The sequence below is a fragment of the Bubalus kerabau genome, chromosome 23, assembly GCF_029407905.1.
Source record: "Bubalus kerabau isolate K-KA32 ecotype Philippines breed swamp buffalo chromosome 23, PCC_UOA_SB_1v2, whole genome shotgun sequence".
Lineage (NCBI taxonomy): Eukaryota > Metazoa > Chordata > Mammalia > Artiodactyla > Bovidae > Bubalus > Bubalus kerabau.
In genome coordinates this window covers 1,728,801-1,797,491 of record NC_073646.1, presented here as the reverse complement: position 1 = coordinate 1,797,491, position 68,691 = coordinate 1,728,801, and the positions used below count along the sequence as shown (strand labels likewise).

Sequence of the window (68,691 nt, the reverse complement as noted above, 5' to 3'; positions counted from 1 at the left end):
GGAGAACCTAACCCCGATTCAGAGATGGCCAACCTCTTGCTGTGTCCTCCTCATGGAAGGGCAAGGGGCCCTGGGGGTCTCTTTTAGAGGGCACTAGTCCCATTTGTGAGGTTCATGGCTTAGTCACCTCCTAGTGTCACTTACCTCCTGACAGCGTGACCTTGGGGATAGGATTTAACATAAACATTTGGTCCACAGCATACTCTGAGGCAAAGAGACGACTCATTGGAAAAGACCCTGATGCTGGGAAAGGTTGAAGGCAAAAGGAGAAGGACAGGGCAGCAAAGGATGAGATGGTTAGATAGCATCTCTTTGAGCGAAGTCCGGGAGATGGTGAAGGACAGGAAAGCCTGGCGTGCTGCAGTCCATGGGGTCACAGAATTGGACATGACTCGGTGACTAAACAACAACACAGGCTTAGAAGCCCTTCCTAACCAGCCACTCTGCCACACTGTGCTGTCCTCTCCCCGCCCTGGCCCTCTGATCTCGTGTCTTCCCCCCTGGTCGCCCATCTCCTTCCAGACCGTCTGCAACTCAGCTCCACACATTGTTGAGACCCTGCGGTCCAGTCCAGCCCTGACCCTCGGGGGGCGGTCAGTGTGTGACGCCCTGTGAATCATGTATGAGCGGCCCTCAGCAACCCCTCTAAATGGAAAATAGCGACCCGGCCGCTTGGTTACGTGATCCGCTGACATCTGGCACGTGATTCTTCTCACTGAATTAACCAGCTGTTTCAGAGTCACGCATAACCGGGCTGGTTAAATTCATTTTTGCGGGTTGATTTGAGTTGATGGATTGGAACAGAGGGTTCAGCAACAGGTCTCACACATGGAAACTCAGCACGTTGAGAGTCGGCGAGGGAAGCAGGGGTTCTCCAGCGACCGGTGCGGGTGTGGGGACAACCGTCTACCCGCAAACACCGGTACGCTCAGATCCCTACCTCACGCCACACACACCGTGAATGCCAAGGGGTGGCGCTTAACACGGCCAAGAAGTGAGCACTAAGCCTGCAGCCCAGCTGTGGCGCCTGACGCCAAGGGGGCGGACCCCGGCCCCTCACGGATGCATCCGATACCTCGGGAGTGGCCCTGCCGCCCGTGCTGGAGAATGTTGCAAACCGTGGCAACATCGCCTGAGGAGCCGCTGGGAGCAGGGCGGGAGTCCGAGCTCGAGAGACGCGGGGGCACGAGGTCCTGGGAGGTTGGCCCTTGGTGGGGCGTGAAGGGACGGGGGTCCTTGGCCGTCACTGTTTCCAGGGGGCACAGGGCTCAGGAGGGCAGATGGAGGAAAACTTGGCGGTCACAGGCATGGGGTCCCTCCGAGCACACAGGACCCCCAGGCAGCCTGTCACCCTGAGTCCAGCTCACAGGCCCCGGGGACCGTCCAGTCACACGGATGCCGAGTGCCCGGCAGGGAGAAAATCGGAAGCTCCGTGTGGCAGGGCTGTGGCCACACGGCAAAGAGGCCAGGAAGCCTTAGGGTGACGCTCGTGTGAGGCGACAAGACCCTGTCTGAGGTACAGGTCGGCACCCCAGGGCGCTCACACGGAGCGTCAGGGCTCCCACCCGGCAAGAGGGAGTTCACCTGCCTTCAGCTCCCGGGTGACAGAGGGAAGTGGGGAGGGCATGATGGAGATTCTGGGGGGAAGGTGGGCAGGCGTCCTGGGAGGAGAGGTGAGGGGCGTCTCCGGAGGAAGGCGGGGCAGGCGTCCCCTGGTCTGAGGAGGCTGCTCAAGCTCAGGCAAGAGGCTCTGGGGTCACTGGCTGGTAGCTGGGGAGCCCCGGCCCCAGGCTCCTCGGCCTGAGCAGACCCCAGCCCCTCACAGCATGGGGCGTCGTGCAAACACCCTTTGGGCCCCCAAGCAGCGGCTGACGTGCTCTCAGACGCTCCTCTCTCCAGGCCCCAGCCCTGCTGGAAGCCCACTTCCCTAATAATTACACATTGGGCCCGGTGGGCCAGCCTGGCGGCAGCCTCTGCCTACCTGTTGTCTCAGAGGGAAGTTTCCGGGCTCTGGGCCCCAGGGGACCCTGGACACGTCCGCGGCTGGTGGAGTGGGAATGGCTGCGCCCTGAGGTCCCACGCTGGGCTCCCACGGCCAGGCCAGGATCTGCCCCCGAGAGCCGCTTCCCTTCGGCCCAGAGACAGAGCCTCCTCATTCTCGGCTACAGCTGGGCTTGGACTGGAGCCCCCGCCCAGCGCAGCCACCAGCTGTGTGACTCTGGCCAGGTGGCTTCACCTCTCTGAGCAAGTAAGGCGGCAATTCTACTAAGTGCGTCTCCCAGGGCCAGGCTGGGGCTCGAGGCCAAGGAGCGGCAGGCCGCTGGGGGCATGACCTTCAACCTCACCGGAAAACGGTTACCAAGTGAGCAGGGACAAAAGATGGATGTGGGAATAAGGCCTCTCTCCTGCACCTGGAAGGGCCATGCAGTGCAGGGTTTGGGAGGGCAAACCCAGAGACGCCCTCCCCTGTTGCCACGGCGCCCATATTCCCAGGGTCCGATCTGAAACACGTCACAAGTGGATGGGGTGCAGGATGTGGTCTGCCACCCAACAGCAACCACAGTGCACAAAAATTAACACCCCAGATGCCCGTACAGGGGGATGCTTCTGCAGGATGGGCCAGCTGATGACGAGAACTCACTGGACAAAATAAGGCCACACTGAGGCAAAGGCCAGAATGAGGGCAAAAAAGGGTGGTGTGGTGTATTCCCCACTGCTGCTGCGGGCTGGGCGTGCCCCCGATTCCTATGTTGAACCCCTAACCCCCAGTTCCTTGGGATGCACTTGTATTTAGAGAGAAGGTCTTTGAAGAGGTGGTGAAGGTACAATGGGGTCATGAGGGCGGACCCTAATCCAGTGGGAAGCAGAGATCAGGGCACACATGTGCGGATGGCACCACGTGGGGGGACACGGGGTGGGGGGCGGGGGAACAGTTGTCTGCACCCCCAGGAGAGAAGCTGCAGGAGGAGTCGGCCCTGCCCCACCCTGGTCTCGGCCGTCGGGATCTCTGTGTTCTCTGGGCCAGTGAGAGTTCCACTGTATAAACCGTCCCGTCTGTGGGGCTTTGCTGGGGGTGGGGGGCCATAACACACTAGGGGGGCTGTGCAAACAATCGCCCCCAAACTTGCCTGCCTGAAACAACTAGACACACTCCCTGTCCACACAGCTTCGAGTCTGGGAACCCAGGAGCGGCTCAGCTGGAGGGTCTGGCTCCGGGTCCTCGTGAAAACGGGATCACGCTGTCGGCTAGGCAGCATCCTCTGGAGGCTGGATGGGCCCTGGAGGGTCCGCTTCTACTGGTCCCAGCTCTCACTTGTGGGGCTGGCAGGTCAATGCTGGTGGGCAGGTCAGCACTCCTCTGGCGTTCTCCCAGCGCGGCGGCCAGCGTCCCTCAGGCGAGTGACCCAAGAGAGGCTTTTAGGACCTGGAGACAGACGGCACACTCTGTCACTGCCCTTTCCTGCCACCCATGCGGGCTAGCCCTACTCAGCCCGGGGCCCACACCGAGTGGGAGCACCAGGGAATGAGAGCCACTGGGACCACCTTGGAGGCTGGCTGCCCACTGGGGTTACAGAGACTTGATCCCAGGATGCTCTGCAAGAATTCAAAATTCAAAGACACTTGCTCCTGAGAAGAAAAGCTATGACATACCTAGACAGCATATTAAAAAGCAGAGAAGAGACATCACTTTGGCTACAAAGGTCCATCTAGTCAAAGCTATGGCTTTTCAAGTAGTCACATATGGATGTGAGAGTTGGACCATAGGCTGAGCACCAAAGAATTAATACTTTTGAACTGTGGTGCTGGAGAAGACTCTTGAGAGTCCCTTGGACTGCAAGGAGATCAAACCAGTCCATCCTAAAGGAAATCAACCCTGAGTATTCATTGGAAGAACTGATGCTGAAGCTGAAGCTCCAATACTTTGGCCACCTGATGCCAAGAGCCGACTCGCTGGAAAAGATTCGGCTGATGGGAAAGATTGAAGGCAGGAGGAGAAAGGGGCAACAGAGGATGAGATGGTTGGATGGCATCACTGACTCAATGGACATGAGTTTCAGCAAGCTCCAGGAGATGGTGAAGGACAAGGAAGCCTGGCGTGCTGCAGTCCATGGGGTCGAAAAGAGTTGGACACGATTGAGTGACTAAACAACAACAAAATGAACATTCCAGCTGCATTTATAGGAAAGTCATCTGGAGAGACATGAATCCCAGAGTTCCCCGGGGTCACACGTGTGTGTTTGGCAGCCACAGTAGAAATCTTGGAGCTCTCTTTGCTGTAGTTGCACGGTTTGTGATGAGCCTGTCTTATTTGTATAATACAGTTTCAAGCTTTATGCAAAAGATGAAGAACATGAGCAAGACCAGAGATGCCCGAGGCCCGACCTTGAAGCTGAAGGCCGTGCAGGGGGTCAGACCAGCCTTCCCAGAGTCCGCCGGCCTCCTGAGGAGGCAGGAGGCCTTTAGTCCTCCAGTGCGAAAGTTCTCGTCATCCACGGTCACCTCTGAAGCCGGGCACCCGGCTCCGTCTTCCTTTCCTATTGAAGGCACTGGGGCATGTTCCTTCTGGGGGTTCTGCTGGCACCAGGGCCAAGTCTATACACAGAAAAGCTGACTGACGGTCACTACTAGCAGGAGAAGAAAGTCACGTACGGGAGCCAGGCTCTCGGCTAAGACCTAAGACTGACACCTCCTCCCTGCAGCACTAAAGCCCCGGGGGCGGAGGAGGTGGGGATGGAAGTCTGCCTTAGTCAGGACCCTGTTGTGCTCACGTGCGCTGTGCCCATGATGACAGGCCCAGAAAGAGGGCCGAGCACACGGTGGGCACTGGGCACAGGCAGACGCCGCTGCATGTGAGCACCTAGGCTCCCTGGAGCCCCGACCCGACCCTGAACCCAGCACAGCGGCCGAGTCATGAGATGTGTCATGGTGGCCGCTGCCCTGGCGGCTCCCGGAACCTCCACGGCTGATGGCCGCGCAGGGAGGACAGGGGACCCCATGGAGGTACAGGAGGATGTTGGGGATCACCTGGCTGGTGGGATGGGATGGGGACGCCCTGGGTTGAGCCCCCACCTTGCAGCAGAAACCACCTGGGGGGGGGTGGAGGCTGGGCCTGCCCAGGACCCTCCGGGCCCCACCGACCAGGTGCCGCCAGCCTCTGGCCCTCTGGCCTTGGTCCCCCCTGTCAGTCACGGGCTGTAACCAGCAATTACCAGGGAAAACCACAAATGGCTGCACGAAATTGTCCCAAATCCCCAAAGCAGGGAACACACAAACCTCCCAGGGATGAGGGCATCTGGAGGCGCATCCGGCTCTCGGCAGCCCCTCGGACCCCTCCCGAGCCACCTCCGGGCGGCCCCACTTCCGCCCCCTCCTCATTTTGGCACCTCCAGGACTCTGGCTCTCCCGCAGACGTCGCGGCTTCCTTCGGAAGTTGCTGGCTGGAGCCTGAGGTTGGCGGCGAGGGGAGCAAGTCCTGCTAATTACAAGAGAGCAGCGATGACTGGCCGTCGGAAATGGAGCGATTACATGCTTGGGGCAGAGCGCTGCACAGGGCAACCTGAGTTATAGCTGTGGGGCAACTTCCCCGGGACTTGGCTCCAGGGTCCCCTCCTGGCAGCTGCTGGACACACAGCCCCCTTCCCGGCTGGGACTGTCTCCCTCACATTTGAGGTCCCCCAGGGTGAGAGGGACACCCTGATGAGCCCCAGGGCATGGAGGGGTGGTCTCTCACACCCCTCCCTGAAGTTGGGGGCCCATGGGCAGGTGGGGAGCAAGGCAAAGCTTCCCAGCCCCCTCCCTCTCTGAGATCCCACATAAAGCAGCACATGGGTAGCAGTGGGGATCCCAGTTCGGCCCTCTGGGCCAATGGGCAGGAGTGCCAGAGGGGAACCCCAGACAAGGCCTCAACTCCTGGAGCTTCTTTGTAGGGGGGAGGGGACAGGGCAGGAACAGCAGGCACTGAGGGGCTCCAGCGCATCTGTGGGGTTGGAAGCCGGGGTGTTTATGTGCCAATTCTCGGGGCCTGTCCAGTGTCCAGAGGGCTCCTGGGCTGGCCAGCTGTGGCAGAAGCAGAGGGAAGCACCCCTGTGGGGCTGGCAGTGCCCCCTGTGGGTCCCTGGTGCAGGGCAGAGAGCAGGGCTAGGGGACCATTCCTGAGCACTCAGGCATACAGTAGGTGCTTAATGAATGCAGGTGGTCTCCTGGAAGTGAAAGCAAAGTGAATGAGGGAAGCTGCTCCCTCTCCCGCTCCCTGCCCGGCCCTAAGGGGTTAACAGCAGGCTGGCAGGCAAGGTCCCCCGTGCCAGCCCCTCCCCACCCCCATGCCCATTCATCCAGTCCACACAGGGCTCCGTTGTCCACCAAGGCCCACGCCAGGAGGCGGGGACTTCAGGCCACCGTCTGAGCACACATGGGCTCGGCAGGACCACAGAAGAGGCCGCTGGCCTGCTCACTGAGCTTCTGGGGCTGCCGGCCGGTTTGAGGGGCCCCCAGGATGGGGCTCTGGATGGGCTCACCCACCTCTGCCTCTCACTGGCCTCCATCCGCAGTGGCAGCCAAGAACGTTGGCCCTGCCACTCCCCACTTGCGTGGCCCAGAGCCTTGGTGCCACACTGCCCCTGCACCTCCCAGGGAGTCTGGGAGCGTGAAGTGGCCGTGTGGGTGGCAAACGTCCTCCCTTGCTCACAATCCCTCCCAAAACTAGGGTCTCATCTGAAGCCAAGGTGCTGGACTCCTTGCAGCTGCCTGTAGCCAACTCTCCCCTCAAGGCTCCAGACCGGCCCCCTGGGCAGCCCGAGGATCACTTCCAAGACTAGCAGCCTTGGCTCATCCATGCTGGTTTCAGGAACTTGCAGAGAGGGTGTCTGGTCGGAGTCAGAGGTCACTACACCCCAGGGAGCATCCACTTGGGGCCAGAGGCCCCAGTGATGTGTCCAGGCCGTGAAGCCAGCCCCACCCCAGGCCCAGCACCTTTTTGCTGGGTTCCCAGGGCCCTGGCCAGCAGCTCCCCCTCCTCAGCCAACCCGTCCCCCCAGGCTGGCAGCATGTCCTCAGGCCCCCGCAGAGCCTGGACGGATGGATGCTGGGAGCTTGCAGGAGTCTCTTCCACCTGGCACCCCTGCACTTTCACAGCCACCTCCTTGCGCCCTTGAACTTCTGCCCAAACCTCTCTCGTCCAGCCTTTCTGTCCTCTCCCTGGTCTGAATCAGCTTGGACCAGCACACACATCTTCCCGCCCTGAGGCCACCCCCCACCCCGTCCAAAGGAGGGTGAGTAATTATGTTGCTGTGAACTGGAAACACTTCTCAACTGCAGCGACAGAACAAGCAGGTCCAGACTCCCACCCAGAGCCCACAGCTGCAGGCTGGGCCGCCTGCCTGGCGGCGGGGAGGGCCGAGGCCCTAGGGGGGAGGGTGGACCATGTGGTCTGTCTGGGGCTCCCCTCCCCGCCCACTCATTCAGTCACCCAAGGTCAGACACTGAAGGATGGGCCGAGAGAGGGACAGACAGACTAACACTGATAGACGATCGGATGGACTGATGGACAGACGGCTGGGTAGATGGACTGGTGGCTGGGTGAATGGGGGACAGATAGATGTTTGGATGAATGGACGGACGGACAAATGAACCAAATTAACAGGGCCTGGGAGGCAGTGGTCTGGCCAGGCTTTGGGGGGTGGTGCAGAGCCTTCAGCTCCTTTCTCAGGGGTTCACGGTGACAGAAGCACCAGCTGGGGGCTGAGCCCAGCCTTCGCCTGAGTCCTGAGTCATCCTAACCTGCCTCTGAACTCGGCGAGGGGTCCTACAGGTGAGCGCATCCCACGTGGCCCCACAGCTTCCTGGGCTCTCTCTTTCAGAGGTCAGGCAGCAACCTCTGTCCTCCCGGGTGACGGGCACCCAGGACAGGAAGGCTGTGGGTGGATTCTAGTCCTCGTCATGTCCGGACCCCTCTGTGTGCCTGGCCAGGGGTTGCTGAATGGTGCCCCCAAATTTGTGTTCGCCAGAACCTGTGATGGGGCCATGTTTGGGAAAGGGGTCTCTGCAGATGCAATGAAGCTAAGGCTCCCTGGATGAGGTCATCCTGGATTGCCCTGGCCAGCCCCAAATCGAGCGCCAAGTCTTCAGAAGAGATGGAAGAGACACGCAGGGGAAGAGGCGGCCGCTTGCCGAGGAGCACCAAGGATCGCCAGCCTCCACCTGAGCACCTCCTCCCTCCACCCGGGGTGGGCTGCTCATCCCCTGCCCCCTAAGCCTGGCCCCAGCCACGGAGGCTGGGCACCCAGTTCACCAGCTGCGCCCGGCACCTGTCCTGGGTGTCTCCCCAAACCCTGAGCCCCAGGCAGCAGCTCCGCCAGCCCCACACTACCCCCAGCCCTGGGGAGGGGGCCTGGAGGGAGACTGTGGGCCCAGCCCACCAGCTCCACCCACACCGCTCCCCCTCCCCTCCCTCCTGCCTGGGGGGCCCAGGCGGCTGCTGCCCATCCCTGCACGCGTCACCACGCTCCACACCCCCATTGAGGGGAACTCAGCTCCCCCTGATGAAAACGCCTTGGGAGGGGTTCTCTTTCTCAGCAGGACCCTGAGTGAAGGGCCATCCTGCCAGGAAGCCTCATACTCCCCCCACGGCCCAGGGCCACAGGTTGCAACCGCCCCCCTCCACCTGAGGCCTCCTGAGGCCAAGGACACAGGCAAGCACTCACACCTGAGTCCTGCTGCGTCCTCAGGCATCTAGGTCATGGGAGTGCCCCCCACCCGGCCCCCAACCCCTCCTCCCAGACAGGCCCTGGTACAGGTCGACACGGGCCAGGCTGAGTGGCAAGGGGTCTTCTCAAGGGCTGCGAGCACGAGGGTCCAGGCTCACCCCAGAGCCTGGGGCTCGGGGCACAGTGCCTGTGGCAGGGCTCCCAGCGGAGGACCCCAGCCCAGCCCCCAGGGTGCCCTCGGAGCTCTATAGGCCTCCCCAGCGTCCCCACCCTCTGAGGTCATTTTCCGCTCGGCCCACACCCGCTGGAAAAAGAGACCAGGACACCTCACTGCCAAGCCAGGGGGGCCGCCGGGGAGCAGCGGGAACCCGACCAGGCAGCAATTTAAACCAGGAGGCGCAGCCCGCCAGGGGAGGGGCTGTTGGGGCCAGCGGGTGCCCCGCAAGGAGAGCGGCCTCCCCTGGCCCCGCCACGGGGCGCCACCGCCCCCCCGGCCCCACCCTCGCCCCGTGGCACAGACTCACAGGCTCAATGTGCCCGCGGAGCACGGTCTCACTCACACCCAGTGGCCCAGATCTGGGCTGGTCTGGGAGCCCCGCCAGCAGGGGGTGGGCGGGTCAGCCACTCAGTCCTGGGGCCACTGGAGCAAAGGACTGTAAGGCTGGACGGCCTGAAACAACAACACTAATCTCTCGAAGTCTGCAGCCCGATGTCCAAAATCGAGGTGTCGCAGGGCCAGGCTCACCCAAGACTCCAGGGACGGCCCTTCCTGCTTCGTCCAGCCTCTGGGCGGCCGGCGTCCCCAGGCTTGTGGCCACGTCCTTCCAGCCTCTGCCTCGTGGTCACATGGCCACCCTCCTCCCAGGTGTCTTTTGGCTCTCCCTTTTTTTGCAAGGACATCAGCCACCCTCCCCCGACCACACCAGTCCGACCTCAAAATAACCTGCTTCGACTGCAAAGACCCAGTTTCCCGAGCAAAGTCACTCTCTGAGGTTCTGGGTGGATTTTGAGGGGCCTGTGCAGCGTCCCAGGATGTGAGCAGAGCCCCTGAGTCAGGAAGCTGCCTCTAACAAACATGGGGCAGCTTACAGAGCCCAGGCCACACGGTACAGGGCAGGCAGCACCTGGTCCTGAAGCCCAAACGCAGCTGAGTGTCAGGAGCCGCTGGAGGCCGGGGCAGACCCGCTGGAGGCCGGGGGCCATTTCTGGATGCTCAGCTCAGACACGTTCTCACTGATGCCACCATCACCGCCGCCTGTCTCAGAACGTCCTCTGTCCTCATCTTCCCCAACTGAGACGCCATCACTGGCTACATCCAAAATACCATCACTGCTGCGTGTAATTAATACTAAAATCATTGATGAGATGGCTTACATTTTCCTCATTTATTTTTCTAAAGATTTTTTGACGTGGACCACCTTCAAAGTTTTTATTTGAACATTGCTTCTGGTTTATGTTTTGTTTCCTTGGCCAGGAGGCATGTGGGATCGTAGTTCTCTGACCAGGGATCGAACCTGCACCCTCTGCAATGGAAGGCAGGGTCTTGACCACTGGGCCCCCAGGGAGGTCCCACAGATGTTCAAACCAGTTTTACTGAGATATATCTCACATACCATACAGTTCACCCACTGAAAGTCTGCACTTCGATGGCTTTTAATATATTCAGAGTGATGTAACCATCTCAATTTTATTTTTTACTTTTTAAATACTTTGTTTGGCTGTGCTGGATCTTAGTTGCAACCCACAGGACCTTACTCACCAGGGATCGTACCCAGCCGCCTGCCCTGCACTGTGCTCCGCAGAGTCTCAGCCACTGGACCACGAGGAAAGTCCCTCCACAGTCAGCTTTGGAACATTTTCATCCCCACAAAGAGCAGCCTCCCCCAGCACCCGCTCCCCTCCCAGGACCGGCACCACTGAGCCACGCTCTCCCCCCATGGACATACCTGTTGTCGATGCTTCCTGTACGTGAACCGCACAGTCTTCCGCATCCAGCTTCTCTCACTGAACATCGCATCTTTGAGGTTCACCATGGGGTAGCCTGTGTAAGCGCTTCCTTCCCTCTTCTGGCTGTGTAATGTCCCATCACGTGGGCTGCCACATTACATTCTTGCTCTCGGTCTTGCAAACCTGGCCAGCGTGTCACACAGACTGTTCGTCTTGATGTGGACAGGCCACATTGCGGGGCAGCAGCCAAGTGGCCCCTTCAAGCCCTGACTGTCCAATGGCTGACCATGCTGTGCCTTAGACTGCACCAAGACGAGGCGAAGTCAACAGCTCTGGTGTTTCAGAAAGGAGACTGTCCTCGAAGATGTTTTCCGACTGGCTTCTTGCCTTTGGTCTTCTAACGCAACAGCTTGCGTCTCTGGGGGCAGGTGGGCGGGAAGCCTGCTGTGTCCTTTCAGGTGAGGGGTCCTGATCACATTGTCATGCTGCTCGAGAGGGGCTGGGGCACAGGACAGCGCGCCTGGACCAGAGGCCACCTCCCCACTCCTGAGAGACGCAGACACTGCCCGCACTTCTCCCCCGAGGGCACCCCTGGGCCTCAGCATGTCCATGGGGACATCAGCCTCAATACCCCAGGGACGGTGGCTTCTCAGGGGTGCCTGGCGTCCCAGTCGGTGAGCCGATCCCAGGTGAGCCCTGGCTCACGGGGTCCCTTTACCTGCCGGACGCCAGCATGTCCACCCACTGCCTGCCTGCAGGCAAGGCCACTGGAGCGTCTGCATTTGGCTGTGACCCGGGGGTGGGCACACAGGCCCTTTTGCCCCCGGCGCCCCGCTGTCCCAGCACTCCAGTCTCCAGAGTCTGGATCCCATGCTGGCCCTGGGGCTGGGCGCTGGCGCCCCTTTTACAGACAGGGAAACTGAGGCTCGGGGTCAGGTCACGGTCACCCCCGCTTGGTGGGGCTGCACTCACTCAAACCCAGGGTGTGTGGCTCCTGTCTCCTCTGCCTCCCGATTAACACTCACCGTGACCACTCCTCACATGTGGGGTCTCCTCAGCAAGGCCAGGGGTCGGTGCGGCCACTTCACATCTGAGGACTGAGGCTCTGAGAGACCCCGGGGACCACCTGGGAGGCGGGTCCCCACCAGCTCCCCGCTCAGTGGATGGACAGCCCGTGCTGTGGGGCGGGGCACATCCCACAAGGAGGAAACTGAGGCCTGCTGAGGGCCCTGCAGTGCCTGGCAAGCTGGTCTCCCCTGGCATTAGCCTGAGCCGCCCCTCAGGGCAGCTCCGCAGCTCCTCGAGGAGGCCTGATGTCTGCAACCAGTCCCCGACTTGGCCAGTCATTGCACAGGGTCAGCGGCCTCCAGCCCCAGCCAGTGTCTCAGGGCTGAGGGACAAGGAGGGTCTTATCCGAGGCCTCTGCCCAACCCAGATGCCCTGGGGTGGGCCTCCCGGCTCCCAGCTGCACCACGCTCCCTCCAGGAAGCAGAAGCCTGGGGCCCTCACGCACCAGGAGGGGCTGCCTGCCCACCAGCTCTGCATCCCCACCCCCAGCCTCACAGAACTGGGAGCTGGGCACCCATGAGTCACCCCATGGAATTCCACTGCACATCCAGCAGGGTGGGGCCTCTGGGCCCCGTTGCTCTTGTTAGAAGCAGAAGGAACGTCCTATAGAGGTGCCCCGGCCGCTTGCCAAGTGGACTCCAGGGTGTTTTCCAGGCAGATCAGGAAGTGAAATCGCTCCTCATGCAGCCCTCTGGGGCTGGGGCAGGGAGGCACGGCTGGCCCCCAGGGAGGGAAAGGAGAGCCACCCACGGACTCACCTTTACCGGGGCCCACTGGCTGCATCCCCTGGACCCTGCTCCCAGCGTCCTGCCGCTAGGAGCCATGTGCTGGGCAGTCAGGGAGCCCGCCACGCCGCGCCTGGGCAGGAGAGACAAAGGACACCTTCCAGGGTGAGGCCCATCCCTGCAGAGCTGAACCCAGGCTGGAGCAAGGGTGGGGCAGTGGCGGGGGGGTCGTAGGTCAGACCCCGAGGGCGGTGCAAAGACCCCAGTTCTGGGGGCAGGAACCTGACCAGCTCAGGCTGAGCTGAAGAACCATGGAGGGATCTGACCCCCTGACCAGACCTGGAGGGCTGGACGGGGTGCAACACAACGCCCACTGCCCATCCCCCAATGCGGCCTTGGCCACCAGAACCCCCTGCGCACCCTGCATTCCAGCCAGGAAAACCCCGCTTCCCTCTCTCTGCTGGGGTTTGCCCAGAAGCAGAAGTGTGTTCAGGTCACCTGGGAGCCTGGTGAGGGTCACGGCGGGGTGAGGGTCACGGCGAGGTGAGGGACACAGGCTTCCACACCACGCCCCCGACAGGCCCCTGGGCACAGAATCCACTGCTGGAAGTTCAGGGAACCCCCAACACCACGGCTCAAAGTGAAACCCGGGGATCTCGACGGCTGAGCCGATTCCTTCTGGGTGGAGGGGACACGGGTCAAGGATCAGGGTCTCCATGTCTCTGAACCTGCGTTGGCCTGGCTGCAAACCCTGGCTAACCGGGTCCCTCTCCCAACTTGGGGGCAGTGTCTGCTGGGTCTGTCCTCCACCCCCCTGGCGCCAGGCCTGCCTGCTGGGGAGGGGCTGTGGCCAATTAATCTATCAGTTCCTGGTGTACCCTGGCTCCAAGCCCCGGAGAGGCCAGTAGCCGCTCACGTGGAGCCCGCGGGTGGGCTGATAACCCAGCCCCTCCTGGGACGACCCCGCCAGCGGGCTGGAGCCGGGGCCAGAGTTCAAACTCATTAGCACACGCAGAGCTCAAGGCAGGGCCCAAGGATGCCCTCCCGCCCTGACCTCCCGGGTCTCCTTGGGAAGGATCGCGGCCCTCCTCCCCCTTGCAGCCCTCCTCCGAACTCCCTGGTGCGCAGGGGATTCTGGTGGCCAAGGCCGCCTTGGGGGATGGGCAGTGGGCGTTGTGTTGCACCCCGTCCAGCCCTCCAGGTCTGGTCAGGGGGCTCAGATCCCTCCGTGGTTCTTCAGCTCAGCCTGAGCTCGTTGGTCAGGTTCCTGCCCCCAGAATGGGGTCTTTGCACCTCCCTCAGGGTCTGACCTACAACCCCCACCCCCACCCCGCCCCACCCTTGCCACCAGGCCTTGGGCCCCAGCCACCCTGTGTATCAGCCCCACTAGCTGGTGCGGCCCTAGGGGTGAGGCCAGAATGCAGACCAGAGCTGCCCCGGGTCCGCCACGGCTCACCCCCCAGCCTCCACCCTCGCACCTGGAAGGCCCCCCAGAGACAGTGCCCTCAGACCCAAGGTGGCGGGAGATGTCTGCACACAGACCACCCCCCCAGCTGCTGGCCCGCCACACGGCAGCACACACACTCCACACGCATGTGCACGCCCTGCTTTGAGCACAGGGTGGAGAGGAGCTGCAGAGACCCTCAGATCAACATCCTGCATCCGCCTCGCGAGTCCTGGTGCAGAGGCTGTTTTTCTGGCAAGGCCGGGGCGGGGGTGGGGGCCTGGCGGAGGGGCGGGGGGAGGTGGTGTGTTGCTCCCGACCCAGTGAGGAGCCTAGGGGACAGAGAAACTGTCAGAGCACTGCCCTGGGAGGTGAGTCTGTACCTTCAGAGGTCTCTAACTCAGGGCGGGATGCCCTCGCAGGTTGGCCACGAGGCTGCCTGGGGCTCTCACACACCCCGGCCTCAGACCTGTCCATGTGCAGGGCAGGGCAGGTGTTGGCCACACCCCGGGGAGGGCTGGTGCCCCCACAGACTTCCAGGGCACGGGGAATCACGGCCACACCCCCGTAGGCCGCCCCAAGGGCTGGTCCAGGACAGCTGCTGACATCCCTCAAGCCGTGTCCGCAGGGGGGCCGGCCCCGCCCTCGCACACCTGGACTCCAGTGACCTGATTACCGAGCTCACACACCCTCGGGGGGGCGGGCCACTGGGCTCCACTGTCTCAGCCAAACCCTGGTACCTCCAGACCGCAGTGAGACAACCGTGAGCATCTCAGGGTCCCCACCAAGAGTGGCAGGGTCCCCACAATTCCTGAAGATGCAGTAAGAGAGAAGGCTGTCCAGGAGGACCCTAGCCCCTCCTGCACCTTCCACCTGGGACTCAGATGGCTCTGCCGTCCATCCACGTGGGTGCAGACGGCCTCGGCTGGCGGGCTAGGGAGCGGTGAGCCTGTGGGCCCAGCCGTAGGCACGCTGGGGGCCGAGACGCCAGCCCGGCCGGCCGTTGCCCTGTCTGCCGCCGGCCCATGGCGCGGCGCGCTGGGGCTCAGCTGCCTTCTGAGAGCGGGGTCCCCTGCTTGCTGGTTTGTGGCCGCCTTAATCCCGCACTAATTAGATTTCTGCGTTGGTGGTGAAAGGGCCCCGTGCGTGCCAGCCCCCGGGTAGCCCAGCCCGCGGCTTGTTTTGCACAGAATTTTAATTGTTTCCAAATTAATCCTCGGACTCAGTGAGCTCAGCGCAGATAAGCGGTCGCAGGGAGGGGAGCGGCCGCCTTCTCAGCTCCCGGCCTGGGCTGGCCGCCTCCAGCGGGGTGGCGAGGGGAAGCCGAGCCTCGGACATGACGCGATCGCCCAGAAATGTCCAGGCCTTCTCTCGCCTCCGCGTCCGAGGACACGGCTGGGCTGCCCGGCCCGGGGACTTTTCCTTCTGTTTGCTCTTGGCTCAGCTCCTCTCCTAATCCTATTTTCACCAGTTTCTATCCAATTTAATACAGCTTCTGTAAGTCAAAATTAATTACCCTGTGTGCTTCCAGCCCTCCATCTCCACTTGCTGTTCCGGGGCTAGGCTCAGAAACGAGGGGCTTGGAGGGCAGGCAGGTGCGGCAGAGGAAGACAGCCCCACACCTGGAAGACACTTTGGGGCCCCACTTCTGCCCCAGGGAGCCCCGCCAAGCTGAAGGGGCCAGGTCCCAACACCGCAGCGAGAAGGACCAGCCTCTCCCTCCAGGAAGCCTTCCCTGACCGCCTCGGCCTCCCTCAGCTCTGCTGACAGCCACGTGTGCCAACACCGAGCCTGTGCTCCCCACTACCCTCAGGGAAGGACCCATAAGGGATTCACCTTACAAAATGTGTCCATTACAGTCGGATAAAAAGAGGAATAAAGATACCAAAAGCATAGATGACAAAAGAAAAAAAAATAGATAAATGACTTCGGCAAACTAAAAACTAGCATGCTGAGAGATCCCTGGGGGCATAAGAATCCACTTGCCAATGCAGGGGGCATGGGTTCAATCCCTGGTCCGGGAGGGTTCACGTGCCACAGAGCAGGTAAATTCATGCGCCACGACTGCTGCGCATGCGCTGCAACTACGGAAGCCCTGAGCTCCGCAACAAGAGAAACCACCGCAATGAGAAGCCCGTGCGCAGCAACCAAGAGCGGTCCTCACTCGCCACAACTAGAGAAAGCCTGGGTGCGTAGCAGTGCAGACCCAGCACCGCCAAAAAATAAATAAGCTAAAAAAAAGCACAACTTGTGTTGCAAGGCACCACCAGGAGAAGGAGAAGGCGACCTGCAGGTCAGGAGACGTTTGCAAATCAGGTTTCTGATAAAGGAATGGTAAAGGGGTCTAGAATACACAGAGAACTCAATGCAACAACAGGAAGACAAACCGCCTACTTTAAAAAACGGGTAAAGGATTTGAACAGACGTTTCTCCAAAGGAGACACACAAGTGGCCAGTGAGCACATGAAAAGATTCTCAACATCATCACTCATTCAGAAAATGGAAACTAAAACCATAATAAGATACCACCTCGCACGCACTAGGAAGGCCAGGATCAAGAAACAAAACAAACCAACCCCGGAAAATGACGCGTGTTGGGGAGGATGTGGTTCGCGGAAGCCTGTGCCCTGCTGGTGGGGACGGGAACGGCGCGGCCCTGGGGAAGACAGTCACGGTGCCTCCTCCAGAGGACAGACGCAGAGCTGCCATGAGACCCATGATTCCTGGTGGGCACCCGATATAATGGGAAACGTCCACACAAGAACTTCTGCACACGTGTTCATGGCGTGATCCACACCAGCCCAAAGTGGGAAAACCACCCAAACATCCAATGGAGGAGTGGATGACCCTAAAGTGGTCCATCCACACAGTGAGTCTGATTCAGCCATAGAAGGAAGAACTGATACACGCTACACACGGGTGAACCTCAGAAACATCCCACTCAGTGACATAAGCCAGACACAGAAAGACACATACTGTGTGGCTGCCCCTCCATGAAATGTGCTGAGACAGAACGTGGACTAATAGTTGTCTAGGGAGAGGGGCTGAGGGAGTGCTGGCCGAGGGGTGGGGGCTCTCCTTCAGCGAATAATGAATCATTTCAAAACTGGCTGTGATCCTGGCTGCCTGACTCTAGCATCTGTCACGAGTATCAAGAACCACTGAGTCTTACACTTTAAACTGGCAAATCTTATGTAGATGAAGTACGTGTGCGTGCTGCGTCACTTCAGTCGTGTTCGACTCTTTGCGACCCCATGGACTGTAGCCCACCAGGCTTCTCTGTCCATGGGATACTCTGGGCAAGAATACTAGAGTGGGTTGCCATGCCCTCCTCCAAGGAAATCTTCCCAGTCCGGGGATAGAACCCACATCTCTTACATCTTCTGCATTGGCAGGTGGGTTCTTCACCACCGCACCACTTAGAAGCCCACAGGTGAAGTCTACTAACAAAAGTGATTAATAAGAAATGAATAATGAGTGGAGAGAGGAAGAGGAAATACCGAAAGAAACCAACATATTCAGGGAGTGCCCAGAGCCCCCAAGGCAGGTTGAGCTGGGTCACATCCTCTGCTTGGCGCTTCCTGGTGGGCAGGGCAAAGACAGAAACATGCTCACAATGATGCCCTTTGCTTCTAGGCACTTCTCTTGTGTCTGTCAAGTTCGACCCCAGCAGAGTGGGCAGGAGGCTGGCTTCACAGCGGAGAACCCCGAGGCATATCCAAGGTCACGAGCTGGCCAACAGCAGAGCCCAGGCAGGCACTCCGCACAGCCTGCAGCCACCCCACCTGCCCGCTTGTGTCCATGGAGGTGTGCGTGGTCACCACCAGCAAGAGGTGCCACACGGGGCCTTTCCAAACGGGGATCTGTAACCTGTTCTTGAAGGCGGGGAGGGAGGGGTCCACCCCCCACAGGGTGACCCACGGGACTAGCCCGGTGTCCTTTGCACAGAGGGCAGCAGTGGGGGCAGCCCCAGGGAGCACCTCCAGGGCTCATTACAGATGGCTGCTGGCCAGAGAGGCTGCCTCCGGTCACCACCATGACTAAAGCCTAAAGAATGCTTGAAGCCTTGAGGCTTTTACGAAAGGACCATTCCCAAGGGTGTTTGGGAGCGTCTTGGTCCCTGGGTGGGGAGACCCTGGCTCCTGAGGTCGTCGGCCAGGCCCCCTCGGATGTGCACACAGAAGCAGGCACCCCATGGATCTGAGCAACCCTCCAGACGTGGCTGTCTCTCCGAGGCCCCGGGCCCTGGGGGGGTCTGGGCTTGTGGTCTCAGTGGTGTCTTCCTCTTCACCACTTTTCCCTAGCAGAGGGGGGAGCGGGCGCCAGGAGGCCACAGTTCCCATGGCCAGCGGCCCCTCAGAGGCCTCCCCAGAAGTCCTGGCTGGGTCCCCCCAGAGGGGGAGGCTGGGGTCCCCACAGTCTGCACTTCGCCCGCTCTCTCTCCTGGGGCCCTCAGCACGGGGCTCTGCCCCATCTGCAAACGCCCGGCGTTGTGGTCCCGCAAGCGACGAGCTGACCTCAGGTCTCCAGCAGCGCCCGGCTCAGGGGCCAGGGCCCCACACACCCCAAGGCCCTTTGCCAAAGGGAGCCACGTTGCTGCCTGCACCCTGCTTCCCTCTACAGGACTGCGGCAGGAGGGAGCGCCCAGGCCTGCAGCAACCCCGCCTGGAGTTTAGACGAGTGGTCAGGCCTGACCTCCGATGACTGAGCTCTGAAGGGGCCCCCGGGGTGGATGGGAGGGCAGGAGGCTCCCCGGGCTGCGGCAGGGTCTATCCTGGGTCCTGTCCAGTTGCTGGCGGATCCTGGGCACCAGGCCATAAGTCCCAGCCTCCCCGCATGCATTGTGTCTACAACCTTCCCCAGGGATTCCAATCCCCCGGGTTAGGGTCCGCCCCACTCAGGCATAACCACCACTTAGCTTCACTATTAATGCAATGACTGTGTTTCCAAATGAGGCCCACCTGGAGGTCCTGTGGGTCAATGCTTCAGCACAGGGATTCAGGGACACAGTTCAGCCCTTAACACTCCTGCCAGAATCCCACCATCTGCATGACTTGCATCTGCGGAGTGGCGCTGGCCAACACCACTGCCGGCCTGGGTGCAGACTCTGGGCATGAGTGCAGCTCTCCCGGGCTTGGCGCGGGGAGCGGGGGGCGGTTGGGCCGTGGTTCCTAGGGGTGCCAAGTCCCCATGGGCTACACTGGGACCAGAGAGCATCTGGGTGGGCCCAGTGTCATCTCAGGGATCTTCAGACGTAGAAGAGGGGGCCGGGGAGCTGCAATGCCCTGAGTAGGACCCAACCGGCCATTTCTAGCTGTGAATGTGGAGGAGGGGCCACGAGCCAGGGATGGAGCGTCTGCAGACGCTGGAGAAGGCAGGGCACGTGTTCTGCCCTGAGCCTCTGTGGAGCCCGGCCTGTAGACACTCCGATCTCAGCCCCTGAGGCCCAGGTGGGGCTTGCAACCACCAGCCTGGGAGAGAATGAGCTTCCGTCCTAAGGCGCTGAGTGTGGTGGTTTGTTAACCAGCGCACCCCTGCCCACTGAGGCCCCAGGATCCCACAACCAGGCCCAGAGCCCTGAGCCGCCATGCAGATCCAGCAAACCAGGCACACAGTATTCTGACTGAGTGCCGGCCTAGCACCACAGACGGTTCCGCAGAAGGACGGCCACACACCTGACGCCATCTCAGTAAGGACCGCTCACCTTGCTGGGTGACAGGGGCTCTGAACGTACCTGTCCTAATGGCTAGGGCCTGGGGCGCTTTAGGGGCCCTGGAGCTCATGGGGGCCCATGGGATCCCGACAGGGCTATGCGCCCTCCTGTACCACCCCGGGCCCTGGAGGCCTCTGTCCTCCACCAACCCTGGCCCAAGAGCCAGCCATCCCAGCTGCTCCGAGCAGATGCAGCCACAGAGGGTGGGCCCAGACCCAACACACATGGCCCCGAGCTCTGGCCATGAGCAGCACCCCAGGGCAGCGGCCACCAGCAGGCAAGGGCACTGTCTCCATCACTGAGACTGGTGGGGTCAAGCTGCCCCAAACTCTAAGCTTGGGCAGCGCGCACTGCGCTCCAGGCCAGCCCCCTGCTCAGACAGGGAGACTGAGGCTCACAGGGGCCACCAGCTCAGAGGTCCACCCCTGAATCCCCACCCCCAGGGACAGCTCAACCATCCCCCCCACTGTGGACAGACTCAGGGAGTGGCCACGAGGTGGGTAGACACCCATAGTGTTCAGGCTGCTACTGGGTGGGGCTTCTGGACCTCGGATCCCACCTCCCAGGAGCTGGAAACAGTTGCTCGAGAACTAGCAGGCCTGGAGGAACCCCAGTCCTCTGGCCCATCTCCAGGAAGCGCAGCTCGGGTGGGTCTCCAGGGCCCACCCCTTATCAAGTGAGCATGGTTCTCCCGGGGACCCCGCCAGCCAGCCACTGCCCATTCCCACAGGCCTCACCTGTCCCACTCAATGCCCCATCCTCCTGGCTAAGGTGCCCAGGGCCTTACGCTGCTCAGAAACAGAGCTCCACCCAGACCCAGAGCCCACCCCCAACCCAGCTCCTCAGAGTCCAGCACACAGTAGGGCCCCCTCAACACCTGTCACATGCAGGCAGAGGGAGGGTCTCCTGGCCGCTGGGACTGAGCAGAACTGGACTGCTCCCCTGGGTCCCACCAGCCTGTGCTCCCCGCCCTCGGCCAGCTCCTTCTAGAGCCGCTGGAGGTCAGAACAGCCCAGGAGAAGCCATTAGGGATCCGGATGTCCAGAGGGTCTGGGGTAGGCGGGACATTCGAGTAGGAAGACTCTGGCACCTGCTTCACAGGCAGAGGAGGGTGCAAAGGGAATCATGTTGTACCTGCTAACTGCATGGGTCCCTATGTGTGTGCACATGCGTGTGTGCACAAGAGCACGGCACTGTGTGTACACGTGTGTACACACATATGCAGGCGAGCTCAGCACTATGTGCACACGTGTGCATACATGTGTGTGCATCTAACTTGGGAGTGCTCCGGAGAGCTTTGGGCGCCATGGAGGACCCAGCCCAGCCCCAGGATCCCTGTGGGCCATGGCCACGTGTCCTCCGTGGACACTGCTGGTACCTGGCCCTGGGCCTGGGGTGGGCTGGGCGGGGCCCTGGGCCCTCACCACCTCAGCCATCCCCCTGCCTGCTCTGTGGCCGTGGGAGGGCCTGTGGGGGGCGGAGGGCAATGGCACAAACAAAGCCAGGGAGGTGGGAGCCAGCTCGGGCTGTCCCAGGACCGGGCAACATCAGGGGGACGCGCTTGTGTCCCAGGACCCCGGGTGGCCCCTTGCAGCGCTCTGTGGCGATCCCAGGCTGCCTTCCCAGACTGTGGATTCCAGAGCAGCTGTCCAGCTATCAAATCACCTTGGGAAACACAGGCGGAGGCTGCCAGGCTGTGCGGGTAATCCGCGCCTTCCCAGGGACATGGTGGCCACCGGGGAGCCCTGAAGACTGATTTTCCACTCGATTTAACCAGCCCTCATCCCTCCCAGCGTGGCCCCCACCATGCTCAGGCAGAGCTGCACTGGGCCTCCCCAAACCCAGCCCTGCCTGCCTGTCGGGGCTCCTGGGTGTCAGCAAGCTACCCTCACCCCAAACGGGCCCCACGCTGAGCAATCAGGGGCCTCAGTGAGAACCCGACTGGCCAGCATGTCTGTGCTTCTTCCAGTGTGTGTGGGCCAGAAAGAGAACTCCACCAGTGTCATGAACCACCTCTGGAAGCCTCTTTTCTAGCAGGCTTGAACTCAAGTGGATCATCTTGAAGACAAGCAGGTCCCAGGCCGCCACGGGTCCAGCAAGGCAAACAGCACTGACAACATCCCCCTTGAGTGCGGTCACATCCAAACAGGTGTCGGGCAGGCAGATCAGGTTCACTGGCGTCTTCAGCACCTACGACACTCCCAGCTCTGTGCCATCCCATGAGCAGCTTCAGGCAGAGAAGCATGTCATCCCTGAGGCCCAGAGGCTGGGGTCCCCTCTGAGGTTGGGCCAGGGCCGGGGGCCGGATAAGCCCCCAGGTTTCCTGACCTGAGTTGGGGGGCGAGTGAGGTCACGGCCCAAGGTGGAGGGAGCCAAGCCCCTGACCTCACGGATGCCCAGCAGGTCAAGCACAGAGATGGCTTCTTAGGCTCCCGCAGAGCCCGCGGGGGCCACATGCCTGCTCACCACTCCCCAGCCCCAGGGCCATGGGAATCAGGACAGAGTTAACCCCCCAGGAGCCTCCCCTGCTGTGTGGTGCGGGGCAGGGAGCCGGCGACAGAACCGAAGGGATGCAGCCACCAGCCAGGAGCACCACAGATGTCCCAAGACCAGGCAGCTGCAGGAAACCCGAGCAGACGTGGGCCAGGAACCCAGGATCACAGACAGGCTTAAAACGGGAACATACTCTATTGCACTCTGGACGCCAACTCGGAAATCGACATGTCAACAGGGTCGAGTTCTTCCTGAGGCTCTAGCGGAGGGTCCTCCTGGCTCGTCCGGCCCTGGTGGCCCCTGGTGGCCACATGGCCCCAGCCTCTGCCCCGTCCTGACACAGCTGTCCTCCCCTGTGTCTTCACAGCGTCTCCTGTGGCAGGTGAGCCCGGGCGGTGCCCTGTCCTGCACGTACAGAGCCCACTGCCCATGGCTCTCAGCTGCTTGCTCGCCAGCACTCCTGGGGTCACGGTCCTCCTGAAATCCCCGTCTCCAGAACCCAGGCTGGGATGTGCTGGGCTCAGACCAGCTCCCTCGACACCTGGAGACCAATGAGGGGAGACACTGGCTGGGAGACACACTCAGAGCTCAGCAGCCACACATTTCTGTTCCCTCTCCCATGGAGGGGAGGGTCTCCTGCCCGCCGACAGGCCATGTGGATACATCGCCGCTACCCCAGAGCAGAAGCAGCCGGGGAACCCACCGCACTGCGTGCTCACCCACATGCTTGCGAGCACGCCTGAGCGGTGGTGCTGTCTGGCTTCCGCATCTGGCGCAGGCGTGTCCCAGGGGCTGCCCTGCTGGTTAACAGCCTTGTTTTAAATTCAGAGTTAATGCCACAGTCCAGCACCAGGCACCTCAAACTGACAACAGGAAGTCCTTCAAGGTCCCTCCACGCCTGGCCTTTCTCATGGTCTCACACCCAAGACGCCAGATGCCCCTGCCCGCCCCACCCCAGGGAGGCCGAGGCAGGTGGACATGCTGGACCTGGACGCAGGATGGGGCACTGGTCGCCTGGAGAAGCAGCCTCGGCCGGGCCGTGCTGGCCGACAGCCGTGCCTGAAGCTGCTGCTGCTGCAGCCTCATCAGGTCTGGAGCAAGCCAGTCGGGCGCCCTGCAGCCAGGCGAGGCCCACCTGGGCAGACCCCATGTTCCTCCCTCCGGAAGGACCAGGAGACCCGCCTGGTGGGCGTTGCGCCCACCTGTCCTTGCGCAGGCGCCCCAGGCCGGGGGCATATGATCTGCAGGTATGCAGAGGACGGGGCTCTGACCACCGCAGCGTTCCTGGGCTTTGGGTCTCCCTTTGCCAGCATCAGGGTGTCCTCTCGTTCCCACAGAGCCCCTTCCACGGCCCCTGTCTGGACACCTGCTGGGCGTCCAGCCGCAGACCGGGCGTGCACACTCACTCTAGGACGCCTCGTGCCCTCCACTGGCCTCCTCTTCTCAACAGGACCTGCGACCCCCCCGCCCTCATCCCCGGGGAGGAGGCTCTGCCCTCAACTTCCTCTCCTTTTATTAAGAGCACAAGCCAGGGAATTCCCCAGGGGTCCAGCGGCTAGAGGACTCTGCATTTTCACTACTGAGGGCACAGGTTCAATTCCTGGTGAAGGAACTGAGATCCCACAGGCCGCACAGTGCGGCCAAAAAAAATAAATAAATCAGGCCAGACCACCTGCAGAACAGGCTCTGGGTTTGCCATCTGCCTGGTCCATCAGGACCCCCCAGTACCCCCAGGAGGCAGCTCCAACCTCACCTGGGGGTCCCTCCTGCCCACAGGCCCCAGTACCCCCCAGAGCAGCCCCTGGCCTGGCCTGAAGGATGGTCTGTGAGCAATGAGGTCCTGCCTCCCTTGGGCAGGCTGACGGGGGTTGCGGGGGGTGAGGGCAGGACACTGGCCGGGATGCCCCGGTCACGGGTGGACCCAGGAGCCTGGGGGACGGGGCCTGAGGGACCAGGATGAAGACCCCTGCCCAGGGTCTGCAGGCCCAGGTGGAGGGCATGGGAGACCCTGGGGGCTTGGGGACCCGCAGAGCCTCATGGGTCCTAGGAGCCCCACCACGGCCCCAGGGAAGCAGGCAGTGGGGCCAGGTTCCCTCACTGAGGGCCTGGCAGAGCCCGCAGGGGTGGGAGGAGGGCATGGAGCCTCCCGAGGAGGACTGGGGACAGCCAGCTGCCCCCTGCAGGCTGTACCTGGGCCAGAAGGGTGTCCCCACCAGGCTCTGGTTACCTGGCCTGGCAGAGCTGCCCGAGGCTCCGGGCACGTCCGTCCTACTGGGCATCCATGCTCTCCTCCCTGTGCTGGATGCCGCTGGAGCTATTTCAGGCGCCTGGTGAAGACATGAGCCGTCTGGCCAGACAGAGCCATGCCCCCGCCCACAGGGCCCTCCCTGCAGGGGCGTCCTGGCCCTGCGTGCTGTGGTGACTCACTCCCGCCATCGGCCCACTGGCCGGCTCAGTGCAGGGCGGCCCCCAGGGGCTGCTCGCCCAGGCCCACAGCAGGAAGTCCCTGGGGTTGAGGACCACCGGGCAGGTGCCACCAGGCTGCTCCTCCTGGGGTCACGGGCCCAGCCTTCTGCCCCCGGGCACCAATGCACATCTCCAACAGATAAAAGAAGTCATACGTGCAGCGACACTCTTCATGCTCCCTCGAGTCCACCCCCCCACCACGCAGCACACCATCTTGCTCTGGGCCAGCTCTCAGACTGCCCCCCAGTGCTGGGGGATTGAGTGAAGGGCCCACCGCCAAGGTCCCAGAGGACAGGACAGCCGTGGTGACAGTGTCCCCTTGGACGGGATGGGAGTGACCGGCTCCAGGGCTGTGGCCACAGTGGGAGGGTCAGATGCTGAGACTGGTCCCCAACTGGCCGTCGTGCCCCAGGGGACAAGACCGCAGACTGCCAAGGTCCTACGCCCCTTGGGGCCGGCATGAGTTCACATTGGTGGTCCCGGGACCCCAGCCCTCGTGGGCACTCGGCTGGGAGGTGGGTGCAGGGGAAGGGCTCTGGGGCTGAATCTGAGATGCCACCCTGCGGGTCAAGCCCTTCCCAACACACGCGCCTGCTCCCCTCAGAGCAACCCTGAACCCAAGCCGGCCAGAAGCCCCGAGCTGGGTGCTGTGGGCACCAGCACCTCCGATCCCAATGAGAGGTTCTGCCCACAGGGCAGAGCAAAACTCAGAACCCGCACCCACCTCCATCACCTCCCCTTCCTCCCCACTCCGTTTTCCGAGACTTCAGATATGCACAGAAGCCAGAAAAGGAAATTTCTTCTGCCCAATTCAAGCTGCAGTTTCCCGTCCTACCCCTGATGTACCAGTTACTGGAAAGCAATTCCACAAACGCCTTTCTGTAAAGGACGTGTTTTTGGCCAGTTTATACAGCTACCCTTGTTCACCCAAAAATCTGGAAGCTGCCTTCCACGAGCTGGACCCTCCCCCTCGGACACTCAGGGAGGTGTTTCTGCGTGAAATATGGGCCTGCTCTGAGGCAGAAGACGAACGGGCGCAGTAAATTCTGGAGTGGAATTTGTTTAACCTATCAACCTCCCCCCCGCACCCGCTGGCAGTAAGTACGACTCTGGGCGGCCAGAGCACTGATGTATTTTTATGACACTTGGCAAGGCCGCTCAGGAGGCTGGAGAAAACGCGCCAATCGGAGCTGCCGCAGAGGTGGGCGCGCTCCCCGGCCGGCTCCTCACCCAGAAAATGTCCTGAAGCCTCACAGACTCTGCAGCAAACCCGTTCATTCATTCATGGCCGACTTCCCTCTCTAGCCAGGCAGGCTGCTGCTGCTGGACAGAACCAGGAAGACACTGCCCTCAGCCCAGTTCCCCAGCCCCCTGATGTGATGGGACAGGCCCCAGCAGGCGGGAAGTTTAATAACAGCCCAGCAGGAAGGCAGGAGAGGCCTGCCCTTCAAGACATCCTTCCAGGTGCCTTCACAGGGAGTGAGCCCCCTGTCTCTGGTTGTAAGCAAGGAGAAGCTGGGGAGCCCAGAGAGCAGGCTGGGCCAGGTGAACCTGGGCCTCTCCAGAAGCGCCCGTCTCGCTGCTCAGACGCGGCGTGCTGCACAGGCCTGTGTCTGTAGCCACGGGGCAGTGCTGTGTCTTCTGCCCAAGGCCAGGACTTAGGAGGAGGTGGTGGGCAGGCTGCGAAGGTGGGAATTTGACCCAACACACACATCCATGGTAGAGACACACAGCCCCTTGCCAAGAGGCCCAACTCACCACCCCACAGCCTTGGGTCTTGTGAGACAGCGACTTTTTAGCTCCAAAGCACAATTCAGGCCTGGGTGACGTCCCTCCACGGCCACCAGTCCCCAGGGGCTGCTGTGGGGCCTGGACCCGCAGGGCACTCAGGAAAACGGGAGCAGTTTCAGCTCCAACACCCTCCAAATATCGATGTTTAATCATCTGAGTCTTAATTGAAATAAATTAGGAAAATTCTCCCCTACTTTGTTTTGCAGAGAAAAGGAATTGATGGATGTGAGATGGGGGAGGGGTGCCCTATGCAGGTGCTGCAGCCCCATCTCTGCCCAGCTCAGAGCCCCCCAGTTCCAGCTCAGAGCCCCCCAATCCAAGTTCAGAGCCCCCCAATTCCAGCTCAGAGACCCCCATCCCAGGGCACGGACCCTATCCCAGCTCACAGACCCCTCATCCCAGCTCACGGACCCCCCATCCCAGGGCACGGACCCCCCATCCCCGGGCACGGACCCCCCATCCCAGGGCACAGACCCCATTCCAGCTCACGGATCCCCATCCCAGGTCACGGACTCCCTATCCCAGCGCACAGACCCCATCCCAGCTCACAGACCCCCCATCCCAGGGCACAGACCCCATCCCAGCTTACAGTCCCACATTCCAGCACAGAGACCCCTTCTCTGCCCAGCCCAAGGACTCTGTCCAGCTCAGGCCCGGGGCCTCTGGCAGCATTTGCGTGGCCGTCCTGTGGGCTCCCCCTACCCTGAAGGCCTGTTGGGCACCACCTCTGCTCTGCATCAGTATTGACCTGGGAGTGGGGGGCCTGGTGGCCCACAGGCAGCTTGCAGAGTCACTCACGTTTGCCATGCTCCCCGGGGCCCTGAATGTTTATGGAAGACTGGAACCCACTCTGGGCTCCACATTTATATCAGGAAAAATAATTTTTTTTTTTTTTTCATGAAGTTAGTTAAGGGCTTCTGGAGGAAAAGAAACCTTGAGTCCTTGGTATTCAACTCACCAGGGGTGTGAACCGCACCATTGTGCCCGCCACGCGGCCCGGCAGGCGTGGAGCCAGGGCGGAACATTCCGGGGCGGCCTCTCCTGGAGTCCTGATGCCAAGGTCTGGTTTGGGGGAGGGCCAGTGTGAGACCAGGCACAGTGTGTGTCCACGCCAAGCTCCCTGCAGGGGGAGGGGGGCTGCACAGGCAGCCTGGAACCCCGATGGGCAGATGTCAAGGTCACAGAAGCTTCTGGAACCCCTCCCAGGGTGTGGACACAGCTGCCTGTGTTAGGCTGTGCTTGACCAGCAAGTATTTCAGTGGCTTCTGCTGGCTCAGGCCGCCAGACCAAAGCCCCACAGACCGGCTCGACGGCAGGAGTGTGTCTCCTCCCAGTCCTGGTGCTGTACATAGAGACCAGGTTGTGGGCAGGGCTGGTCCTCTGGCGGCCTGTCCTCAGGGAGCACACAGCCGCCTTCTCCCCGGGACCCCGGGGTCTCCCCTGTGCCCTTCTGTGTCCTGACCTCCAAAGGACACCGGTTATGTTGATTAGGGCCCCCCTAACAACCCCAATTTCGGAGAAGGCAATGGCACCCCACTCCAGTACTCTTGCCTGGAAAATCCCATGGACGGAGGAGCCTGGTGGGCTGCAGTCCATGGGGTCACTAAGAGTCAGACAGGACTGAGCGACTTCACTTTCACTTTTCACTTTCATGCATTGGAGAAGGAAATGGCAACCCACTCCAGTGTTCTTGCCTGGAGAATCCCAGGGACGGGGGAGCCTGGTGGGCTGCCGTCTATGGGGTCGCACAGAGTCGGACACAACTGCAGCACCCTTTATGTTATGTTTATGTTTAACAACCCCAATATACCTTCTCCACCTCTCTAAAGGCCCTGTTCTCCAAATACAGTCACGTCCTTGGGGAACCAGGGATTAACCAGGAACTTGAGGGACATGCCCTGCCCATGAGCGCTTCTGTCTCTAACAGTCACCTGGGGGCGATGAAGACAAGTCCTGGTCCGCGGGCTTTCCTGGTGGTCCCATGGTTAGGAATCCGCCTGCCAATGCAGGGGACACCAATTCGATCCCACCGATTTGAACCCTGGTCCGGGAAGATCTACATGCAACTAAACCCATGCACCACAACTTCCTAGCCTGCGCTCTAGAGCCCCTGCTTAGCAAGAATAACCACAGCAATAAGAAGCCCACACTCCACAGTGAAGAGCCACCCCCACCCATCCCGCTCACCGCAACTAGAGAAAACCCTGCACAGCAACATAGCAACAAGGACCCAGCACAGCCGTAGATAAATAAGTTGTCACCTCCTGGGCACTCAGAGCTGTGCAGGCGCGTTACCCCCTCAGCCCTACAAACAGGGCACCGGGATCCCCCACCCCATGGACATGGGGACACACTCGCTTGTCCAGGGGTCCCGGGCCTCTGCTATAGGAATCCCAGGGGACAGGTAGGACCACAGGGTGAGGGAGAGACTGGAGATGACTCTTAACTCACTCTGTACCCCCAAGGATTCCTAGGGCCTGCACCAGGTGCCACCCCTCTCTGAGCCTCAGTATTCCCATCTGTAAAGTGGGTGCAACCAGCACCCCCCACCTGGAGGTCACAGGCAGAGGTGCTTTGGCCGGGGCTGGAAAAGGCTTCCTGTCTGGGGCTGCTGTCATCACCATCACGGATCAGGAAATCACATCCCGGTGCAGAGGCAGGTGGACAGCACGCGGCTCCTGCCAGAGGCTGCACGCAGACGGGTGTGAGTGACCCATGCCCTGGGAAGCCTCTTCTCCCCAGGAGGGCTGCTGCCTGTGCCCACCCCTGCCACACAGGCCCGGCCCGTACACCACAGAGGAGCACAGCCTCCCAAGATGTCACGGGCTCTGGGTTTCCAGGGGCCACTGCCTGAGGCCAGCGCTTCCTGGGGGACCAAGGCCTTCCCCCGTGGAGATGCACCGGCCTCTGCCTAACTGTTACTGGGGTCTGACAGCCAGCACGTGGTGGGAGGGGACACTGCATGGGGCCCTTGGTGGGAGGTTGCCGCATGCTGCTGTCTGGGGAGCCGGGCGAGTGGGACTCCAGGGGACCAAGGGCCACTGCAGCACCTTCTGGGGCCATGTCTGGGATTCTAGCCCTGCTGGGCAGTGCGAGGGGCCCGTCTCAGACTCCCACCACCGGCAGCACTTTCTGTAAAGCCTGGGAAGTCTCCCTGGAGCCACCCCTGCCCCAGAGAGTGTGCGACTCGAGGAGTGAGCTCTGGGCCCCAAGGGACACGCAGATGAATGTGGGCGCAGGGGTGCCCGAAGCCCTCGGGGCTGGACGTGGAGACCCCGGGGTAAGGGTCTGCTCCGGCCCCAGCCCTGCACTCTGAGCCGCATCCTCGGCGCTGGGCAGGATCCCTGGGCACTGGCCGAACCCAGAGAGGCCAGGCCCCTCGTGCGCCTCTGCAGCCCCCTCTCCATGCTGGCTTCTCCACACCCCCGGCCTGGCCCAGGCCCGACAAAGACTCACTTCTCAAAGCCGCCCCCTGCCCTGGGGTGGTCCAGCCTGCGTCCACTGCTTGGGGAACGGAACGCTTACGCTCCAGTTCCCTCCTACCTTGGAGAAACCCCTGCGTCAAGCCAGCCGGGCCCCTGCTCAGCCAGGGTGCCTCTCTCCTCCTCAGCCTAAGCGACCTCACTTGGGTCTTTCAGTTTGTGGAAAAGTTCGGATCTGTCTTTAAGCGACCACAGTGCAAATGCTCTGGGTGAGTCAGCCCCACACCTGAGTCATCTTGGCTGCCACGAATCTTTCTAATTTATCGAGGTGAGATTCCCGTAACACAAAATTAACCATTTACAAGGAACATTCTCGACGTGATGCGACCACCACCTCCATGCAGCTCCAGGATGGTCACGCCCTGCCCAGCCCCCGGGGACCACTGACCCACCCTCTTTGCGGATCTGCCCGCCCTGGACGCTCCACGTTTGGGGCTTTCTCACTGTGTGGCCTTCTGCGTCTGGCTTCTCTCACTCAGCGTCGTGTTTTCGAGGTGCGCTCCTACCATAGCGAGCGCCCACGTTCCCTTCCCATTCGGGGCCGAGTGAGGCTCTGCGTGCAGGGGGCCACAACACGTCTCCCCCTTGGCCTGGCTGGTGTCACCCGCTGTCCCGGGGCCACGGCAGTGCGCACGGCCGAGCCTCCCTGCGCGGTCCTGGCCCACAAACCTGGCCGGCGCACACCAGGTGTCAGCTTCGCACCCGTTTATCCTCCGCACGGGCTCTCCAAGAACAGGTTGGATTGGAATCATTTTATTCAGCCCCCGGTGAGGCGTATCAGGGCTTCCCAGGTGGCTCAGTGGTAAACAATCTGCCTGCAATGCAGGAGACGCAGGAGATGAGGGTTCGGTCCCTGGGTGGGAAAGATTCCCTGGAGGAGGGCACAGGAACCCACTCCAGTGCTCTTGCCTGGAGGATCCCATGGACAGAGGAGCCTGGCGGGCGACAGTCCATGGGGTCTCTAAGAGTGGGACACGACTGAGTGACTGGGCGAACACACACACACACACACACACACACGGTGTATCGGGGTCCTGGGGGCTATAGCAGCTGCTCCTCTATGCAGAGGCACTAATTCCCTGCCTGCAGAGGTCACACATGCCTGCTGTCCCCACCGAAGGGCAACCCCGGTCATTCCAGAAGCAGGCTCTGAGGCCGGCATAAAGGGGCTGCCTGTGTCCTGTCACCTGATCCCCAGGGAGCCCCCAGATGAGGAGCAGTGCCCAGACAGGCCGAGAGCCGTGTCCAAGGCCAGGCGGCCGGCCATGAGCAGAGCTAGGAGGCGAGCCCCCGGCCTGCCCAGGGTCCGGTGTCCCTCTCTGCTCTCCTGAGCTCGGCTTCCAGCTGACCGTCCTGCTGGCATTCCGAGGAAAATCAGACCCTCCCGGGTGGAAACAGCGTCCGTCCAAATGAGTTTTCCGAGTCTGGTTTAAAGCACTCTGAGAAGCTCCAGGAGAGAAAATGTGGTTTTGATTTTCTGGGGCAGCCAGACCCCCGAACTCAGCCCCTGCGGCCCGAGAGCCCCTCGCTGCTTCTCAGCCAGACGCAGCCGTCACGGGGGGAGCTGTCGACAGGCAGCCCCTCCCTGGGGCCTGGGGCTCCTCCAGCCCTACTTCAGACAGAGCCAGCAGCTGAGCTCACACCGGCCACTTATCGAGGTCACTGAGAAACTGGGGCAGGGAAAGAGTTGACCCCATGGGGCTTCCGGGAGGTCAGGCTGGGGTCAAGCTGCCGCCTCCGGCCTGGGATGGCCTGGCCAGGTGGTAAGCTCCCCGGCACAGGCAGGATGCCAGGGCAGCCAGGCTTGAGGACAGAGGGGAGGCCCTCCCAAGGACCTGTGCCCACTCTTGTCTCATCTGAGCTCAGGAGATGTCGCTTGTGTACACCTCTGGCTGGAGCATCCCAAGTCCAAAGACAGCAGGAAGGGTCTGGCCACCCAGAGTCTATGTTGGAGTCCCCAGTGGCTCCTGCAGACTGTCCCAAGCCAGGTTCTTGGAAGCCCACAGGAGAAATCTGGGGGAATCCAGTGGGCTCCCGGGATGAAGATCACAAGAAAAGCCCTCCTTCTCCCAGGATCAGTCCCCTAAACCTACATCAGCTGAAGGGCAACTCAAGAGGTCTCACCAGGCACTTTGTGACATGAGACCCCATTCTCCATCGACAGACTGGGGAGACCCCCGCCAGGCAGGGAGTCTGAGTGATGTCACGAGGGGCGCTGGCCAGAGCTCAGCCCGCGGACCTCCCACCCAGATGCTATCCCCGGATCCCCTGTCCACCCCGATGGTCAGCTCATGTGCCTGCATGAGGTGCTGAGGTCAGCAATGACCACAGTAGGCTCCCCGCTGCCTTCTCGGGGCACATGGCATGTGGGCAGGACTGAGTCCCACCCTTCCTCCCCAGATGCTGAAAACAAAAGGTAGTCCTCTCAGTCCCCTTAGGTCTCCTGGGAAGTGGAAATGACCATTCTGGCTCCAGCTGAGCCAGCTGGCTTCCTGCTACTCCATCTCTGTCTTGGGTGCAGGGCCTGCGGGGTGCCCGCTGGGCTCTCCCTCTGGACTCACCCCCCTACACACACCTCCTCCGCCAGCCCCGCAGGCCCCGCCCACCGGGCCAGGCCCTCCTGCATGCCGCTTGATGCCCAGTCGGGAGCCAGTCCGCACAGCAAGTTAATTATTTCCACGGTTAGGAGCCCCGCTTCCACGAATCTCCCTCAGGGAGCCCCTCAGCCTGGTCCAGCGCCTCCAGGACCCGAGCTGTCTTCATTCCGCAGGCGTTTCTTGAGCTTCCTCCCTGGGGGCCCCCAGCCTTGCGGTGCGGGCCCCAGCACCGTGGCTCTGGCTTCTCCACCATCTACGGCTGCGCAGGAATCTCACGTTTTAGTCCCGTTTAGGCTCCGTGGGGCCCAAGCCTCTGCTCCTTCGAGCTGACCACCTGGCTGCCCACGGGAATATCGCTCCTCTCTTCCCCTGGTGGCTCCCTCGGCCCCCGCGGTGCCCAGACAGGTGGACCCGGGTGCCCATTTCCCAGATGAGTAAACCGAGTCTGAGCCTCTGGGACACGCCCGGCCCGGGGGGTGGGGGTGGGGGAGGGGGGAGTGGTGCGAACCAGCAGGGAACAGAAGCGGCCTCTGGCTGGGGTCCCAGCATCCTTCCGGATGGCGGGGTGGCGGGGCGGACGAGGGGCTGCATTTTGCAGACGAGCTTCATGGGCTCCACACCAAGGAAGATTTGGGTGGGGCCTCTCCCGAGCTTCATGCAAATGCGCCTCCGCCGTGCTGTTTTGTACCGGCGCGGGGAGCAGCCGCGCCCACACTCCGGATCTGCCGCGCCCGCCGCCGCCCACGCGCCCTGCGGAATTAGCTCGCAAATGGGAGGAACAGGTGACGGGCGCCCGCGTGGGGTAGCAGCCCCGCCGAGCGCACACACGGTGTGCGGAGCTGGAGGCGGGAGGGGGCGAGGGCCCGCGACCCCATCGACCCAGCACCGTCGAGAAGGAGTTGGTCTGCTTTCCAAAGGCACCGGAGCGGGCTGCGTCCTGCTTTGCAAGAATACAGCTTCCATGCCAGATGGAAGCGGGACGCCCACCTCCCGGAGCCCTAGCGCCGGCTTCCTCCGCGACAGCGCCTGCTCGCTGCAGGCGCTCCCGAGGCGATGGAAACCCCCGCTCGGCCGGCCTGCGACTTCCATCTGCCCGCGGGCGGCCGGGCTGGTGTTCCAGGGGAGGAAACACTGCCGCCGGCGCTTCCCGCTCGGGTCCTGGCGCCGGGGCACCTCCCGCCGGCCCGGCTCCAAGTCCCGCAGCCCCTGGTGTGCGCCCCACACCCGGCCGGCTCCCAGGGGCCAGCCTGAGTATCCAGACGTGCCCACTGCGCTCCCGGGCGTGCAGAAGGATCCAGAACCTTCTTAACTAAGACACCAAGAACGCGTCCCCTGCGGGTGATGCCAGCGCAGGGGGCTTATGGGCAGTGGGACCTTGGGTGGGACTCAGGGAGGCCAAGCCTGGGAGCAGCGCCTTGGCCCACAAGCCCCTCTGTCCAGCTGCCGGGCGAGGGCCCTTCCCCTTCCCAGCCGGCCAGGGCCAGACAGCCCACGCCTCTCGGAGTGCAGACGGTGCAGCGTCCATCTTCACAGCAGCAGAGCCTGGCCCATCCTGCCCCCGGGGCCTCGCCCCACTTTGTTCCTCTGCCCGGGGCTTGGCCTGGGCCGGCCAGCAGGGTGCCTGTGGGGAAATCACAGACCCTCAGGCCTTGGCTGAGATAGCACAGACCCGCCCAGCTCACCCGGCTGGTGGCCGCTATCCTCACGGCCCCTGCCCCCTCCAGCACACCCAACTGCCCCCCAGCCCTTGTGAATGGCTTCCCCAGATTCTCACGCAGCAGAGCGCGGAGGTATCCTCCTTTCACAGGACCGCGCTCATGCCTGGACATTCCTCTCTGGGGCCTCAGGCAGCTGTGCGGGGCTCCTGCCCTCCCCTGCCCCCAGCAGAAGAAAGATGCCCTGGACACCCGGGACATGGGCTCTCCTCACCACTACTCTCCTGTCTTCAGCGTAGTTTCTCTCCATCTGCTGAGTGGAATGGAACCTTCCAGAATGTGGAGACTTGGGGATGTGGGTCCCCCCACTGTGGGGAGAAAAACTTCCAGAGACCCTACTTCCCGTAGAGAGGTCAGCAGAATTTGGGGTTGATCTTGGGAGAAATCCTTCCGTGTGTTTTTCTCACTGCCCTGCCTTTAAAAAGAAGAAAGCAAAAGCCCTCATCCTGGAAATGAATGGAGTCTTGCGAGATCCCTGCCCCTGGGGGCCCACCCCCAAGGAGCCCGGCTCCTTCTCCTAGCTGAGTTGGACCACAACGTGTGGGAAGACATTCCCTTCCTTACTTGAAGGGCATGTGGGAAGCTCCCCGTCTATCTCGTTAGCACGAGTGCTTTCATGGGTGTGCACGTGCCTGGAGCGGGGCTGCCACGCCACAGGGTATGTGTATGCTCACTGTAGGAGGACGGAGCCCATTTCAAGGGATGAGGCCCCGGTCCCCACGTCCTCTCCAGAGCTTCATGTTTTCCCTTCTTTAAATGTTGGCCGTTCTGGTAGGCGCCCTCCCTGCCATGCCTTCTGGAGAAGGGAGCTCAGCACGTGCTTCAGATGTCTCTCAATCATTCGAGGTCTCGATCATCAGTGTTCCTCATCATTCTCTATTAAACAGCTCAGAGCAGGCCAGCCCCCCCACAACAACCACTGTGTGTGGACCACCAGCCTACCACCCAGGGATGCCCAGGGTTCCCAGGGTTCCTTTGTGTCTCCGGTCCCATCAGCCACCCCTTTTCACTCCCTGCTAGGCCTGTACAGGGAGCCACTGTCTGAGACCTATTGAAAGAGAAACAGCCTGGCTTCCTGCCCTTCTGGGGCCACTGGGCAGTCATCTGACTTCAGGCTTTGGAGAACTGAGACTTGCCCCATCTTCCTCCATTCATTCACGGATTCACAGTCAGCAAACACTCCCTGAGCATCTGGTCTGTACCCAGAACAGCCTAGGTCAAAGGTGAAGGTCAAGCACAGCCAAGGCTCTGACCCTGTTGAGCTCGTAAGGCCACCCAGGGGCTCACTGCCCGTGTTGGGATGGGGTTACTCCTCCCCTTGCCCCCATCCACACCCCGAAGTGTGTGTTTTCCATAGCAGGGCAGTGTGTGAGCTCCCACACCTGTCTGTTGGGCAACCATCGTTCAGGTTCTCCAGGGACAGAGGGCCTTCTCGGACACGTGACAGTCAGTGTTGGGAGAAACCAGGATGAGTTGGGACCCAGAGCTGTGACAGGCTGTGCCTGAGTCCTGGCCCGGAGATTTCTGCCTGCCCCAGGCATGGCTTGGGGCTGTGTCTCCTCACTACTGCTTCCCACTCACACCCAGCAAGAAAAGAACCAGCCAGATGGGCCCCTGGCACTGAGTGAGTGTGCGTAGGATGGTACCGTTTACAGGGCCAGCCCTGCCCAGCAGGCCGACCCCTGGCTGAGGTGTGATCCCAACTTCAGCTCGAGATCCACTCTGGGATGTGTTTGGTGGCTGCTCCGAACCCAGTCCCGTGCTGAGCACTGTCCACGTGCATCTCCCATGCCTCTGAGCCCTGTTCCTGGGTGGTCCACATCATCCTTCTCATTTTACAGTGGGACCGAAGAGGCCAGAGAGGCCCTGGGCAGGGGTGGGGGCAAGCTCCCCAACGCCAGGCACCGGACCCTGCCGAGATGACCCTCTCTTCCTGTCTGGGTAAAGTAGACGCCTCCAGTTTCTAGAGCCAGGGTCACCCAGGCCCTCTCCACGTTCATCTCATCCCTCCCTCCCTGTCCTTTAGTGAGCCGGTTCCCCAGAGGACCCCAGTGGCCCCAGAAAGGGGTGAGAAGGGAGAGGAGGCCCCCTTTTTGGGGTGATGCCCAGAGGGTCCAGGCCACCTCAGTCCCAAACTTGTGTGTCAGAGGGGATACACATCTGACACAATTGTGTGGGGGGGGTTTGTCCAGAGGCCCTGCCGCCAACAGGACCAGGTCATCTGGAAACAGGTGTGGCCTCTGCTCCGAGCAGCCCTGATCTGGCAGAGCCCCCACCCTCAGAGGCAGCCAGCACCCCACCTCCGCCTGTGCGGGGGCAGGGTGTGCGGCAGGGGGCTGACGGTGAAGGAGCTCAGGAGCCCAGGAGCCCCCCAGCCTGGGCTTGAGTGCCAAGACCAGGGACGTGGCCTTGGGCTCTCCTCCTCCGTCAGCCAGATCACGAGCTGGGCAAGCAGTCCTGGGGTGGTGCCACCTGTCCCTTAACATCCAGTGGACAAACCCTGCTGGCCCCCCACACTCCCATCACCTGCATGGGGAGACCCCTTTCCTCCCACCCCTGAGAGGACACCCCGTGGGGCACAGGCCATTCTGTGAAGGAGCAGGGGCCTTCTAGCAATTACCAGCTCCAGCCCCCTGGGGAGCGGATGCACAGAGGGGCTGGCCAGCCTCCCCCAGCCCTCCCCGGTGCACTCCTGACTCGCAGGCTCTCTGCTCTGCCCTCCCAGAGCAGCTCAGCTTTTCTGGGTGGGAGAGCTGGATCTGTAGGTGGCACTTTTTTTTCCCTTGTGACGTCTGAATAACCATGACAGCGGCAGCAGGCGCTGGTGGAGCCTGGCTCTCGGGAGAGCTGCTTCTGGGTTTTCCAGGCTCCCTCTTCCCTCTGCACTCGCCCCCTCTCCTGTCTTTTCCCCCTCCTCTCCTCACCTGTCTCCTCCTCTTTCCTCTCCTTTCAGTCTTTCTCCTTTTCCCCCACCCCCGCCTTCTGCTTCTCACAGTGCAGGGAGTGGGGGGCACCCCCTCTGCTGGCCTCTGTCCCCTGAGCCGGGAGTCGAGTCTGGAGGCCAGGACGCCCACCCCAAAGTCCCCTCTGCCGCCAAATATTTACGCTGTGTCTGCACACAAAAATTAATACATCGATTTTGTCAGCCGATTCCCACTGCCCGCGTGGCCACCATGGCAGGGCCCACAATGCCGCCCAGGCCGGCTGGTCGCGCATACAAAGCACCCGCCCGGCCATTATGATTCCGGAGCTGAAATCCACCCCTGCGTGCATCTCATCGGTCATTCAGCAGCCCTTAATGACTTGTCAGTTCCTTGCCCTGCCATTTTCTGTCTAATTAATTCTTTTATTGTGCACCGGATAAAGCAAGACAAAGGCCTCCCGGCAATAATGATTCATTAAAATGCAGCGCCTTCCCCTGCTCTTGGCCCTGCACCAGCCCGGCTGCGCTCCACCCGGCCTCCAGCACCTTAACCCTTTGCGGGGTCCCACGGGGGGCGCCCTGGCCTGGGAGTGGCTGAGCAGGGCCGAGCTGACCTGGGGAGGGGCCTCGCGAAGAGGTCTGTCCAGGGACCTTACGCTTTCCCAGGGCAGCTGGAGCCCCAAGCCCCCCCACGTTCTGGCCTCAGCCCCCTAGGAACAACAGGGGCTGAAGAGAGCTGGGGGGCGCAGGGAGATGTTTACGGCTCACCGGACTGTTCCCCACCCCCCCCTGCATCCTGGGACAGCCCTGCCCGGCGGGAGGCAGGAAGGCACCCTGGCCTCCACCAGCCGGTCTGGGGCTGAGCTGAGGAAGTCACTGGGCACCTGGGGGGAAATGAGGGGAGGGAAGACCCCAGGGGCCCAGGACGAGTCCGTCCGCAGGAGGGGGCCGGAGGGCTCCAGTCCTATTTGTCCGTGCTGGCCCTGGCCTCTCTGAATGCACCCTCAGGGCACCTTGGCAAGGCCGTCGCCACCCCGTGGTCATGGGTGCAGAGGGGCAGAGCTTCCAGCCCCTGGCATGGCAACCTTCCTGCAGGCACTCAGAGCGGCAGGAGGGGTCCGGGGCGGGGCTGGGAGCAGGCATCCCCCCGCCTTGGAATGCACATTCTCTGCCCATTTCATTTTCACTTGATTTTTTTAAGCAGCAAATCTGCCTTATTCTGCCGATGAGCACGGAGCCGCATGGTGTGACTGGAGGTGGTAATGGCTCCAGGGGCCACTCTCAACCGTCCGCTCAGGCCCTAAACTTGCTGGTTCTGCCCAGCACGTCAGGGGGTCACTTCTATCTTACAGGTGGGGAAGCCAAGGCTCCCAGAGGGAGGCCAGGTGCCCCAGAACCAGCTGGAAGAGGCACGAGAGAGGACAGCCTCAGAGCCTGGGTGCCCGGCACACAGTCCAGGGTGGACGCGCTGGGCCCTCGGGGCCAGGCCGTGGCCCTGCTCCCTACTGCAGGATCTTCCTCGGTGGCAGCGGGGCCGCGGCCCTGGGTGTATTTCTGCCTTCTGCTCCTTCCCTCCCTGGCTTTTCTCCTTGGAGGGCCCCCACGCGCCATTGGGGCCAGGGGCCTGAGTTTGGGGGCAGAGTGTGGCTACATACCTCCTTCCTCAAGAAGGAACCCTCCTCACCCCAAGCGCCTGGCAGAGCACCCCGTCTGTCCTGTCTCGGGTCTACACTGGCCCCGGGGTGAGGGTGGGGTACTTGGCACCGCTGGCTTTGTGGTGTCCAGACTGGGTCGTGGTCAACACGGGTTTTCCATGAAGCCTGTTGGAATGTGTCCACGGAGGCGTCCACACAGGGCGTGAGGGCTTGCCCGGTGCCTGGTGGCCCTAAGTCACCACCTGGAGACATTGTCTGCCCCCGCCCCTGCCCCACCTGACGCCACGGACCAGACATCGGGGAGGAAAGAGTGACTCCACACCAGGCCAGAACCCTCCATCTGTAATGTCCCGTCCAGGCTGTTGTCCCATTAAATGTGGCCCAAAGTCACAGCAGGCTGGGTGGGTCCCGAGCCCAAGCCTCGAGATCTGCAGGTGAGCAGGCCTTCGGGCCTTCCCCAGGCAGCCGCCCAGAGGACCCAGGCCTGCCCGGGAGCTGACGCCACGAGGGCTGTGAGCTCCCATCCAAGCAGGAAGTCCCCTTCTGAGAGCCAATGTCATTCCAGGAAGGGCCTTCCTACCTCACCTGAGCAGGGCTGGGTCGTGAAGGCCAGTTCCCCTTTCTCCCTCACCAGAGGCAATGCTCTCGCTTCTGGGTGAGGAAGTGAAAATTGAGGAACTTCTGCCAGGCTGGCCCTGGGGTGGGAGGCCTCCCGAGAACAGGACTCCGAACCAGCTTGCAGCCTTGCTCTCCTGGACTCAGGGCGAGGCCGGGCGAGGCCGACCTTGGAGGGAACATTGTTAGCCAGGCTCTCCTCAAAAACCCTTCACCAGGGACTTCCCTGGGGGTCCAGTGGTTAGGACTCTTCCTTCCACTGCAGGGGGCTCGGGCTCCATCCCTGGTTGGGGAGCTAGCATCCTGATGCCTCGTGGGATGGCCAAAAAAGAAAAAAAAATCCTTCTCCAGCCTGAGGACGAGGACAGGCCAGGGACCCCTCCCAGCAGCCCTGACCTCTCAGGTGTCCACCCTGGATGGCTTCTGAGAGTGTCACTGAGGGGTCTGGCATTTGGGGAAACAAAGATTCCCATCACTTCCAAGGCCCTTGGCTGTGGGCTCAACCTGTGATGTTGGGAAATGCTCCCAGCGGGGGCGGGAGGTGAGCCACCAGCCTAGCCCCCCAAAAGGGGAGGGAGCCCCTGGAGGGGCAAGGACACAGCATCTCCAGGCCCTAGGCCAGGCAGGGGTGGGGACTCACCTCTGAGCCTCCGGAGCTCAGAGGTCTGAAACCCATGGGAACCCCGCCCAGGGTAAGTCGGCAGGAGAAGACCGGGCCCTGGGGAGTTAACTCACAGGAGCCCCTCCAAGTCCTGACAAAACCAGCAGAGCCGCCAGCCCTCGGGAACCAGGGCCGTCCCAGAGCAGCACAGGGGAGGCCTCCTTTCCTCTTGTCAGCAAGCTGGACGCCGGGGCCTTCCTCGATTTGGGGCATCAGTATGAGGGCTCGGAAGGCCATATGGACTTGGACAGCCCTTGGCCGGGCACAGGCCAGGCGGGGTTGGCTCCGTGAAGGCAGCCGGCTGTGAAGGCCGCGGGCGTCCGTGAGCCTGGCTTTCTGCAGCCCCTTCCCAGACCTGGGAAGCTTGGCACACACTGGCCTCACGAACCCTCATAAATCCGGGCAGCTCTTCCCAAACGCTGCTCTTGGCAGGCCTTGGACGCAGCTCCCTAGCGTGGGGTGAGGGACGCGCCCTGGACTGCAGCCACGTGGGCGGCTGGGCCAGCAAGGGGACGGGGTGTGCGCCCCCCTGCCCGCGCCGCCCCATTAAAATTACAGAGGCAGCTGCCTGGCGTATCTCGGTTCTCATGAGAAGTATGATCTCCCTCTCAACCTTCTCAACCCAGCCGAGTCTGTGCAGCTCCGAGGTGGGCACCCCCGGGCTTGCGAAGCCCCCGCACGAGCCGCATATGCGGGAAAGACCCCTCGCTTGTCGTCGCTCCCACAACCGTCTCTGCCTAGAAACCCTTTCTGCTCACCAGACAGCCCTGCCCAGGGCCTGTGGGGCGGCTTTTATCCAGCTCCCGGCCTGGCTCCGAGCCAGCGCCCGAAAAATGCCGTCAGCCACCCAGAGACCAGCTCTGGGATTCGCCCGGGAGGAAACCGCCGCCTGAATCTGGCTCATCTGGACCCGTTTTGCCTCCTGAGGAGCCTCCCCCCAACACCCGCAGGAAGATGGAGGGTGGTCTAGCCAGCCGGCCCCTTCCCGGGGAGCCTGGGGTTAACCCTCACAGAGCCCCCCTTTAAAACGGGACCCCCTCGGTCTTGGAGACCCACAGCTCCTAGGCTTACAGGAAGCAACACACAAAATGCAGCCCACGTAGATAAAAAGCATTTTTTAATTTTTATCAAATCAGTCTGTACAAAAGTTAGCGTTGCTTGGTCAGAAAGGAGCGAAACACAGCAGGTAAGTGACAGCGAAAGTTCAAACTTGACACCAAAAAATAGATTGCATAAAAACGAGTTTGCTGCAGCCCCCTGCCCCCACCCCCAGGAAGACATATGCAAAAAAAAAAAAAAATTTTGTTCTAGAAAAAGGTAGGAAAAAGTAGAAAAAGTAAAAAGAAGCAACATCTCAGATGTACTTAAATTTACAAAGTTTTAAAGGCACAATTTTCCAGGAAGTAGGCGGTTATCGTCGCTCAGCGCACAGCGGAAGCAGGACAGGTAAATCCGGCATTTTTCTTCTAAAACTAAGGATCTAAAAACGCTTAGTGGAGAAGGTTCTAGTTTCACAGCTTGTAGGTGGCGCCTGGTTCCTAAGAGCCGAGATTAATGCGTTTCTGGAGCCACCGAGTCCCAGGAAATCTCCGCCTCCACCACTTGGCACGGCCGCGGGCAGGGATGAAATTCAGTGGCGCTCTGCCTCCTAAACCTTGACTTAATGCCCGTGCCAGGGGTACCCCAACCTGATTAGAGAAACCACAAGACAAGCCCCTTCTCCTGCCTCGGGGCTCCGGCCACCTCCGGGGGACCCGGAGCTGGGGCCCTGCCACTCAGAGCAGGGACCCCCACCCTCTGCCCCGCCCACGCCTCACCCTCAGCTCTCCGGCTTCTGTTTCGTCTTAAATTCTACTCTCTGCACAGATTATTTCATTAATTAAAGATAAAATAACACAGAACATAAATACATTTTAACAGCTTTCAAAACAAATCAAACACATTGAAGCTTCAAAAATAAAAATAAAAAAAAATAATAAAATAAAAACAGAGAAGTGTTAATCCAGCCAAACCTTGCTCGGAAGAACCCTAACTACATGGAACACCTCCAGTCTAATGGGCTGGTCCCAGGAGGTGTTCCCTCGGACGCCTCTCAGCCACGGGAACGTCATCCGTGGGCCCTGCGCGTTCTCAGTACCAAGGCTGGCAGGGCCTTCGGAGCTCAGGGGGCCTGGAGCCCCCGCGCCTCTTCCCTCCTTTTGTCTTTTGTGCTGTGGCTGCCGCTTTGCAGCCATGGAGAGGCAAAACCCAGGCTCCCGTGCCTGCTTGGAAGAGGGGCCCGGCTGGGCTTCCAAGCCGCAGTCCCGGCAAAAAGAGAGGGAAGGGAAGGAGGGCTTTGTCCGTGGATGGGGGTCTGGAAATCTGGAAGCAGAGGGGGCTCATTCACACAGCCTGGCTCCTCACGGACCTCGGCAGGCACTTGACGTAGCCACGACTCCTGCCCTTGCTGCACCTTCCGAGCCCCTGGAGGCTGTGTGTCTCTACCGGGGCGAGGAGGTCCTCGGCCGGCGCCCCTCCCGTGGCCGCACCCTCAGGGTCTGGTCAGGGTGGTGTACACGGGCTGCTCCCAGTTACTGGGGGGGCTGTGGGCAGGCGGCACAGACAGACCCCCGAGCAGGGGCGAGGCGTAGGGCCGGCGGGGCGAGTGGAAGTAGGGGTACTGGTAGAGGCCTGACGGGTAGCCAGGGAACGGGCCGTAGTAGCTGGGCGCCTGCAGGTCGGTGTAGTCGCACTGCGAGCTGGTGAAGGAGCTGGCGGCTGCGGCGGGGGCGGCAGTGGTGACGCTGGCCTGCGCGCTGTAGGAGCCGAAGTCGGCATGGCCCGGGGAGCCGTGCGACTGGTCGCCATAGTGCCCGGGGCTCAGCTGCTCCGTCTTGATATGCGGCCGTGGGGGGCCCGCCTCGGTGGGCGATGCGGAGGCCGACGGCGTGCCCTTGTGAGCCCATACAGGGGACGCCCCGATGCCGGCCGCCCCGGAATGCGAGTAGGATGCGCCCCCGTAGGAGCCGGCCGCCGCGGGCTGGCCAGGCTCAGCGGGCAGGGCCGAGTGGCCATTGAGGGGCAGGTACTGGTCGAACTCGTGGACGTCGAAGGTGTCCATGTTCCCGATGACCTCACTGCTCAGCTCGGAGATGTCCACGTTGCTGAAGTCAATGTTCTGACGCCCACTGTCCACCAGGCGGCGGCCTTCCAGCTTCAGCTCCTGCTTGCCCCCGTGGTGCAGGTCAGTCTTGGGGGTTGTGGGCGGGGTGGGCGGCCCGTGGGTCTGCCCTGGGGACAGAGCACATTTCAGGGATGAATGCCCCTTCTGTAGGGGGCAGCTGGGCTGGCGACACACACACGGGAGGAAAACCCGCCCCGCTAACTGCCGCAGGTAGGAATCAACGGCTTTTTGTTCCTGTATATTTCCCAGAAATTCCAGCAAAGCCAGACCCAGACCTCACTCCACAGCCAAGGAAATTCCGTTAAGCACTGTTCTAGGGGAAGACCTGGGGCCAGGGAGGCCCTGTCGTGACCACCAAGGTGGGGGTGGAGGGGAGGAGAGGAAGCACCCAGTCCCTCACCCATGGCAACCACAGGGTCCACACCAAACCTGTCTCCCCAGGCCCATTGCTTTCGCCAGCTCGACTGAGACTGCTCAGCTGGCCGGGATTCCACCCGGGTCAGTCTGATCCTGAAACTGAGCTGCTGACCACCAGCCCAGCAGCATGAGTGAACCCGAGGTCAGAACCAGTAAAAAGGCCAGGGGAGCAGAAAGGCCTTCCTGAAGGACAGAAAACGCCCAAGTCACAGGGCACTGGGCCAGGATGAGCCCTGAGGCACCCAGTGTCAGAGGAGGCCGAGCAGGCCCCATGGGCATCGGAATAGCTGCCTCTCGGGGCTACAGGCCTTTCTCAGGGGACCCGGGGAAGGCCTGGTTCTCTTGTGGGCCCTGACCTGCTCGCTGGCCCCAGGAGCCCACCTGTGTGGTCACTGTGGTGGTGCGCATCCCCCAGGCCGGCGTCGGTCTTGTACATGCCGCCCGGGTGGTGGCCCAGCTCGGCGCCCGAGTCCGAGTCGCTCTGGCCGGTCTTCACACTCTTCCTGCGGCGTGGCTGGTACTTGTAATCGGGGTGGTCCTTCTTGTGCTGGACACGCAGCCGCTCCGCCTCCTCCACAAAGGGGCGCTTCTCACTCTCACTCAGCAGGCTGCGGGACAGAGGCAGGGGTGGGATGAGCAGGCGGCCGGCACCACATCAGTGAGCCTGGGAGGTCCAGGGGAGCTGTGTGCCTGCCCGCGCCTCCGTGGGGGTAGGGGCCCCAGGCCGTGCGCCCCTGCTCCGAGGTTGGGCGGGAGTAAGCCAGGGGAGATCGGAGGAATGAGCCAGGAAAGACTCAGGTCCTCCCGTTTCCATCTTCTCCCTCTTACTTCCCCTCCCGAGCCTGTTTGTTCCCTCCCTTTGGGACTTTCTAAGGCAGGCGGGTGCAGAGGCCAGGACCCAGCTGAGCATACACTTGGACAAAGGGAGGCTTCCTGGGAGCCAAGCCGAGACTCCGGGCAGCTTGGCTTCCCAGGGCTCCAGAAACACTGGCACGACCCAGTGGTCCTCACTGAGGCTGTGAACACACCCTGGCCCCTCATACCCTTCCAGAGCTCCCCTCTAACTGCCTGTGGGCCAGGGTCTGGGGGCACAGCACTAACTGGACAGGGGCAGGAGCACAGAAGACACAAACACAAGGTCTGAGTGCCCACTCGCAAGGTGAGGGGCAGGAAAGGGGACCAGTGCCCTGACCCCAAAGCCTCCCACTGTGAAGCCCAGTAGAGAGCATTTGGTGGGGGTGGGCTGCCCTGAACGAAGAGCAGTCCTGTCGCTGAGGCCCACTACCGCTGTAGGGCAGCTACTTTCTACAGAATGGCCAGCCTCATCAGGCCAATGTGGGCACCAGCGCTGAACAGCACCTGTGTTCCCCTCTGTCCCCGCTGAGGGTGCAGAGGTGGAGAAGAGGGAGAAGCTGCAGGGAGATGCCATCAGGCAAACCACACCCTTCCATCTGCCTCTCGACTCCTGCAATGGGGTGGTTCGGGCGTCCTTTCCAAGCAGAGGGCACCTCCAGGGATGGGTCCTGCTTCTAGAAGGAGGCCTCTTTCCACTGGGAGGGACAGGCTCTGGGGCCATTCACAGCTGAGGTCCCCTAACTCAGCATGCCAGTCATGGCCTAGAGGGGGCTGTTTCTGGACTCCAGGCGTGTTTTCGGGGGCACACACCTCCCGCTGCCCTCTGCCTGCCCAGTCTGTCCTGGACCCCGCACCCGACCGGCTGGCCAGATCGGGTTTTTCCACTAGGACTCGCCCTGGGAACGGCCACTGGGAGAAGGGCCGAGGCCGGGCGCTGCGCCACCTCCCAGCTCCAGGCACCCCAGGGCCCGGTCCCCGCCCCCGGCCTGAGAACAGGCACTCACCGCCACAGCTTGCCCAGCGTCTTGCTGAGCTCGGCGTTGTGCAGGTGCGGGTACTGATCCGCCAGCTTGCGGCGCGCTGCCTGCGCCCACACCATGAAGGCGTTCATGGGCCGCTTCACATGCGGCTTGGCCTTGAGAGCGCCGCCGCCGCCGCCGCGCACGGGCATGGGCACCAGGCTCCAGTCGTAGCCCTTGAGCACCTGCGACACGGCGTCGCGGATGCAGGCGGGGAAGCGCTCATCCGCCGCCTCGGCCGCGTCGCCCCGGCCGCCGCCCCCCGCGCCCGCCGCGCGGCCCAGACCCTCGGAACCGGCGGGCGAGGGCGGCGCATCCGAGTCCGAGTCCTCCACGTGCGACATGGAGCTGGCAGTGCCAGACGGGCTGCAGGGCGGCTGGGCGCGGGCCTCGCTCATGTCCAGCATCGGGGCCGCGCGCGGAGAAGCGCGCACCAGGGAGGCGCACCGGGTCGATGGCCGCTGCGCTGCAGCCGCTCTGGGACCCGAGGTTGCCGCGTGATGGCCCGACCCCAGCCCGCTTACAGCCGCCGCTGCCGCCGGAGATCGGTCCCCGCGGGGCGACCCGCAACAAGTTTCTTTAAGCGGCTGCCACAAGGCTCCGCCCTCCGTCCTGCTCCCCATTGGCCGGCACGCACCCCACTGCCACTGGGGGCGGAGCTTGGCCGCCCCCCGCCCCCTCCCCCCACCTTAAAGAAAGCGCCGCGATTCCCGCGGCGCCCCCGCCCGCCCCGCCTGGCGCCTCACCACGTGGGGCCGGCGCGCCCGGCAGCCGAGGATCGGAGGCCGGACTGTGCATCACGCCGCGGGCCCCCCTTCCAGACGGGGAGGGAAGGGGAAGGGGGCAGCGGCGGGGAGCACCGGGCGCTCGGGGCGCCCTGTCCCTGCCGGGGTGCTCGGCGGCGCTCCCTCTGCTGGCGCGTCCAGGCCCTGGGCCCAGCCCCCAGCCCCCGCTGCCCGCTGCGCGAGGAGGCGGGCCCTCAAAAGCCTCCCCCCCACCCCCCCAGGCCTGCGTCGAGCCCCGACGTCTTGCCCACAGCCCAGAGGCGCCTGGGTCAACTGCCCGCCAGCCTGCGGCCCAGGGCGGGGATCGGCTCCCCGCCCGCAAGGCCGGCGCGAAGTGGAGGAGCCTCCCGCGCGCCAGTCTGCACGCCGCGCACGTCCAGGTAACGCGCGCTCAGGGGACACGGCTTGGAGCTGGGCGACCTCAGGTCCGGTCCCGTCCCGGCGTGGAAAGTGCGGCGGGGGCGCGGCCGCGGGAGCAGCGGCAGCCAAAGTGGGCGGGAGCGCTGGGCGGGGCCGGGGCTGACCCTCGCTGCAGAGTCCCTAGGGCGGCCCGGCGGATGGCGTGGCCGGACGCGGGGGCCTAGGGCTTTCCGGACCTGATCCGGGGGTTGGGGGCACCGAGGCCGTCCGGCGGGGCGGTCCTGGGTGGTCTGGCGGAGGCGGAGGTCGCTCCGGGCGCCTGGCGTGGAGGAGGTGGGCGCGCCAGCCAAGGAGAGAAGGGGGCGGGGTGTGCCGCCCTGGTGGGGACCGCGGGGTCGGAGAGGGGACATTTCCCCGGAGGCAAGCGCCGGGCCGCGGCTCCGAGTCCCCGCCCGAGGCCGCCCCCGCGAGTTGGCCGCGGGCCCGGCAGTCCCCGAGGGCGGCTCGGATTCTTTCTCCAAACCCGCCCTGAGACGACGGACCAGCCGCCCAGGCTTCGCCAGACTGCACCCCTTGGGGCAGCCAACTCTGAACGCGCCTGTCTTCGAACTTGTGGCCCGCCCAACCCGAGTGACCCAGGGCAAGGGTGCCCAGTCCCCAACCACGCACCTCTGGTTCGGGTCATGATTCCCTGACTAGCAGCAGTGCAGCCTAAGGAGCAGAAGGGGCTGGTCGGTTAACTCCAAATTGAAAGTCGGTGATGCTTTTACCAACTTGAGGGCTGCCACTGAGCCTCTGACCTTGCAGGGAGAGCCTCTTGCCCTCACTCCACTCCTTAGCCAGACGGTGCCCCCAGTACCCGGTCCCTCCCCCTTCCTACCCACAGAGCCTGAGCACCTGGGCTGTGACCCCTTTAGAAATGAAGATTCTGCACACTCGGCCTTGGAGAAGGCCTAGTTTCAGGCAGACGCCAAGTGGGCTCCGGGGGCTGCCTGGACCCCACAGCCTCACATCTGGGGCCGCTGGCAACAGGGCCCAGAGGCAAGTCCCCGCCACCTTTGGGTCAGGGACGGGCTGCCCCACTTGCCCCGGGTCAGTGACCCTGACCTCCAGTCTCCCAGGAAAGCACCCTGAGGCGCCTTGCTCTAAGGGTGCTGGAGAAGGCCCCGTCGGTGCAGGGAGAGCCAGCCTCCAGAGGGGCCTGTCCCCGTGCCTCCCCTCCCGTCGCCTGCCCGTCTTTGCAGAGTCACATTCCCCTCGTCGCGGTGGCTTCCCTCCTGAGGCCCTGCCCTCCTCTTGGGGCCCCACCCTACAGCCAGAGGCCCAAGGCAAGGGCGGGGGGATACCCCAGGGCAGCCGCCGGACTTTTGGCCCATAGGGACCCAGGGACCCAGGCACCCTGTAGATGCGGGGAAGGTGGCAGGGATGACAGACCTGCCCTGGGGCCCAGATCCCACCCCACTGTACTGGGTGTGCCCTTGGGCACCAGGTCTGTGTTTCCATGAAGAGGAGAATGGAGCCCAGGCTGCCTTGGGCACACTGGGCAGGGCGGCCTCTCCCTGCTCCCACCAACCCGTGGAGGGGCGCCGCACAGCTAGGACACAGACCGGTGACCAATGGGACCCCTGGAGGAAAAGATGCTGAGCTAGAGGAGCCCAGCGCCTGATCCAGGCCACAGTGTGTGGCATGTGACCACCCTGGGCGTCCCCGGGCTGCTGTGGCTGGGACTGACACAGTGCTGTGGGCAGCTTGTCACATATGTGCAGGCCACTGTTCCCCGCGATGGGGCAGCAGACCCCTTCCAGGGCTCGGCTCGTTCCTGCTGCTGATGCCCCGAAGTACCCCCAAAACCCCCTGGCTGGCGTGAAGGCTGTAAAATTCTCCAGGTGCGCTCCAGCCCCAGACCTGGGTTCGTCTCCTGAGCTTCCAGGCAGCCCCTAAGTGGACCCAGGATGCGGCCTGCAGAGGAGGCAGGGCCACAGCTGGTTCTTGTACTGATGAGGTGCCCGCTGTGTGCGGCGGCCTTTCTGGGCAACACACAGTCCCAGCCCAGAAGGTGCTGGTGTCTGAGGAGGGCCAACACACCAAGCTGCAAGATCTTACCACGGGTGGGCATGGGCGTGGGCAGGGTAGTCCAGGAAGGCGGCTCTGAGGAAGTGACAAGTTGAGGCCTGAAGCTTCTGACAGATTAGAGAGGAAAGAGCATGGTGGGGAGGGGGCACGGAGCATGTGCCAAGGCCCTGGGGCAGCAAAAAGCACCGGTGGTCTGTGAACACAGCGAGGTGGGGGCAGCTCCCAGTTCCCCTCCTGGCCCCCCCTTCTCCTAGCTCTTCCTTCCTGTCCTGCGGACCCCAGTCCACACGCTGCACCTTTACGGAGTGGGCTGTGCCATTTCAGGGAGATGATCCGATGGGCCAGGTTTGGAGCAGGACCCTGACCCTCGACCATCAGCCTGGGAACATTGATGTAAGCAAGGTTTCTAGGCCAGCATCCCCTGGCAGAGGCTCCAGGACCCTGCAGAGAAGGGGGTGTGGCTGCCAGGCGCCCCTGTGCCTATGAGGCCTGCCAGCGGAAGGCTAGAGAGCTGCAGGGCAACCCCTTCCAGGTGCAGAGACCCCCTGGCCCACCCACAGCAGCTGCTGGACCCGCTTGGGAAGTCCCTGTCTGAACGGGCTGCTGAGGGCCCCAGGCCACTGCAGAGAAGGGCACCCTGCCCGTCCCCGCCCGCCCCCTGGCTGGCTCTCCTCGCCGACTGTCAGGGAAGCCATGTCTGTAGTTGGCCTTGTGGGGCGGGCCACGTGGGCCCCTGAGCCCCAGCGGCCGTGTGTCCTCTGTGCATCCGCAGCCCCGGCCTGGGCCTCTTGGCAAGCAGCCCGAGGCAGTTGGCATGACATCCTGGGAACCCCAGCTGAACCTCAGGGATTAATTGGTACTTTTAATTACTGGCCGGTGTGCAGACACCAAACGCCCAGGCCAGAGATGAGGGGGCAGCTCTGAGCAGAGGCCCCATGGAGGCAGCCTCATCCTGGCCCACCAGGTCCCGGAGAGAGAAGACAGGTGCCCCAGGGCTCTAGCAGCCCTGGTGACAGACCCTCGGGGCTCGGAGCCAAGCGTTTTGCTCAGCCCCCCTCCCCAGCATCATTGCCAGCTGCTGTGGAAGTTCTGGTCTGGGTGGAAACTGGCCCCTGGGTTGGACCGGTGTCCCCCAGGGGCGGGCAGTGGTGGCCCTCATCACTCTGTGTGGAGGACTCTAGAAGGACGCATCTGGATCTTCCCGTCTCTGCCCGTAGGGCAGGGTGTTCGGGGCCGCCCATGGCAGGTGCAGGTCCTGAGCAATCGCTGCGTCCAGCGGGCACCTCCTCAGGTGCCTCCCGGCCTCCAGGCACAGGGCCCAGCCCAGGCTGTCCCTCTGCACCGTCACCAGCTCCAAGGCCTCCTGATGAATAAACCCACAGCACCTGGGGGTGCCTGCAGGCTGCCAGTGGAACCCCCGTGCTGTGGCCATTCTTTGGGGAGGGACGATGCTCAACCCAAGGAGATGTCTGCCCAGTGAGATGTGCGCACAGGTGTGTCGGGACAGCTGCGGTCTCTGCTCCGCCTCCATTCACCCCCCCACCCCCACCCCGGGTCCCCGAGCCTCCGGCTGTGCCCATCCGTCTCTCTCCAGCCATCAGGCTTGGAGCTGGCTCCACCTGCAACCATTAGGTCTCTGATGGCAGGAAGAGACCTAATTCTGCTGCCAAGGCCGCCTTCAGGTGGGGTCCCCAGGGTAGAGGGAGCCCCAGGGGGTCCAGCCAGGGCCAGCAGCATCTTTCCCAGAGTAACTGGGCGCCGAGGAGGCATTGGGCTCTGCCTGCCTCTGGACGGCCCCTCCCATCAGCTGGTAAATCCACTCCCTGTCCCTGCAGAAGGGCTCTGCATGCCACTGGACTCCTGGATCTCCGGACCCCAGCCCCATTCTGGGCCCTCACCCTGCGGACCCCAGCAATGGGACTGGAGGGACTTCCTCAGTCCACCTGAAGGAGGGGGACCAGGGTGTTGAAACTGACCAGAAAAACAGCTTTCTGAGCCCAAACAGGCTGCCAAGAGCTATGTTTTTCCCTCCAAGCTTGACTTTCTGATTTAATGAGGCTTCTTGTCCAAGTTGGGCTTCCCTTGAGGCTCAGCTGATAAAGAATCTGCCTGCAATGCGGGAGACCTGGGATCAATCCCTGGGTTGGGAAGATCCCCTGGAGACGGAAAAGGCTACCCACTCCAGTATTCTGGCCCGGACAGTTCTGTGGACTGTATAGTCCATGGGGTCACAGAGTCAGACACGACTGAGCGACTTTCACTCACTCACTTGTCCAAGTTGGGCTTTCCAGGTGCTTCAGTGGGTAAAGAATCCTCCTGCCAATGCAGGAGACCCAGGAGATGCTGGTTTGATCCCTGGGTTGGGAAGATCCCCTGGAGAAGGAACTGGCAACCTACTCCAGTATTCTTGCCTGGGAAATCCCACGGACAGAGGAGCCTGGCGGGCTACAGTCCATGGGGTCGCAGAATCGAACCTGACTGAGCGACAGAGCACGTACTTTGTCCAAGTTCAACCGCTCAGCACCAGCCTGTGTCAGGTGAGCCTAGGGTGGGCCAGCGTGGCTGGAAGTAGACACGTCACAAAGAAAATCCCCTTTCCTAGTAAGGGGCTCCGGCCGGCTGGGCCCTGGACACCTCTGGAAGTTTTCACAGACCCACTATGTCCAAGGCAAGTTAAAGCACACTCTGTCACAGATTTTCACGCAGGTGTTTGTCTTTCTGAGCACGGTGAAGGGGGTTTAACCAAGGTGTTTCTCTGGGGGAGATGCTGGGGGGTCGCGGTTCTCCCGCAAGGAGGTGGGAGGTGCTCAGACGCGGGCCAGGCAGAGCCCTTGGGGCCTCCGGGTCTGGTGGGGCAGCAGCCGGCTCACCCCCTTCCTGGTGGGACGCGTACAGGATATGAGCGGCAGCCGCCTGCTCCTGTGCCCGGGACCCCAGGACTGCGAGATGGGGGCCAGCTTTGCCGTTCACACTGGTGGTCGCCGCCCAGTCACCTGGTGTCAGCTTGAGAAGGAATAGGCTCCCTGGCCAGGCATGAGCAGGGCACCGGCCAGTCATCAGAGGAGGTAGCTGGGGGCCCGGGGGCAGATGGATCGAAGCCTCCTAACCGCTGGGCCGCTGCTCCCTCTCCAAAGCCCCTGGACACAGGGCCCTGCGCAGGCTGTGCGGAGCTGAGTGCAAAGGGTCCTGGATGCACCGACTCCCAAGGCTCTTGACCATGGAACCCCTGAGCGTCCGCTAGAGGATCAACCCGAGAGGTTAGAGGCAGTCTCCCACAGCTTTCAACACTCTGTAGTCAAGAAACAGAGAGCACCCGTGGCCACTGAGCAGGTCTGTGAGTTTAGATCGGGGGTGAGTGTGATGTGTTTTGTCGCTCGTTCTGCAAACACTTCCAGGGCTTCCAGGCCAGACCTGCGTTGGTGCTGGGACAGCGGATGACGCTCGCGGGGTTGGCCCTGCAGAGGCTTGGCCTGCGAAGCGTTCCAGGAGGTGTGGCTGGAGGTTTCCCAGCCAGCCTGTGAACAGGAGCTGAAGGCTCGTCCCCGCCCAACCTCCTGCCCTGAGGGGCTGTGGGGCTCCCCCGGGGGGCATTGGGGTCCCCTCAAGGAGGGCGCTCCCAGCTGCGGATCCTGATGCCATCCTCTGGCCTCTAGCTCGGGCGAGTTCTGGCATTACTCTGGGCAGCAGGGGGCCCGCGACACCTGCGGGAGTGACCCTGCTCCGTAGTATGCTGGGTGTGCCGCGGACAACACCCCATGTGTCTTGCGTCCTCCCTGTGAACTCCGTCACAGGAAGCTGGATGCTCTCCCGGCACGTTGCCATGGGCAGGTCTGCTGGGCGTCCTGCAGGAGAGCCCGTGACAACAGTGTTGCTCGCCCCTTCCGGAAGTGCAGACTCTGCTTCACCACTGGGTGAGAGTCACAGGAAGGCACGACCAGGTGCGGCTGGCCCTGGACACAGGTCCCCCTGCCCAGCCCTCAGCACCCCGAGGTCTGGGCCACATCAGGGGTCCTGGAGGCAGGTCCCTTCAGGAGCCAGGCAGGGAGGTGGGCGTGGAGGCCACTGTGGGCGAGGCTGTAAGGTGCCTGTGCCAGGCTGGCTGGGGAGCACTGCCCACCAACAGTGACCTGTGGCTTTGAGGCTGTTTGTTATATGGCATTACCGTGGGGTTTGGTAACTGATACAGCCCCATGGGCCAGATTCACCTATGGGGGTCCTGACTGTGACCTTGGAGGTTTCCAAGACTTTTTCCCGTTCAGAATGTGATTCCACAAGAGAAGCTTAACTGTCTGTTCTTTTCCCCTCAGGGCTGTGCAGCCAGAGAGGGTAACTTTCTGCCCATTCTGCCTGGCAATACTCATGTCCACCGCCCTGCAGGGCCGCACGGGGCTGGGCTCCTCTGGGGGTGCAGGGTAGACTGCCCAAGCCGCGGGGACAGGAAACGGCGAGCCAAGCAGAACAGCCGCCCGTGAGTCACCGTTCCAGAACAACCACAAATGGCCCGCACCTGCTTGCCCACCCCCTCCCGCACCTGCCAGCCTCACCAGGGGCTTTTGGCTGCTGGACAGAGTGGGGCTGGTGCACGCTGACCACCTCCAGAAGACAGTGACAGATGTTAGCGCCAGCAGGTCCTGCCCCTCCCGTCAGCAGATGTCAAGACATGAAAAATTGGGGTAAATGAAGGGTGCACGATTAGATTCGGGCGCAAGCTGGGTTCTTGTGGGTGCCAGAGACAGCTGCAAAGGCACGTCGGGGACAGTTGCCCTGATGCAGTGGGGGCTGCTCGGCCCGGGTGCCCGGGGACAGCTGGACGAGGTGCCGACGTGGCCCTTCCTCCGTGGAGCCGCCCCGCAGCTGCTGGGAGCACTGCCAGCCATGAGCCGTGCGCCCCAGCTCCGGGCCCACCCCGTGGTTCCCAGGACCCCAGCCTATCTCAAGCTGATGGCTCTTCTCAGGGGGCCCCCGTTCTCTCCTCCCCTTCTTTCTGGGCCCTTTCTGGTTCTGTCTAGTTGGGGTCGGCTCCAGATCTTCCTGCAACCAGCCCAGAGGGCAGTCAGGCCTCTTCTCAGCACCTCTGGCCTTTCTCGTATCTTTTTGAATTATTTTCATACAGTAATCTGCTTGTAAATGTGGGTTCAGGAGCCTCTCCAGGCCCTGGTGTTGGCTAGTTGGCAGCTCCATCGATGCTCGTGCAGGCGTGAGCTGGGGAGCCAGAGAAGGCACCTCAGAGTGCCATCCAGCACCAGGCCCGCAGCCCTGTGGCTCAGGGTTGCAGAAAAAGGTTTGTTTCTGAGTGGGTTACCCTTGTGGGGCACAATAATATCTAATATTATTTTACAACTGTTAGCCACTCCCCACACTTTGGCCGCCTGATGTGAAGAGCCAGCTCATTGGAAAAGACCCTGACCCTGGGAAAGATTGAAGGCAGGAGGAGAAGGGCACAACAGAGGATGAGATGATTGGATGGCATCACTGACTCAATGGACATGAGTTTGAGCAAGCTCTGGGAGTTGGTGATGGACAGGGAGGCCTAGTATGCTACAGTCCATGGGGTCACAAAGAGTCGGACACAACTGAGCGACTCAATAACAATTTAGATCAAGATGTAAGTTTAGTATAAATGACAAGACCTATTGTGACTGGTAAAGCAGTGCCTTTTTAAGTGATTCTGAAACTAGGACCAGAGCAGATATTTTTTTTTTATTTTGGTGAAACCCACATAGCGTAGAAGTAAGTATGTTTAGGCGTACAATTCAGTAGCATTTCATACACTCGCCATATTCTGCACCACCTCTCTATAGAATGTTTCCCTCATCCCACAAGGAAACCCTGCCCCTGTGAGCAATCTCACCCCCCACCCCACTCCCTGGAGCCACTGGTCCACTTTCTGTCTCTGTGGATGGACTTAACTCTGGACATTTCATGTAAATGGACTCGTATAATATGTGGCTTTATGTGTCTGAATTCTCTCACTGCACACATTTCAGGGTCCATCTATGTTGTAGATACATCAGTACCTATCTCTTGTTTTATGGCTGAATAATACACCAGTGCACATTTTATTAAATTCAGGTTGAAACAGGCGAGAACTTGAGTTTCTGGCTGGCCTTTCTACAGCCAGGTCCTGCTCGTCAGCGTTCATTCCCACGGAGGTTCTAGACTCTCAGATGGTCAGCTCAGGAAGGAGGACCTGGAGGGGACATGAGAACATGAGCTCCAAGAAGACCTCTCTGGTGGCCTCGCCCACCCTGGGCAGACCCGAGGAGGGAGCCCAGAGCCCCGGGAGCTGGAGGCTGGACAAGGGGCCCTTTTCTGCTCTGCACAATGTCCCATTGTGCCCTTCTGGGGTGGGGGGACAATGCAGCGCCGGCCAGGGGAGGCTGAGGACAAAGGGCCCTTTGTGGCTCCATCCCCACCTGAAAGGCAGCGCCCGGGTCCCACCTGGCAGCAGCGCAGACCTCCTCGCCCCCGGCCCCTGCGCTGCTCCCACTGCTCGGAGCGCTCAGTGAGGACCCAGGGATGCTCGGGCAGGCTTGCACCAGGGGCGCTGGACTCTCCCTCGCTCCCCCCAGATGGCTGCGTGGGCTCATGGCCCACTGCGGGGGGTGACAAGGAGGGATGGGAGAAGTGCGGCATGTGGGTTCCTGTGGAAGGACCTGGAAGCAAGGCCTGACCAGGTCCTTGGGCACACGCTTGTCTGCTGGGGGCTCTCCACGTTGCGGGTGAATGCACCTCTGTCAGAACTCTTAGAGGTGCTACTCTACAGACGAGGTCTGAAGGGAGGGCTTTTCATGGAAAAGAAAAGGGAGCATTTTAAAAGAAAAACACACACTGTAGAAGCACGTGTGTATGGACACTCAGTCATTCAGTCGTGTCCAACTCTTTGCGACTCCATGGGCTGTAGCTCCTCTGTCCATGGAATTCTCCAGGCAAGAACACTGGAGTGGGTAACCATCTCCTTCTCCAGGACATCTTCCCAACCCAGGGATTGAACCCTAGTCTCCTGCATTGCATGTGGATTCTTTATCACTGAGCCACCAGGGAAGCCCAGTTCAGTTCAGTGGCTCAAAATGCTATCAACACCAACAGTGGAGGCTGGGGCGGGGGGTCCAGAAGTTGCTGATCAAGCCTATCTGGGAGAGCCTCTGTTCAGAGGCAACCCCTCTTCTCATGGAGTCCACATGACAGGTGGTGAAGATATAATTAAACAAGCCAGGAAAACTGGTCATTTGACCACATAACTATTGGTAACACACCAAACACTAGGAACAAGACAAAAGACCCAGAATGAGCATTTGTAACATACATAGAAGAAGATGATCTTTCTTGACAAAATTCACCACACACTCGTCTGGGCATGTGTGGGGGGCATTTCACATGGTATGACGAGGTGGTTGTCCCTCCCCGGCTAGACTGTGAATTCTTTCAAGATCAAGAGCTGTTTCATATTTACCTTTGAATTCTCAGTGAGCAACACAAAACTGCTGCATATGCTCAGGGAATAATTAGTTACAATGAGAGCTATACCTCATGGACTTTGATCTGTTTATAAATTGAGGACACTGTTCTACTTCCACTTTGGAATGGAAAGATAGTCTAAAATAAAATCTCAAGCAATATGTGTGTGTGTGTGTGTTAGTCACCCAGTTGTGTCCGACTCTTTGTGACCCCATGGACTGTAGCCCGCCAGGTTCCTCTGTCCATGGAATTCTCCAGGCAAGAATACTGGAGTGGGTTGCCATTCTCTTCTCCAGCGCATATTTCCAACACAGGGATCAAACCCAGGCCTCCTGCATTGCAGGCAGATTCTTTACCATCTGGGCCACCAGGGAAGCCCTAAAGAGGATCTTTAATACATAAAGAGCTCTAGCAAATGAATAAGAAAAACCCACACCTGTCTCAATCATTTCCTTTCAGGTGCTCCACAGTTCACCCAGTAACCCCAAAGGCTCTATGCCTGCCCTTTCGCACACCTCTTGTTTGCCCTGAGGAATGCCTGCGACTCCACCTGCTCAGAGGCACCTCTCCTGTGTCCTCAGAAGGTAGCATTGCTGGTGTCCTCACTGGGGTGATGCTTGGGTCATTCATTGGTCAGTAAGTTCTTCCTTCCTCTGAATCCTCAGCCCGCCACTGTCTCCTGTGGCTGGAGGGCCAGTAGGAGCGCTGACTGTCTAACGGGGCTTTGCTGTCCAGTGCAGAGCTGTGGGCTTGAGGCCAGGGGGAGGGCAAGGAAGCTGGAGGGTCTGAGATTTAGGGCCAGACTCAGCCCACACTGTCCCTCACTAGTTGTGTCAGGGTCCCCCCAGCGCCCTCCTCAGACAGCAGAGATGGGGCGCTGGGCAGGAGACGCCTGTGGTACCTGTATACACCCCTGGAGCCCTGGGGCGCAGCGGCTGCTCCAGTCGTCCGCACATAGCCAGGGCCCGCTGAGGGAGCGCAGGACCCACCGGCGGCCTCCCGATGCCCACATCTCAGCCACTGTGGACGCGGACCAGGCCTGCGGTCAGATTCGTGCTTTCCAATCACCTCTTTCACGTTGCATTTCTGCTTCTTAAGTGCCTTTCCGCCCTCTCTACCGTGAGGGTCCCGGAGGGCGGGCGCCTAGGCAGGGGAGTGCCCAGGAAGCCCCTGCAACGGTGGCCGAGGCAGTGAATGAACGGGCGGGTGGGGCGGGGGCGCGGCTGTACAGGCTCCCACGCGCTCACGCTGCGGGGCCTAGGGGAGCGCGCGGCAACCGGCCAGGAGCTCGCCCCCGGCCGGCGCGCCTGGCCTCAGGTGTGGGCGGGGCCTCGCGGCGGGGCGGGGCTCGCGGCGCCCCCGCGCATGCGCTGTGCTGGCCCAGCGATGGCGGCGCCCGGAGAGTCGCTGAGGAGACGCAAGGCTGGGGCTGGGGACCCGGAGCCCGAGGCTCCGCCGGGGCAGGGGCGCGACTTCAAGGGCCGCCCGGCCCGCCTCCGCGCGGGCACTTTCTGGCTGACCAGGATCGTGCTCCTGAGGGCCCTCGCTTTCGTTTATTGTGAGTCCGCTGGGCCAGGCCCCTAGTGTGGCCCCTCCGCGCGCGCCCCGTCCGCCACGCCCAGGGCGCCTGAGGCGTGTTCGCGGCCGAGCCCCGGGGTCCCCCGGCCGATCCCGCGCTGACCAGAGCCGGTGAGGCGGTGACTGCGGCCCCGCAGCTTTGGTGCCGGGGCAGCAAGTGCGGGCTCACCTGCGGGGCGCGGCCCGAGCCAGGCGTGAGCAGGTGGAGAGCCGCGCGCCCCGCGCCGGCCTCGCCTACCGGGCCGCCCCCCAGAATACGACTGGGCGCCCGGAGTCCCCCAGCGTGTGTGCGCGCCCCGCCCCGGCCCCCACGCGCGGAGGGGCGCAAACTCCCGAGACCAGCAGTGGCACCCGACGCCAAACAGCTTCGCTAACGAACGTGGCAGCGCGGGGCCGGCAGGGCTGGGGGCGGCCACCGGCAGAGTGGCCTGGGCCCGTGGGCAGCCCGGTCCCAGCGGGTCCGGAGGGCGCTGGGCACCGGGCGTCCCCGCGTCATTTCCGAGTCGCTTCCGCACACGCCTTCGAAGGGGGCGCGTGTGCCGCTCTCTGCCCGGCGACCTTCTGCCAACCCGGAGTGGGCACCCGGGGCCCCGGTCCGAGGAGGGGGGCGGCAACTCAGCCACGACTCTCCTCTGTTCTCCAGTGCTCTAAGTTACTGTAAAAAAATAGTTCTTGCTGCTATGCTCTATCCTCCACGGGATTAAACAGGCATTCTAAACGTTTGAGCTGTCACTTAGGGAAAGATGAAGTCAAGACAATGTTAATCTGCGAGGCTTTAATAGACCTTTAAACCGGCGCCGTTAACTGGGAAAAGCCCGCTGGCTCCTCGAGCAGAGAGCGCAGCTTACAGAACCAGCTCTGCCTCCAGGGAGCCCGGCTGGCTTTGATCTCTGCGAGGACCCTCAGTCCAGTTCAGAAGGAAACCCTTCTGAACCAGTGGGTCAGGCAGATAGTTTAAGCCTGGCGCTGAGCACAGAGTGAGTTGCTTTGGCGCATGAAATTTTTCTCTACCTACCTTTTCTCACTATGTGAAGTAGGATTGGAGTTTGTCAGCTGCCCTGAGGAACCAGTTTACCATCTTCGGCGACAAGGGTCCCTGGTTGACCAGCTGGCAAGTAGGCAGCGCCCTGGGTTGGTCTCTTCTGGAGGCTGCAGGTCTCCTGGAGACTGCCAGCAACCTCAGCATCTCTTAAGTCCCAGGAACTTCCCACAAGGCAGTGGGGTCCACACCTTCCACCTGATGTTGAGTGTAACCCACCAGGAGGCTGAGTGATGGGCCTTAAGCTTCCACACCCTCTGCACACCTGACGGGGTTCTTAGTGCCGTTGTCCTGCCTGTCTGTGCATCTCCCTGGGAGCTCCTGCAGTGGGGATGGTGTGTAACACCTCTGGTCTCTGTCTTCTGGGAGCGGCTCCTGCTCCATAAACTTCCCTTGACTGTTTTCAGTCTCTGTCATTGCTCTGTGCCACCGCAAGATGCTTTTCCACCTGTGTCCTCCCCCCCCCCTCCGCACTTGGCACCCCAGCCCCTGGGTGTGACACTCAGGTCAGAGACTGCCCACCTGCAAGGCCCCTAATCTAAGCCCCAGGAACCAGGCAGCGCCTCACACCTTCTAGCAAAGGGAGGGCCACGCCTGTCCTGGCTCCCTGGTCACCAGTCTGCTCCTGCTGGCAGGTACACCCCGTGGCCAGCCATGCCCCCCACAGGCCCATTGCCGACCCGGCAGCTCCCCCTTCTTGGCAGCCCTGTCTCAGGTCCCGGTGGCCCGCAAGTACCCCAGAAGGAGCGCCGGGAGCCGGCGGGCAGCTCACCTCCAGGCGCTCGATATTGGCCTTCAGGCAGGGCTTGCAGGACCTCAGCTCGCTGTTCTCCTCATCCAGCTGCTGCAGCCTGGGCACAGGAACTAGGCTGGGACCCGTGGAGCTGTCCCCGACCACCACATGCGCCCACACAGGTGCCAGAGCTCCTCACAAGCCAGGATGGTGTCCACACCTCAGGTTTGGGGACGCCTCATGTTTACAGAAAAGCTGTCACCACTGAGCGAGTCCCTGGACCCCGAGCCCCTAGCGGCTTCTCGAGGCGTCCACTCGCCCTCGTGGCATCTGTCACACTCACACCAGAAACACGGGCGACCAAGCCACGGCCTCGACCCAGCCTCCCCCCAGCGCCCCTTCCCTTCCAGTCCCCGCACCGCAACGCCTTCACGGCTCCTCTGTCCCCTCAGGGCTGCGGCATCTCTGGGCTTCCCCGCTCTTCGTGACCTTGACGTTCTGAGCAGGCCTGGCCCTGTGTTTGGTGGACACCCCTCAGGCTGGGCTCATCTGGGGTCCTCTGGTGACTGGACAGGCTGTGGGTCTGGGAAGAGCCCTCCTGGGGCTGGGGAGGAGCTCAGCTTCTCCACTGGATCCTCATTTAGCTTCAGGCTCTGGCCTGAGCTGGGGGCTCGCAGCAGGTTGGTGGTTCCCACAAGGTGCATGTCGGGCTCATTGGGGGTGTCTGCACAGACATGGGCCTAGAGTCTGCAGCCTGGGCGGGGCCAGAGGAGTTCATCCAGAACTTGGGCAGGAGTCTCACGTCTGAGCCTACTCCCACTTAAGACTCCAGTGTTTCTCTACGGAGCCCTTTGTCATTGACCTTACATTTCATAGTTTTTACTCAGAATGATTTCCAAAGTTAATTAGGCCAGCCCTCCCTCCTGCCTTCCATGCTGCATCTGTGTGGCCGTGTTGTACGTTAGCAGCAGAGTTGCACTCACGTGTCCTGGTCTGCACTCTAGCCTGGCATCCCCTGGGGTCCTGGCTAGGTTGTTTTGATAGTTTAGATAAGGTTCCTGTTTTGTGATGTACAGTTTTATGGGTTTTGACAGATGCATAGTAGTCCATCACCCCAGGACTAGACAGAACAGTGCCATCCCTTCAGAATCCCCTGGGCACGTCACCGACTGCTCCCCACACCAGCGCCTGGCGCGCTCTGACCGTGTTCGGCCCCGGGGTCTGCCTTTCCCAGGAGCCTTTGGGTCTGCTTCCTTTACTCAGCAACACGGCCTGGAGGTTCTCCCATGCTGTTGAGTGAATCAACATTCCACTGATGCTCCCTAACACACCACACTTTGTTTACGTATTCCAACACTGAGGGACATCTATGTTTCCAGTTTTAGCAATTATGAACATGTAGGCCTTTGTGTAAATCTAAGTTTTCAGTTCACTTGGGTGAATACCTAAGAGTATAATTGCTGGGTTTTATGGTAAATCTGTGTTTAACTTGATGAGAAACTGCCAAACTGTCCTCCAGAGTGACCGTACCGTGTGTGTCCCACCAGCAGGGAATGAGAGTTACCCTTGTTCTGAATCCTCTGGAGCATTTGGTATTTTCAGTTTCTCGGATTTTGGCTGTTATGATAGGTGTGTGATGATATTGCATTGTGGTTTTAATTGGCGTTTCCCCAACAACAAATGATATTGAGCATCTTTTCATGTGTTTATTTGCCATCTGTGGATCCTCTGTGTGAAGCAGATGACTTTCAGCGTCTGCTCAGATCTTTTGCCCTTTGAAAACCTGGGTTGTCTGTTTTCTTGTTGAGTTTTAATGGCACTTTGAGTATTCTGGATGCAAGTCTTTCATCAGATATGTAAGCTACAGATACGTTTCCTAATCGGCAACTTGTCTTTTCATTCTTTTAAAAATATGTTTTACAGAGCAAAACTTTCTCATTTGGTAGAGTTTACTGGCTTTTTCTTTCATGGATCATGGTTTGATTGTTCTTATCTAAAAACGTATTGCCAAACCCAAGTCACATCCATTTTCTTCTATATTTTCTTTTGGAAGTTCTATACTATTATGTTTTACACTTAAGTCTCTGGTCCTTTTTGAATAAATTTTTGTATAAGATGTGTGTTATATATCAAGGTTCATTTTTATTTTTTTTTTGCATATGATGGCCAGTTATTCCAGCACCACCTATTGGAAAGACTGTCTTTCTCCATTAAACTGTCTTTGCATCCTTGTCAAAAGTCAGTTGACTGTCTTTGGGTAGGTCTACTTCTGGGCTCTATACTCTCTTCCATTGATTTATGTGTCTATACTTTGGCTAATACCACACTGTCTTGATGACCGTAGCTCTGTAGTAAGTTTTGAAGTTGAGTAAAATAAGGCCTTGAACTTTGTTCATTATCAGAAGTATTTTGGCTATTCTAGTTCCTTTACTTTTACATACACATTTTAGAAACTGCTTGTCAGTGTCTACAGAAAACTTTACTGGATGTTTTGATTGAGAGTGCGTTGAATCTATAGTTCAAATTGGGGAGAAATGACTTTTTAATAATGCTGACTCTTCCAATTCATGAACGCAATGAATCTTTGTATTTATTTTGATCTCCTTAGATTACTTTCATTATGTTTTGTAGTTTTCCACATACAGATTCTGTGTATATTTTGTCAGTGTTTTTTAGTCTAGACCCTGTGTTTGGTGGCTGTTGTAATTTTTTAAAAATTTAGATTACAATAGTTCATTGTTGGTATATAGTAATACAGTTGACTTTTGTTTGTCAATCTTGTATTCTATGACTTTCATAAACTCACTTATTAGTGCTATGAGGGCTTTTTTTTTCTTCTTTTCAATTTTGGTTGATTTTGGGGGATTTTCTACAGAGGCAGTCTATTAATAGAAATAGTTTCCTTCCTTCCTTTCTAATCTATGTAACTCTTATTTTTTATACTTGCCTCATTGCCCTGGCTAGAATTTCCTATGCAGTGTTACTGAAGTAATGAGAGAAGAGATAGTCATGCTTTGTTTCAAGGCTTCAGGGAAGAGCATTGCCATTAATCTCTACGTATGAACTTGGGTGTAGGTTTTTGTAGCCACCATTTACAGATTGATGAAGTACCCTTCTATTCCTAGTTTGCTAAAAAAAATTTTTTTATCGTGAATGAATAAATTCTTTCATGTACTTTTTGTGTGTCTATTGATAGTATCATATGGTTTTCTTATTTAGCTTGTTAGTATGGTGATTGCATTGGTTGTTCTTTGAGAGTTGAACCAGCCTTGCATTTCTGAGATGAAATTGGTTGGTTGTTATGGGTATTATCTTTATTTTTTCTTTTGTGAGTTTTGGTAGTTTATGTATTTCAAGTAATTGGTCTATTTCATCTAAGTCGTCAAATTTATGATCTTAGATTTGCAGTATTCCTGTATTATCTTTTTGTCTGTGAAACCTCTAGCAGTGTCCCTTTTTTCATCCCTGATATTAGTGTCTTCTCTCATTTTCTTGGTTATTCTGACTAGACTTCTATCAATTATATTCATTTTATCGAAGAACGGTAAGATTTTGATGGTTTGGTTTTCTTTTTCCTGTTCTCAATTTCATTGATGTCACCTCTTTTTTAAAATATCTTTTCTGATGCTTGTTTTATATGTAATCTGCTCTTTTTTCTGATTTCTTAAAGTAGAAGTTTAGATTTGAGGCCTTTCTACGTTTCTGACGTAAGTGTTTTATTGTAAATTTTCTTTAGACAAAGTTCCTTCTGGGATGGTTACCTAACCATTTTGTGCAGCCGGTCACATACCTCATACAGATGCATGTGTGCTGTATATGCACTGTGTACACTGTGCTGTATATACACTGTGTACACGCAGGAGCAGCACACACACAGTGTGTGTGCCTATACCTGTGCCCTGTGACTTTTCCGGGTCAGATCTTCTACTTTCTCCCCAGAGACTTGTGAAACACTCAGACTTCTCGAGTCCACACTTCGATTCCAAACCGCTGCTCAGACCCTGTCCAGTCTCCTCTCGTGGCCGGGCCCCGCACATCCGGGAAGTGTCCGCAGACGGCTGTGCTCCTGCTCACACTGCTCCGTCTTCTCTTCCTTCCAGTTGTGGCATTCTTGGTGGCCTTCCATCAGAACAAGCAGCTGATCGGAGACAGGGGACTGCTGCCCTGCAGGGCGTACCTGCAGAGCGTGCAGCGGCACTTCGGAGGGCGAGTCAGCTGGGATGCCCTGAGCTATGCCCCCACCGTCCTCTGGCTGCTGGACTGGTCTCACATGGATGCCAACCTGGACGCCCTGGCTCTCCTTGGTCTGGGCATCTCCTCATTCATCCTGGTCTCTGGCTGCGCCAATATGGTCCTCATGGCTGCACTTTGGGTCCTCTACATGTCCCTGGTCAACGTGGGACAGATCTGGTAAGAGGCCGGATGGGGCACCTGGGAGGCAGGCACAGTGACTCGGGGCCACAGGGGCGTTATGCTGAGCCTAGCAAGGCTTCCTGGCAGCAGGAGCGAGTGAGCAAACTGTCTTCTTATATGAGTTCAGAAAAGACCACCCATTTTCCTAGGCTGTAGGGGCACTGCTGGTTGCATTTAGCCCAAACCTAGGAGCCTCCTGCTTTGGGAGTAACTTTGATTCTGTTTGGAGTATCGCGGCCACACCTGAGACCATGTTGCCCACCTCCTGTGCTAGGGGACTGTGCAATGGGGGGAGTTGAGTGTCCTGGGCATCAGGGACACTGAAGAGACACAGAGCCAGAGCTCAGGGACTGCTGCTGCGAGTGACTCGCAGGGACTGACCGGCCCGGCACTGTCCTACTCAGATGCACGGGAAGCCCAAGTTGTCCCTTCGGCCCCAGGCTCCTCGGTTAGTGTCAGCTCCCCCAGAGGCTGGGTTTCTGGTTCTGTTATCTGTGCTCGGCTGTGGCAGGAATCCTGAAGGGCTTCTTTGTTGTGCTTAAGGCGGCGTGTGGCCACCCTCCCCCCCTCCACCTTCCCAGCCCCCACAAGGAAGAAAGGATTATCTCTGGAAACTTGGAGCGAGGTTGGGCGCTCCGGGAGTCCCTTCCTGCAGAGGAAGCCGCCTTGGCACTTGCCTCTGGCAGAAGGGACAGAGGATCAACTTCAAAGGGCCGGGAGCTGGTGCCCAAGGGCCACAGAGGTGCGGAGGGACCCCTGCATCGTGGCCGCTAAGGAGGAAAACTTTATCTTGGCCTGAGACGCCAAGATGCCCAGGCTCTCCTGCCCGCGGCCCTGGTGTAGATGGATTTGATGTGGAGAAGTGGATTTGATGCTATGGCTTTTCGAGGTCTGGGCAGCAGCGCAGTGCCATCCCCACCGCATGGCTGTGCGGGGGGCCCTGTGCCCATGGGGACACCCCAGGCCTTGCGGGAATGGTGGCTCCCCACTGCCCGTGGTCATCGGACGTGACGTGGGCCTTCTCTGCTCCCACTGACGGCGCTGGACGTGGCCTTCTGTGCCATGGTGGCCCCTGTGTTCCTCAGCTTGGGGAGGAGGGGCCGTCACCCACTGGCTGCATGGCCAGGCCGCTGCTTTAGCTCCTCTGGCCTTCCCGTCCAGCGCTGCTTCTGTTCAGCTGTCTCCAGGGGCGCTCACATCACAGGCTCAGCCTGAAAGAACCCGCTTTGTTAGAAATTCCCGTCCACCTGCTTCCCGAGTGGAGAAATGCTTCTCTGCAACAGGCAGGAGGAGTTATGCAGATTCAACGCTGCCCCTCCTCGCCCCCTGCCACCAGCCAGGGGAGAGCAGATAAAATATTTATCCCTGATGCCCTCCTACAAAGTGAAACATCTCCAGGAACCCGGTTCAGTGTTCCAGTCACCTGGCGCAAAGGCCACTGGGTGACTTGAGGCCAAGGGCTGCGCACACAGAAGCGGAGGCGGGGGCTCCCCCACCTCAGTTCTCTGCCTTCCTGCCCGTGGAAATGAGCGGTCAGTGAGCTGCGGGCCACCTTGGGTGGCGGTGGCAGTGTTGTCTCTAGCAGACAGTTGGCGGTGAGGCGCTCACACAAACCATTTGGGAGCAAAATCTGAATCTCTTAGAATAGGGTGCAGCTGAGTTTCTTTAAAAACCAGAACAATAGACCATCCCCTAAACTGGTTCTGTGAATGGCTACCTCTTCTAACATAAGTTCCGGCTGTTAAAAATACAGTAAAAGCTGTAAAAGTCTAATGAATACCTTTTAGCTTTTCACATAATTAGATGTAACTACCTATTTAAAAATCTTGTATCAGGCAGCCTTGAGATTTAAAATTCAGAATAGGCGCAGATACAAGAAGGCATTTCCTAACGCCCTCAGCAGAGGCCCGTCATCGAGTCCACTGAGGGACGCTGCTCTTGTGGCCAGGCTGTGGGCGGGGGCCGGGCCGGCCAGCTGCCCTGTCAGCTCCCAGGCTCCTCCAGCTGGTTCTGAGGGACACCGGCAATGTCCACTCCGTGAGGTTCGGACAATCAGCCCCTTCTCCTCTGCTCACCAAGGTCACTTATTGGGAGAACTTACTTCTTCCATCAGGCAGCGTGTGACTGGCTGTTGTAAAGGGTTTACTGTGGAAACTCAGGCTCCTGCTCAGCAGAGAGCTCAAGCCGTTTCCTGTCTTCCTCCTCCAAGCGGTGTTCCCTGTGGGAAGCCCACCTCTCTCGGGCTGGATGGATGAGTACCCCAACTCCGTGAGGAAGGGCCCCTGGCCTCACCGCGTGCCTGGTTGCCAGGCCGATGGGGTCTGTGTCCTACCTTCTCTGGGGGAAGGTGCCTGGTGTAGGAAACAGGCGCTCGGGGGCCCCTCGGACCCGCCGTCCCCTCCCTGGGGGCTTGCAAATCTTGGACTCCCTGTCCTTTCACGTGTAAATACTTCATTGAACAAATGTTTGTGTTAAAGCATCTCTATTTACATACCACAAAGTGTAACTAGTTAACTTGTGCAAGAACAGCCACCATCTACCTCCAAAACGTTTCCTCAGCTTGCGTCCCCACTCACCCTCGGCACCGCTCTCTGTGTCCTGTCTGTGCCTCACACGGCCGGGGACACCTGTGGCCTCCGCGTCCGGCTGCCACCACCGAGCAGGCGTGTGGCTTGTCCGTGGTGTAGCCAAGGCCAGTGCCTGGTCCTCACTCACAGACACTCGCTGAGCCGGGCAGTTGTGCCCTTTATCCCGGGGTCCGCGTGCTGGCGTCGTGTTGACCTGGGGAGAGGATTCATGGTGTGAGGAGTATCCTGGGTCCACTCATGTTACATTGTGGGGCTCCCTCCCATGACCTGGGGTCACACATGTGTGTGCTCCCCAGGGCCCCAACTCCCTCAGGGAAGGCATGTCTGACATGTGCTCCCCTTAGGGCTGCTTTTCTAATAATCTGTGCTCAGTATAACGGGGTGTCATTTGAAATGAATGATTCCGGGGTAGGACATTTTCATGGTGCTTGAAGGAGATCACTGCAGTGAAACCAAGCGCAGGTGACCTTTGAACGGGGATCAGAATTGCCTGAGCCCCATCTACACAGGCTTTACACCAAACCGCTAAGAAAAACCACTCCACTGCAGAAGCATCAGCCCGCCTGGTGCCAGGTTGTTCAGGGGTGAAGAGCGTTACATGTACTTTTCCAAACATACTTACTCATGCCCTGCTGTGGGCATAGCCCTGCAGTGCAACTGTGCAGTGGGGCCAGTAAGAAACTCCTGTCAGTGACGGTTACCTGGGGACCTAAGGTGTGCCCCAGGTTCAGTAAACAAGGGCAGGTCTCCCCTCACCTCACCTGCACTCAGACGCCCAGGGCAGGTGCACCTCACCGAGCCCCCCACTCAGACACTTGAGTGCAGATTTTCCTCAGGTTCACCTCCACTCAGACCTCTGAAGACCGCTCTCCCCCTAGCTTCCTCTTTGCTCTGCCACCTGAAGGCCCTTCTTCCTTGTGGCTCAGTAATGTGACCTCTGACCTCTGTAACCTGTGTCCGTTCTGTTTGGAGACAGTGGGTCAGTCTTTCTTTAGCAGGTAAAGCGATGCATTAATTTGAAGCTGTTTGGTGACGGCTCTTCTCCTCTTGTCTTTCAGGTACTCCTTTGGTAAGTGACGGTCACATAATCCGGGTGTCGGCTGCTCACGCCGGCGGGTCTCGTCTCCCGCGGCTGCACTGGCTGCCTCGGGCCTGCATCCTCACCTGCAGTCTCCGCCAAATGAGGCCAGATGCCGCCTCACGCCTCTGCCCATCACGCCTCCCATGCTGGCTGTGGGCACCCAGTGGGCGTCCAGGATGTCGGCGCTGGCATTCCTGCTGGTGACTGAAGGGCCACGGTGCCCTGCAGGCCGGCCCTCACTCCCCGGCGTGCACGGGGACACCCCAGAAGGCGCAGGATTCCTGGAGCCCCACAGGCTTGGGTCTTCCTGGGTTTCTGCCCGGAGACTGCGGGTCCCGCTGTGCTTTGCTGGTAGCGCCACCCCACGGGCCCCCGAGCTGGCAGAAATGCAGGGCCTGGGGAGTGCTGCCGGTCTGGACCCCAATCCTCTGAGCTTGGGAGCAGAAGCAGGGGCTCCCTGTGGCTCTGAGGCCTGCACTGGGTGGGGGGCGGGGGGGCGGCGACCTCCCACGCTGGGTGGTGGTGGGGGCAACCTCCTGCGCTGGCCTCACCTCAGCATCCAGGGCCACCCCCGTCATGGTCTCTCTCTGGCCTCTGTCGGAGGTCAGTGTCTTCAGCTTCACTCCTCAAAGGTCACTCCCTCACCAGCAGAGCAGGGCCACCTGCGATGAGCAGGACAGATGACCTGGGGCTTGTGGCCTCGAGCAGGGACTGCAGATGGGCTTCCTGGACTGTCTCGCAGCCATTACTGGGACAAAGTGGCACACAGCATCTCTCTTCGGTTCTGTGTGGGTTCCCTTTGGGTTCTGTCCTGTGGGCTCCCAAGGGAAGACTGGCTGTGGGGAGGGGCTGGCGCTGGACAGAGGCCCAGGGTGAGGATGGAGGCGGGGGTGTTGGGGTGGAGACTTGGGTGGGGTCTCCGCGAGTGTGAGCACTTCTTAAAGGCTGGCGTGAGCATACAGTCCTCTGAGGGAAGCCCGTCCTCCTTGGCTCTGAGGATCCAGGAGGAGCTGGGGGTTGGGAGGAGCTGGAGGAGGAGCTGCAGATTCTCCTGTGCACTCGGGCCAGTCCTGCTGACCTCAGGCCTGCACACGCGTGTACAGGGGACGCGAGGCTGCCCAGCCAGCGTGGA

General features: G+C 60.6%; 2 protein-coding genes across 2 annotated transcripts; one reads left to right on the top strand and one right to left on the bottom strand.

The window, feature by feature from the left end:
* Window positions 1-41,078: 41,078 nt before the first annotated feature.
* On the bottom strand, window positions 41,079-46,085 carry SOX8 (SRY-box transcription factor 8). The gene is made up of 3 exons (XM_055561740.1): window positions 45,437-46,085; window positions 43,959-44,185; window positions 41,079-43,267 (listed from the first exon to the last, which is right to left on the bottom strand). The coding sequence occupies exons 1-3, from the start codon at window positions 46,072-46,074 to the stop codon at window positions 42,528-42,530; spliced, it is 1,605 nt and encodes a 534-aa protein (XP_055417715.1). The 5' UTR covers window positions 46,075-46,085; the 3' UTR covers window positions 41,079-42,527.
* Window positions 46,086-57,508: 11,423 nt separating this feature from the next.
* Window positions 57,509-68,031, top strand: LMF1 (lipase maturation factor 1). The gene is made up of 3 exons (XM_055561606.1): window positions 57,509-57,685; window positions 63,578-63,887; window positions 67,537-68,031. Exons 1-3 carry the CDS (start codon window positions 57,514-57,516, stop codon window positions 67,553-67,555), a joined length of 501 nt encoding a protein of 166 aa, XP_055417581.1. The 5' UTR covers window positions 57,509-57,513; the 3' UTR covers window positions 67,556-68,031.
* The last annotated feature ends 660 nt before the right edge of the window (window positions 68,032-68,691 follow it).

Excerpts from the sequence above, each read along its gene's own strand:
- LMF1 (XM_055561606.1), top strand. The coding sequence starts at position 57,514 with ATGGCGGCGCCCGGAGAGTCGCTGAGGAGACGCAAGGCTGGGGCTGGG. Across the intron at positions 57,686-63,577 it reads GGCCCTCGCTTTCGTTTATT|TTGTGGCATTCTTGGTGGCC; the intron begins GTGAGTCCGCTG and ends TCTTCCTTCCAG.
- SOX8 (XM_055561740.1), bottom strand. The coding sequence starts at position 46,074 with ATGGGGAGCAGGACGGAGGGCGGAGCCTTGTGGCAGCCGCTTAAAGAA. Across the intron at positions 44,186-45,436 it reads ACGCTGGGCAAGCTGTGGCG|CCTGCTGAGTGAGAGTGAGA; the intron begins GTGAGTGCCTGT and ends TCTGTCCCGCAG. Across the intron at positions 43,268-43,958 it reads CCACCACAGTGACCACACAG|GGCAGACCCACGGGCCGCCC; the intron begins GTGGGCTCCTGG and ends CTCTGTCCCCAG.